The sequence below is a fragment of the Orbicella franksi genome, chromosome 6 (genome assembly GCF_964199315.1).
Source record: "Orbicella franksi chromosome 6, jaOrbFran1.1, whole genome shotgun sequence".
NCBI classification, from domain to species: Eukaryota; Metazoa; Cnidaria; class Anthozoa; order Scleractinia; family Merulinidae; genus Orbicella; species Orbicella franksi.
In genome coordinates this window covers 8,896,236-8,959,155 of record NC_138150.1, presented here as the reverse complement: position 1 = coordinate 8,959,155, position 62,920 = coordinate 8,896,236, and the positions used below count along the sequence as shown (strand labels likewise).

Here is a 62,920-nt window from a genome sequence, read left to right as displayed (position 1 = left end):
CATGTTTGAGTATGCCCTTGAATATGCTGTTATAATTGCTCTTATTTTCTAGTGCTTCCATGTCCTGCGTGACCTTCGTCAACTTAGCTTCTATACATTTGATCTGTTTTACATTAAAACTGTGGGCATTCATCAATTCAGATGAGGGAGATGCCAATGAGAGGCCAAATGCCACACGCTCAGGGCGAGCCATAACTAGGAGATCCGAAATTGACTTCTCTTTCTTTTGATTTGTTTTTCAAACAACAGCTCTCTGTAGTATAGGGATTGTAAATATTGTCTTCACAGTGAGCACAAAACGTGAAGTAGGGGGATAATAGAGAAATATTAAAAAAGTTGAAATCTAAATATTGTTTGTTCAATTTTTTTTGGGGGGGGTCATCCCAAAAAATGACCGCTATAAGGGGGGGGCCACGTGAAAAAATTGGTAAGCTGAGGGGGGGTCATGCGATTTTTAAATGGTGCTTCCCAAATCCCACCAGCCCCCCCCCCCCCCTTCCTCATAAAAAATGAACGGTCCCTTACTGAAATGTACCACAGTAGATATAGTTGCACATGGCCATCCTTTGGTAATTTCAGACTCTGTTCTCGTCGATCAGCATGTCTAGATCTTTTGTGGCTTGTGTAACTGAAAAAACATTGAGGTAGAGCGTAGGGTGACTACCGCTACTGTAGCTCGGCTAGTTTAGTTGATTTCACTAATTTTGACTTCTACCTCAATCTCGACATACATATTAGACCACGAGTAGTCCCTCTTTCGCTTAGTCCGTCGTGCGTAACGCGAAAGCAGAGGCGAAAAAAACCGCGAGAAAAAAATGGCCCCGAGAACTCCTGTGGACGAGAAGCACGCGAAAGGCACTTCTCGCCCCCAGGAGTTCGCGTGGCCATTTTTTCTCGAGGTTTTCTACTCGTAGTCTACATACATGTTAACACTTTGCTGATATATATATTTCCGTAAATATATCGAAGCGATGGTTGAGCAGACATCAGTAAAAGTTGGATAGAGTGTGGATACTGACAGATAAACTCACCTTTTCCGCAGAACCCTCCAGTTTGATGCATCGAAATGGTGTGTGTGATAGATTCCAGGGGTTCCTGGTTAATTCTCAGTCCTCCATCCGCAAGCGCGTCGAATGAGCAGGTTTTACATCTAGTTTGGTGTAGTTTAGGACGCTAAAATCTCCGAAAAAGTGAAAAATTATTCCTGCAAAAGTCGTTGGTTCACAAGTAAATGCATATTTCACGGATCACGAAAAAAATCGAAAACCAGTTTCCCAAGGACGGAAAAATATAGATTCGCGAATCATGGAAAAAATAAATCCGGAATCAATGTGGCAACCCCACCAAGAAGCCGATGGAACTCTCTAAAGAAAAGGCACACCGAACAGTGGCGCCACAGCCCCTGACTGACCAGTGTCACTGAACGAAAATTACACGTTTTATCTCTTAAAGACGAGTAACAGATTATGCTCGTGACTAATGGATCTCAAAAATTTGAAATTACGAAAACTTGTATATTATTAAAATAGCCCGGAAACAGCCCTTGCCTGACACAACCGGACAACAATATAGCCAACCATAAATCTTACTACAAAGACATGATGACGCAGTTCTTATACTAAGGAGATCTGGTAAATACAAATCCTTACCCCATCTTTCCTGAATAGATTTTAGTCTTTGTTTGTAACCTTAGTTTCAATTAAACTCGTCACATTTGTGGCCATTTATCCCAAACGATTTGTTTCTATTGTCGTCTACCTATCTCTTCAGCAAACTAGTGCGACGCCTTGCGGAGCTCTCGATGTCTTAATGTTTGCAAATGACTTAAGATAAAATATAGATACACGAATCATGGAAAATATAAATCCTCGTTCACGCTTCATGCAAAGCAAAAATGCCCATTCACGGGACCCTCTGCCAAGCTAAATGTTAACTAAAACTTAGCTAAACTTACTTGATTATTTTGACTTTGTTTTCTTATTTTCATTAACTCGAAGAGATAAACTTTTGACTGAAATAAACTTTTGACAATTTTAGGAAGCGTTTTCTTTCAACTGTAGTGCAACTGATTGTGGCGTGTTTTTAATCTGCCAATTCTGAGGATCGTGAAAACCACAAATCGTGAGGATTGTGAAAACCACAAATGAAACATGTTTTAGCGCTTAAGTTCGATAAGCTGTTGCAAGAGAAAATGAGGGATGTTATAAATGAATTGGTTCATGCTTGTAGCTGTGCGTATATCGAGTCAGTATGGATGCACTTGAGAAGTTTGGAGAGCACTCAAAAAGCTAGAGTTGCTCTTACGCTTCTTTCGTGCTCTCCAAACTTCCCGCGTGCGTCCATAACTCGATATACCGGCACGTTAAGCATGAACCAATTCTTTAGTAGCTGGCTAAGGGCCTCTTCATATGAGCCCGGTAACCGGGCTGGCTCGGTTACCGGGACGAATTTTTGTTGTCTGTTTATATGGGAAATTTCGGCCCAGTCGACCGTGTGAAATCCAAGAAACACAACCAAAATGGTGGAACATAAACTTGTATCGTTCGCGGCTGTCGCAGCTTTGTGGACTCTTTTAACTTTACTAATAAAGCTAATTTACATACTAGACAAAAATTATGCCATTTTTGGCGCTATGTCGCGAAAGCGAAGCTATTTTGTGTAAAACGTTTCGTCCCGGTTACCCGGGCTGGAGTGTTCATATGGAAAAACTTTCATCCCGGTTAGCGAGATCTCGGTAACGGGGCCAGCCCGGCTTCTAATATGAACAGATCGAGATTTTTACGAAAGCGAAGAGTGGCGAGGCGAGATCTCGGAAACCGTGCCAGCTCGGTTGACCGGGTTCATATGAAGAGGCCCTAAAATCCAGCAGAACAGTAACGATTATCGTGAACATGTCATAAGGTTATGATATAATATATGTATATATAGAAAGCTGAGATAGAAAGTAGATATAGAAAGTAGATTTGACACATTTGAACGCCTGATGACTGTTGCCTTCCTTGACATTGAAGCTATGTTTTTTTTCCTACAGTTACGTTGGGGCGCGATCCATTCAACCAAAATTTCCGGAAATTTCGGTCTAAAACTGAATGGATCGGTTCGGTCCAACCGGAAAAGTTTCGAAAAAATAGGTCCACCTTTCGAGGTAGACCACTTTTCTCGGTTGGACCGGTCCAATCGAAATGGACCGTTTCATTTGACCATTCCGACCCATTCTCAATCTCAGTCGAGGTGCAATTTAGTTCAAAGTACAGAACTTGATATAGTGAACGGGTCATTTTGCAATTTATGTGCGTTGCCTGTTGGGCTGGCGTTACATATCTTCGCTACACAGTGCTGAGCCCCAAGAAGGGCGAAACAGCTGTTCACTGTTGCGATCCTACGTTATCGGTTCTTGTCATGTTGGTGTCTCGAAACGTTTTCACGTAGTATCACCCTTGCAGTCTATTGTTTGTCTTCAATCCCAGTGCCTCGCTGTTCGGTATTTTCCAGGAACATATAGGAAAACACTCATCAATGCAGCTTTTTGGGAAATATCTGGGAACGGTCTGCTCAAAATAACCCGTTAATATATACTGGTTAAAGTACTAAGCGTGAAACAGCTCACACAATATCATTGATATCACCGTCGAGATAGTCATCTAGCTCTAAGCAACAGTAATCCAGCATCCTCCATTTAAATGAGCGCGAAACTCGTTTTGCGAGTGGAATGGAACGAGGCCGTTCGGAAACGTTGCGATTCATTCGACACCAAGAAATTTTCGAACCTCAGCCCGGAAATTTTGACTGAATCATCGCGCACTTGGAGACCCTCCTGACAACGAGATTCCTGGTCCATTGTTGGGGGTGGGGAGGGGTGGGAACGGGTGGAGGGCAAAATTTCTGGAATTATGCCTTTTCCCAGAAAGCCCTACTCACAGCGTGCTTAGAATAACCACAATACTCTATGTAGCAGTCGTTTATTTGTATATTTTCTCACCAATCTTAGATCAATCATCTCTTCATGCGTGTTGAATTCTGATTTGTTGTCCGATTGTTTTCCTTGAGCAGCAGATTGTCAGCGGTCTCGCTAGCGCATAAATGCGCGCCAAACTTTCACGCACACAAATGGAGTCGCTTTGCTTTCACGCGAGGCTTAGAAAATGAACTCCAGTTTTACTGTCAATGTGATGGGGGCTTTTCCAAACAATGAGAGATAACAGTTGCAGGGAGTCTTAACCTTTCTTTAAGGTTCATGGGTGAAATCGGAATAATGGTTTCGCGGCTACAACACGAGGGGTTCGATTTGGAAGACATGATCGATGAAGAGTTACGGGCGGCGGGCTTTTTGGAGCTCTGTGAAAGGTACATTATACACGCGCTGTTTTTCCTTTATTGAGGTGTAGTTATGTGGGATAGTATTGCGAAGTTTTTTCTGTTTTGTGATTATGCTTCGTACGATTCGTGTTGACGAGTTATTAAGCGTATTGCCAATTTGGCAGATCTTTTGATACTCGTCTGCACTCGATGTACGGTACGTACGAATTGCTTTTATTCCGATAAAGGTACGTCATCACTTTGTTGATAAATGCACTTTTGTTATGTTGATAAATAGTCCGTTATTTACATCATGGGGGATACTTTGATATCAACAGGTAGGGGCACATCAGAGATCACATCGCCACAACAACTAACTGACGTAAACTATATTTTCTCCACCAGTCTCCAGACAGGCTGCGCTGAACAGAACTTTGTAAACATATAAATACCCGTAATAATTATTCCCTCTTTCTCGTAATTCACACTTACTGTAAATATGACTTAAACAGAGATGTCAGGAAAGTCAAAATTTTATATTTATAAATTTACTACTTAGAGCAAATAAAACTAAACAACCCCAAGCAAAGAAGCATACAAGAACATGGTACATGTATTCAGTTTTATCTAGATACCATCAATAATCGTCTTTTATTTGACACCTTGCCTATCAGTTTGCTCATTCCGTTTTTCATTATAAAAAGTTATCTTGATAAATCAGTCGAACTAACCAAATTTAAAGGGGCTCTATGCTATTCCCTTGTACAATGTTTTATTTTCCTCTTACCAGTTGGACAAAGTCACCCGATATTTCCCCCTGTGAAAACTGTAAAATTGCAAAGTTCCCACAAACCATTATTCAGTTTAGTGTATCCTTCTAATATGCGCCTCCTTTCTATAATTAAGTTCTCTCCCTTGAGTGCCATGTGTTTGTAAGGGCCCCTATTTTAGTTAGCATACCTTCCAATAAGTGCCCCCTTAGCAAAAGTGACATTCAATTAAGACATTGACATGGAGCAGACTGATCAGACAAATGAATTATAAAATCTGCTTTCTCATCTGAACATAATGGTGAACATGATTATCAGAACCCCTATTGTGACAGGTCTAGGATCAGAGTTACATTGTAACTGGACGTATCTGTTGTTTTTCATTTAAGTGATGTGGTAGGCTACCGGGAGTATTTCTACATGTACTCCCCAGATGGTATAGTTAAAAATGCATTGCTAGTCCATTGGAGGACCCCCCTGGCATGAAATTTACTTCATGTTGTAATGAGGGGGACACTAGGGGTTCTGAAAGCTGCAATACTGCAAAAAAAAATTCAGCAAGCCTTGCAATATTGCAAAAAGAAAATTACCAAGTACCACATTACTTCAATACTAAGTCAAAACTCAATGTCATACCAAAACCACTACTCTGTTTAGAGAAAATAACAATTAAGAATTTGTTAATGAACAGTATTAAAGTCAGGTAATTTCTGGATTAGACAAAACATACTTTTACATGTAGTTAATAGAGGAAAAGGGTTAGGAGGGCTGTTAAACATCAAAGAAGTAAACAAAGAAGCGAAGAGTTATGTTAGAAGGTCCTTGACCCTGCACATCTTATGTTTTATGCTCATTAACTATGCATGAATTACATAATTGCAATGCTTCTATTGGTTATTTGTATGAGCAAACATAACCACCTCAAATTTGTGTTTTGCCAGGTTTTGTGTGGGGTCAATCCCTAAAATACGCAACAAAAACATACAACAAAGAACTTTTCTGTGTTTCGTAACCATTTCCCTCTATTAACTATGAACAAAATAAGCAAAATAAGTGACATCCATTGACGTGCTGGCTAATGATTAACAAAAAATTACTTACCCTTTTCCGATTGCCACAAAAGAAATTGTGGTTTACTGTTACCATGAAAGCTAAGTTTCAATGGGAATGTTCAATCGGAAACTGGAAAAGGCTCGAAAAACGTTAGAGGACTTGGGGAATAATGTTTTATATGTAATACTGTCCAAAATGCTTAGGTTTAGACGACTTGGAGAATAATTTTTAATACTGTCTAAAATGTTAGAAAACCACATCCCACAGGTTCAGAGAATACTGCAATGCCACATTTCAAGATTGAAATTACCAAAATACTGCAAGAAAAATTGTCCAACACAGCAATACTGCAACCCCAATGTCTCCCTCTGTAATATAAAGTGGGTGATAAAGGGGCAGTGTGAGAGTTAAGGTTACTTCCCACCTTCAAGAGTGAAAAAAATGATTTTTTCTTTTATTTGCCTAAATTGAAGTTTATCATTTTATCTAACATTTACACAAAAAAACACTTAAAAATCTCAAAAATTGCCGATGTTATTTAACAAAATTTGTTTTCCAATGAAAGGTAATAAATAATGAAGGTGTGATAATCTCATAAGTAGGTGAGGAGGAAAATTCGGAGGAAATTTTGCGGGAAGCGGATTCTTATTTCATGTGATTTGCATATTTTCTTTGTGCATCGCGCGTTCGAGTTTCATGGAGAAATCTAAAACAGAAAGAAGTCCTTGGGTAAAATCAATGAAAAAACCAGGGCCAAAGAAGAGAAAAAGGAAGGTTTTGGGGAAGAAAGGAAAAAAAGCCTCACAGAAAGCGACAAAGGCTCTTGGTTCGGCCAAGTACCTTTGTCGACATCGACCGATGAACATGAGCAGTCTAATTCAGCTGGTTCACTTGGTTCTTCTGTTGGAGCAAGTCACTTAAAATCAAAGCTTTCGATAATGCAACTTACCACGGAGGCTCATCGTCAGAATCAGACGAAACTGATGACGGAGAATTTGAAACGAGCGACACAAAATACCAGAGTATTGTCAATCTGGACGAGCTCAATCGACAGCTTGCTGGCCGAGTCACTTGCAGTTTTTGTGGAAGTGAAGGAATAAACTTTGAAGAAGTTACCAGGACTGGACTAAGAGCCGAATCGATTTGCCGTTGTAAAAACCCTGAGTGTTCCTCGGACTTCAAGTTCGACTAACAGGCCGTGGCCACTCTGCTGCAAAAAGAGTTCTGAGCGTTCTAAACCTTCCTCCCCCTGTAAATAAGGATTCATGGTCAAATCAGCCCAAACGTTCTCGCTCGATATGATTGATTCTTCCTCTGTTGACGCATTTCGTTTCTTGACCCGGGATTTCCCCTTGCCTTTGGAAACTTTACCCATTGCCAGGATTGCTTTTCTTTCGTCTTGCCGGTCAAAAGATCGAAAACGTGACTGTAATGCACCACTTTTCCTGGGAAATTCTAACCCATTGTAGTTGACGCCAGGAGGTCCTGTTACACCATTGGTTTGCGGTTTCAAGAGGCAACATAATCTCCTGGGGCGGCGCGAGTTGTTTACTAACCTTTTTGAGTGAAAATCTTGCGTTTGATTTCTTGTAGAATGTGTCGACGTTGAGCGAATTAATAGGGTATGTAGATTTCATGGATTTTCGTAAAATTTGGCCAAAGCATTCCACAGATAATAACAAACAAAACGGTGTCAGGAAATTATCATATTTGAAATATTTTTTCCAGTGGTGACCATTTACGCAACGCGTCTCGTATATTTTTAGCTTCTTCAACTTTGGACTAGGATATCTTGGCAACCAATCAGAATATCAAAAAAGCCTGACACCATTTTGTTGATTGATGCCTGTTGAATAAGACTGTGCAGCCATTTTGCTTGTGCTGTGGCATTCGATACCCGATTAATTCATGAGAACAACTCTCGGTCGTTTCACAGTTTACTGGCTGCTGACACTTCCCAAAAGAAAAAGTCACTTAAATTATATTTTTCTCAAAAACTACATTTATTAAGCTTTCTACTGATATATAGTTTGTTTAGGTTTTATTGAAACTGGCACACGTACGAATTTTTTCCTGAAGGGCACCCGTGAAGGTGGGAAGTAACCTTAAGTGTTTTGTACAAGAATTCAACATAGTGATCCTGCCCGGGGCTTGAACCAGGACTGCTCGATCTGTAGTCTAGCACACTAACTATTACATGTAGATTACCACATTCTCCTGATGTAAATGATAGCATGTAACACCTGTGCCACTCCGTTATTTATACATTGTACATGGTACTCTGCAGCTGTTAACTCTGTGCATGCACTCGAACATCAAGTCTGTCCCATGCGCTTACCTTTGATCACAGCTGGCTTCTATGAAACCTTCAAGTAAATGCAGTGTTTCATCTTTATTGGTGCAGTGACCTGATGCCAAATTTGAAAATGACTGATTAACAACATGACTTTTCTAAACATAGAAGTTAACAAAAAAATACTTGATGTATTTTATTTATTATAATTGCAGAACAACAAGAACTCTTTTGCAGAGGGCAGTTGCTGTGGAAGGTTAGTGGAACTTTCTTTGTTGCTTCTTTTCAGTTATCCAAACTCTTGTCTAGTGGAACCACATTATTATCCAACCACAGATGACCTGTAAAAAACTGGTCATACACTTGTTTGTGTATGTATCAATACAGTTTTTTTTACAATAACAACAGAAATTCTTGCACACTCACTGGCTAAATTTCATTGTCAATAAGTGGACAGACACACTAATTTATAACTTATGCAATGCGTCAATGAGCGAAAGCAGACAATTTGTTATCATAAGAAAACAAATTGACATCAGTTTTTCATGGGTCTGTCCTGCTATTGAAAATGAATTCCGTCGTGACATTGTGAAAGTAGTCTGCAGATCTGGACACTGGGCAATTGCCTCATGGATCCACAGAGCTCTACATGTACATGTAATTTGACAATGTTGTGACGAAATTCAAGATCAATAACAGGACAGACGCCTATAAAACTGACGTCAGTTTGTTAATTTAATCACATTTAAAAAATTCCGTTCAAATATATATTGTAGTTACAGCAGTTATAATCTAATTCAAATTCAGTCCACCTATTAGTTTATATACATGTACATAGGGTAAAGGAACTTCTTAAAATTAATAATTTATTTCCAGTACACCATGTACAGTGTACATGTATGTTGAACTGAGGATAAAATTTCTGATAGTAATTTCTTATAACTGTAGAAAGTCATTCCAGTTTGAGAAGGCTCCTGGACTCCATTGACACACAACTGAAAGAATTGCAAGGCACCCTGCAGACGCCAAGGTGAGCCATGTTAAAAGTGAACTCTCTCACTTTCACTAAAAGTCTACATATGAGCCAAGTGGCCCATCAGGCCAGAGCTCATCCCCGTCTCTGTAGCATGAAGCGACTGGGAATATTTCTACTACCCCTTGGATGGGATGCTAGTCTATCGCAGGGTTACCCCCACCCCCCCCCCCCAACATAAATTTTGCTGGTACCCTTTTATAAACCTGGGTAGAGAGAGGCACTGCCAGAGTGAGTGTCTTGCCAAAGAACATGACACAATGACCCTGGCCAGGGCTTGAACCCACACCACTTCAATGATCTGAAGATGAGTGCAGTAACCACAAGACCACTGCGCCTCCACACCTCACCTCACATTTTTTCCCTTCTTTGGTCTCGAATAGTTGCTGCATGATCATGCAATATCTACACCATTTTTTTTTCTAGGTTTTCTTCAGTTGTAATCAGTTGGTCTTATCCACTGAACATGGCAATTTTTTCTTATCTGCTTAAGGCAACAAATCAACCCTTTACACAACATTGTTACTTAGTTGACCTTGTCAGTGTTAAAAGAAATGGTCAAAATATAAATTGGATGCCAGAAATCAAATGAGCCAGTGTCTGATCTAGAGCGCGCCATTGCGGGATTGGCGCAGTTCGATAGAAGATGTCCCCCAAATATTCGTCACGTGGGTCATTTTGGCACAGCAAACATCTGCAGCTACTGACTTGTAATTTTCCTTCGTTTTCTAAGTTTTTCGAAAACTTTGTGTGATTTAAAGTTTCATAGAATTGACAATATAAAACCGCATGTGTTTTACCGATGTTTACAACACGGACAAATAAAAATGGCTGCCAGAGGTTGAGATGAGATTCCTGGGAACAAGTAGAATAATTCTTATAGGGGGTCAATTTATAAAAATGCACGTACTCATTGCGAACCCCTTACTTTTCATGCTTGATTGATGAAACGCGATGTGTTATTTCAGTTGTTTTCTTTGTCGTTCTGCTATTTTATTGTCATGTCAAAACAGAAAAGAATATTATCATTCTTTGGTCGAGAAAACAAAAGAGAAGAACACAGACCGCAAACGGAAACCTTTTGTTGAACCGAAAGCCAAAGCAGCAAGGAGAAACTTTCGATCTACTTGGTTGGAAAAATTCAAGTGGTTTCAATACAAAAAACAGTGTGTCCCCCCAAAAAACTGGAATGTCCCCTAGAAAATTGTTGACTGGGACAGAACGTTCCCCTAAAGTGAAATCCTAGATCAGAGACTGACAAGCATGAAGAAATTTGAAAGATGGACAATTTTCAGACCATCAGTGTTTGACAGCCAGTTGGAAAGTTGGAAAAATTTAAAGAATTAAAGAAGCTTGGCATCCAGCCAATTATCAGCAAGTGTTCTTTATAATCATTCAGAAATGTTAATTTGCCAGTTTACATCAGTGCTCAAAATTGGCTGCCTTGTTCATTTTGTCATGTTAGAACTTTCTTCTTCAGTTCTGGCATCCGTTTTGGTCCACGAGTACATGACTTGTATTTTTTGTTTACTAATTGAGAAGGTCATGGGAGGAGGTCCTGCAAAGAACTTACATATATTTGGGTACTTTTTATGCCTCCTTGTCCCTATCCCCACCACCTTTCCCTGGTGTTACGCTCATGAAAAAACTTCTGAGGGCATGGTGTAAGCACTGGGCTTACACATGTAATCATCATTCAAATCAATGGAGTTTCAGGATGTTGATTCATTCAACATCTGAGCTATTTCTGGGGGACATATCATTTTTCTTGAGGGCGGGGGAGGCATGGGGGGAACTACAATATCATGAAGACAACTGTTGCTCTTGTACAGGTACAGGTACATTTTAGTTTGCACATTTTAGTAGCCAAATTAATTACCTGTGTTGTTTTTATTAGAGTATTGGAACAAGATGTTGGAGACACTCCTCGGGTTGGCCAAGATCAACAGGAAAAACAACAACAACAACCACAACCACAACCACAACCACAACCTGCGACTGTTATTGTTATTGATGATGATGAGGCTGAGTTTGTTAATGTTGCCGATATGTCTTGTCAAGCTACATTTGAGGATATTGAAAGTGAAACTCGTGATAGAGAAAAAGAGAAGACATTGAACAGAAATCAAAATAGTTCATCAACACCAAAACAGCAAACAGAACAAAGCGACATTTTGAAAAGTTATGTTCCCATCAGACCTGCCCCTGTCAAGGAATCAATAAATAACTCTGTTGTATTACAGACTCCAACATCATCTGTACTTCAGCAAACAATAAGTAAACAATCAGAAGTTGTGGTGTCCCCTGTGACCAGTGCGGGGAAGACGCCTCCTGTGATCTATAGAACATTGAAATCACCGGTCGAAAGTGGGCTGCCTTTATTACCACAGCGGGTGGCACTGAACTCATCGCCACCTTCTCTTCCTGTTCAACAAGAAATATCAAGTCTCAAGTCTTCATCAGCAGCGGCTTCTTCTCTTGTGTCTCCTGGTGACAACAAGTATGTTTTTTTATTTCTGTTCATCAGTCAGAATAATGTACCCTTGGTCTTAATTAGTGATGCGGCATGTGCTTGTCTTAACCCAAGCACATGTGTGTGCTGCATTGACCTTTGTTCCACATCTGACGCCATCACCTTTGACTAAAATTGGCATCAGTAATATAATAATAATAATAAGTTCTGCGGGAGGAAAAGATCTTTTCAATAATACCCAAATCGCAGTGATTACATGTAGGTCAATTAAGCTTGGATTGTGTACGAAAATGCTCAGAAATTGGAGTGAAAAACTTGGAACAAAATTTCTCTCAACTACATGTACACTTGGCTACACCGTGGTAAGAATTTTCCGTCTCGATGATGCTTTCTCTGAAATTCTTGTATCATGTATGATTCCTTTACAGGTCAAGTACAACACCTTCTGTTACTCAACCATCACCCGTGCAGACACCCACTACACAGGCAGGGCCATCTTCCGCTGACAGAAAAGATACAATTGAAAAAGAAAAGAGGTTTGTTGCCATATTCAGTGCCACCTTAAATCATTCAATATCATTTTCAAGACTGACTAGAAAACCAGTCAATTGATCAGGATGAAAGATAATAGTCTGAAATTGCTACTGTCAAACTTATGAAACCATGAACACCTACAGTAAGTCAGGAATGTTTATTGTGTCATAACCAATCATGCACAAACAAGATCTTTACGCCACAGAACCCATGTGTATTTACTGGACGATTAAGGAATAAAAAGGTTTCAAAACTTCTCATCAATGTGTTTTCAATTCTTTAAATCAGTCCTCCTGCAGGTCCACCTAAGTTTGAGGTGGGTACTCGTGTCATTGGTCAAAGGGCAGATGAGCTGTGGTATCCAGGTAAGCTGCAAGATATTTAGTGCAGTCTTGAGGCAGTTAAGTTCATCACATTTCCAAACAGTGAGAAGAGAGATGAAGAGACTGATAAAATTGAAATTGTTTTGAACTGTATGTGTGTTTAATAGAGACCAGGGGCCCGTTTCTTGAAAGCCCTGCAAACTTTTTGGGCCCATAAAGCCATTTTTAGTCCATCTTTATCTAAAAACGGAGAAGTGTATATGCCTGAAACTTCGTCTTCAGTGAAGGGAACTTCTCTTCATATTAAGAATATGTGAATAAAACAGCTCTGTAGTCGTAAGGTTCAAGATTTTGCTATGGCTCTAGAGACCCGAAAAGTTTCTGGGGCTTTCGAGAAACCAGTACCTTGTCAGTCACAAGTAACCCTTTTAAAAGGAGAAAATGGAAAAATGAAATATTATGAAAATCTATATGTGAACAATACATGTAGCCTCCATTTGGTGCAAAAATATGCTAGGAGTTCTGAGAACCGAACAGTTTTCCGAGAGCGTAGCTTGAGGAAAACTGTGAGCTTCAAGGAACAGATAATGTCCAAGGACAAATATCCGAGCATATTTTCGCGCCAAATGGAGGCTATTGTGTTTATTATCCTTCAAATCTTTTTCGCAACACACACAGTTTTGAAAATTGGGGAATATTCTTGGATATTCCCCTGTTTCAGCTGGGGAATATTCGGTCACGTGACGTGTTTAGACCAATCGCGCGAGAGCAAAAATATTTGATGGATTATAAGCAACGTTAGACATCTGAAACACCACAAATACACTGTATATATCAAAATTAATGATTGATTCTATTACCTGTACTCTGAGTCAGAAAAGTTGAAATCTTGCATTCAAGAAGGCTGCATAATTTTGTAAATAACTGACCTACCACATGCGCTCTCAGTGGTTGATTGGGGTGTTCAGATGAGAAACATGGTTGTGACTTTTTAGATTCGTGCATATTTTTGAGAATTATATTATAGCACTTTTTCTGTGTTAACATAGCCTCACCTAAACACTTGGGGAGCTGGGAGAGTTCTGGAAAGTTATGCAAACCCTTGACCACGTCTCAGGTTTGCATACCTGTCTTGAATTCTCCCAACCCTCCTTGTGTTTGATGAGGCTATGTAAACAACACCAAATAGTACAAGGGTAATTAATTTAAACCATGCTTACATGTATAGGCTGAAGGTTAGTTGTTCTTTAGTCAGATAGATTTCAAATTTAGTAGATTTTAAGTTAGTAGATTAAATTTTTCAAACGGTTTTTTTTTTTCTTTCTTTCTTTTTTTTTCAGTTTTGAGAGGGGTTTCTTAAAAAGACTAACATGCACACCACCCCCACTCAGTTCCTAACCCTATCCTACCCTGCCCATAAACCCTAACCCCATCCCCCCTCCCCCACCCCTGATCTTTTCTATTTTGTACTTGTGTACATTTGAACAGGTGACCTTGGACTTTGTACATGTAGTTCACCTCCGTCTCCACCAGGCCTCATAAGCATTTCTTGCAAATTTGCTCAAAGAGCAGTTTTCAGTGGAGTATCGTATGAACCAAACCAAAGCAATTAATTAAAACCAGTCGTAAAAAACTGGATCATTGGATAATGCAATTCAAGAGTTTTCTTTGGCTTAGCCGCCATGGGTTATGAGCCATTATACCATGCTCTACAAATATGGAAGGTGTATGCAGGATTTTGGGGGTGGTTTTTATTTCGGCCCGCCTTTTTAATAAAGCAATTACTCTACTTGCGCTTGTTGGATATGAGATCATTATAGCCAACTCATATCCAATGCGTGCTCGTGGAATAATTGTTAATTAGACTACTCAGCCAGTACTCAGCCAATCTTAACAACAATCATGATGGCATCAGACAACAGTCCCTAAAAGCAATATGATGTGGATCAAAATGAATGTACTGTATAATGCCAGTAAAATTTTTGTTCATGGAGTTTTGTCAGCACACGTGATAGATTAAACTAAGAAATCAAGTAACATTTTAATTCTAAATGGTTATATACCACGATGCAGCTTCCTAAAAATAATGTATTTCTTTATTCTTGATACTTAAAGGTGTGATAGAGAAGATTTTGACTGACAAAAACTCCCACGTAAGTCTATAGTTTTGTTGCATTGTTTATATCTAGTTTGTTAAGAGAGATGGGAGACAAGCAATAGAAGTGTGATACCATGACCAGAACTTTGGAATTTGGTTTAGAAAAGCCAGATAGCTACATGTCTGATCAATGCAGTCCTGTGTTTGACAAGCCTTGCATGTATGCATGAGAGAGAAGGAATCCATTGTTTTGTCTTGCAGAAGACTAAGTTCAAGGTGAAGTTTGAGAAAGGGACAAGGGGTCTGCTGTCGTCTAATCACATCTCCCTGGAATCAAACCCTAACTCTGCTGTGCTTAATGTTGGAAGTCGTGTTGTAGGTAGGTTTGGAACGTATATCTGTGCATACTGCCGTGCTGTTTGTGCTTTCAAACATTGCATTAGCCAGCTAGATATACACATACATGTGTAACAGGTTTCATTAAGGGCCGTTGCCTGGCTGTGAGGATAATTTTGCACACCTGGTTTGACCATCAAGGGGAGAGTTTTTCTTAATCACAAGTTCCATTCTAAAAAGTTTTGCCCACCTGTGGAAATCAGTTATCCTCCTGTTGAAATGCTAATGAAACCACTGATATAATGAATGAACATCGATGGAGGATTAATAAATACTGTTCTAAGGAGAAACTTATGGGAGGCAAAGCAAGACAGGGCAACTAGTGTTATCACTAATGTGGCTAATGTTTTGCTGCCTGTGACTTACAGGTACACAATTTTCTAACTAAAGATTTTTTTTTTGAGGAAGTGAATAAAACAAATTTATTCGGCTGTTACATGTATGTGTTATTGTCAGACCATATGAGGTCAAGACAATGATCAAAATAAGCGGCATACTACAATGTACACTACTACAGAACATGCAAAACATCCAAACAAATTCCAGGTATCTGTAAACTATCAATTCAAGGTGATCAAGAAAGTGATCATGGTGTTACATCAAGGACCAAGTGGCATGGATTGAATCAATACTTGTCTAGGTGGCTTTCTGTGAACAAAAATGAAAAGCAAACTTACATGTGCAGTTAAATGCACAGTACAGTTGGGTGATTAATCCCTTGCTTTCTTCTTGGAGTGTCATGTTAGTGAGGAATTACATGTATGCCAATTTTGTTAAACATGGGCATTAAAAGTGTAGTTTAGAATAACCACTGAGTTATCATGGGTTCTTGTTTGTAGATGAACTATTGAGTTGGATTTGTGATTTGTGTCATTTGTGCTTTTATCAATCTAAATACACAAGTTTTAAAAATGAATTACATGACTGTACAGTGTATGTTTGTACAGTCTTAAGGAAAAAGAACTGCTCTACCAACATCAAAGCAAAAGACCTTTGTCTTGTCAAATGAATATTGAATACAGTTGCAGTACATGTATGGAGTTTTATATAATAAGTCCAATTACTATAATCACATTTTGATTGGTTCTTTCTTATCAAGTGCATAGGTGATGTCAGTAACATTGCTCTTTGTTCTTCATTATATAACACAAATGGATTCCATGTTACCATGTGTCTGTTGAACAGTATTAGATCACAGAAGACATCAAAATGTGGTAAGAACATCAGTGACAAACTCAGCTATCCCCTTGTGTGCCACTCTTTTGTTCATCCCACATTTCAACGTCATCTGTGGTCTATTACTGAACAGACACATGGCAACCTGAAATCTATTTCTTAACTAGACAGTACATATTTAGTGTATTGCAGTATGAAACATTATGTACATGTATATTCCTTGGCACTAAGGACAGAAATTTGTGGGTTACAGTAAGTGGATCTATCTGAATATTAACATTCAGGGCTATCATTGTGTTTTGAGTCACCTGTAGCCTTATTCTCCACGCCTGTAGCAAACTTGTTATGTTGTGGGTGAATTCGTTCAACTTCAAGGGAAAATCAAGCATACTAAGCCGTAACAGGTGTTATGGGTTAGAGTTCTTAATGACAGTCCTGTTATTAAATAAACTTGTAACTTGTAACAAGTGCTATAGTCAACACAACAAGCTGCGACCATTTTGGTCACCATGGCAATTGAGAAAAAATAAATTGGTAACTAAATTTTCCAAACAGGTCACTAATTTGTCGACTCGTGCAGTACAAATTGGCTGTGCTCATCAACAAGGTTATTTGTAGTATAATCACTCAGCCACATGAACTCAACCATGTTTTTTGCATGTTTGTCTTCCTTACCTGTTTCTTTTTACTTTTATTCGCTTTCCTTAACAGTAGTTAAGACTGTTCTTCCACAAAAGTTGTAAACAAAAGCTATTTAGCAGCTTCGGGAGGTTTTTCAACAATTTTAATGTGGGCTCTCGCAACAATGTGAACAGCACAGAACTGTAAAATGTATACATGTATGTCTAAGCAAATTCGCAAAAACATGCCTGCTAGGTTTTTGCCTGGATTCGGGCAAAACCCGAATCCAGGCTAAGCCAGCGACCTTAAACCCAGGAGGGGCTCCGTCAAGGCTAGGCTGGGCACATGGCCCAATGACTGGCCTATCTGCTGGTGGCTTGCTGGGGGCCAGCTGTCAAAAGCAGGGGGGAGGGGAGGGTGTCTTTTACTGACACCCCCAACTAGCTAGAATTTGAGTTTTCAGTGTTAAATAAGCTTGATGTTGACTGTGTTTCTGGGTATTTTACTCAGTTGTTTGACCTTGCTTGGGGCTTCTGTGTGGACATGGCACCCTGCTGGAGTGGCCCATGCCATGTGCATGCGTGATTGGCCAATCTCCTAGCCAGGGGGTGGTCAGAGGACTTCTGGCCCCTGGGACTGTCTTTGAGTCAATGCGGGCATGTTTTTGCGAATTTGGTTAGATGTATAAGTTTTGATTTTCAACACTAAGAATAGTAAGAGCTGCCATATGACATTGACGTAAAGCAACTGTATGTATGGTTCTGTGTTTAGCACTACATGCAGAAGCTTGTGAGGCAGAAGACAGTTAAAACAGAGCTTACACTACCATTAATGAGAGGCAGTTATATGTGACCTTAAGGTTACTTGAAACCTTCACGGGTGTCCTCCAGAAAAAAATTCTTATGCGCGCTGTTTTGAAGGAAACCCCCTCAAACTATATATCAATAGAAAGGTTATAAAATGTAGAATTCAATTAAATTGTATTCTTTTTTGTCGACTGCAGAAGCCGTTAACACCAAAACCACCTACTGAATTCCTGCAAATTAATCAAGTATCAAATGCGATCGTTGATGCAAAATAACTGTGCAGTGTTAATCACAAAGCATTAATCTCTCAAAGCATGTCAACATTTTCTTTCATTTCTATTGCTCATCTTTTTATAGATCTGTCAAGTTTCACTATCGAAAAATTTGTGTAAGGTGTTGCGTTAGAGACCACCACAAGAAAAGTATTTGAAATAAAAGAATTCGCCAACACCTTTTTGTCCCGTATCTATCAGTGAATGTTCTGGCCAAATTTCAAGGAAAACCGTCGATTCTACATACCCTATTAATTCATTTAAAGAGGAGGGATTCTCTTGGAAAACGAGTGCAAGTTTTGTTGAACTTTAATGTGGTTCGAAAAAGGAAAATTTGGAAAAAGTAGTCCCACGAAGGTTTGAAGTAACCTTAAGTGGTCTTACATAATATAACCACTGACAGTTTTTCCCATAGCCTTGCTATAACGTTAATCTAGGGCAAAATAATATGACATTAAAATAATGATCATGACATGAAAAGCTTAATTGATGCATACTCCTCACTTTTCTTCCACTAGCATTGAGGCCTAGGGACACAGCCGAAGAGAATGCATCTTGGCGGAAACCTTCCACAGGTTATGAACATTTTCTTTCTCATCTTGTTTCTCAAGGCTTCACAATTGCTAATTGCTTTTCTTTCTCCTCAAAAGATGTTGGTCCCCAAAATAAGTCAGCCTTTGAAAAACAGGATGATATCATTCATTCTTTTCACTCCTCACTTTCTTAACCTTGGCCATTAGCACAGAATTTGTTCACTCAGACAAGTTGCTCTCTGACTTTGTGTTGACCCCCAAGTTTTGCTATGCAACCTTGTGCGCAGTTTTCCAAAGGAACTAGAATCGCCGTCAACATTGCCCAGAGCAATTTCAGTGTGTCTCCTAGCTGTAATGTTGCATGCAATGGTGTGGTGCAATTATTGGTCATCTGTCATCTGGCAATCCAATCTCTAACTCAGACCCAACAGTCTGTTTCTTTTTTCAACTTTTCCCCTCTGAGATCAGATACATTAAACACCTACATACAGTTTTCTAAATTAACCTCTTGACTGCTGAATCCTGCTATATAGTACAGTACAGTTGTCCCTTGGGAAACAGCTTAGTTTACCCAAGAATCTCAATGTTTCCCGAGATAGAAAAACAGTGAGATTTCAGGGAAAACAAAACTGTTCCTAAGGGACCAGTGGTACTATGATCAAATTTTCACCCCTTGATTTTTTTCGGTGTATCACATAGAATTCCATGAAAGAATGAAAATGCTGTTTGCCGTGTGCAAATTTCTGTATGAGTTCAGGAGATATCTAAGTTTGGAAAATGTGTAAAATATGCAAAAGAGATGACTGATGATGTCATACACTCAACCCAATACTATATCAAGTAAATAAAGAGACCTACATGTATCTTGGCCAATTTGCAGCGCAGACCATTGAAACTTGATAGGCTAACATTTCTACAGGAAACACACCTACGGCTATAAAAAATTCTGTTCCCATGACAACTCACTCTTTTCCAGTCCCCACCCACTTGATTTCAATATGTTAGTGATTTTCAGCACGAAAAATGATAAATGAGGTCACAAACTTGTGCTAACATATTTACATGCTTGCTGGATCGTGCATATGAGGCACCCATTTGCAAATATCAAAATGGAACGGCAAAGGTGGCCAGAAATGCCTTTAATATTGGGGAGTTTTGGAACCCAGTACATTGCCATGGTTACATAACTGTTGAGCTCCTATTGTGGAGCACATTTAGAAGAATCTTACTGCAAAGAATCAAACATTTCTGATAGAAATTGGATGAGATATCTTTTTTCATCATATTTGATCAAAATTTGGTCGAGTGTATGATGTCATCACTTGGCTAATTTGCATATTTTAAAAACTTGAATATCTCTGGAACGAAAAGAGAGATTTGAAAATAGTAAACAGCATTTTTCTTCTCATACAGGCTTCTTAATTATGTTTTACATGTAGAATGGCTTCAATGGGAAAGATGCGATTTTCATCATAGTACCACTTTAGGTGTAAAGTAGTAAGGCAAGAAGGAGTTAAAGTAACCTCTGTGTAGTGGAGAGTAGGCAAAAATTGCTTAATTGTTGCCTGCCGGGGCAACATTTACATTTAGCCGTTGCCACGTGACCATAAAACAACCAATAAGAGCATGTGTTAGATTTAACTAAACTCCAGCTATATAACAACGTACCATATGTATCTTTGTTCTGGTTACAACAAAGCTTCCTATTATGTTGAGGAGGCTGATTGAAAATGAATGCTGTAGAGTATGGTTATTGTGACTAAAATTGTCGCACCTACGTGTAAAGTTACATGCTATGTTGCAGTGTATAGTGTTTTCAAGAAGGATGCTTCATCCTGTGTAACTAGCCATTACACTGTTAGTTGGGGGGAGTGGTACAGTAAATGCTGGTTGCAAAGCAAAATGGCCTAGGTTAGCAAAAGCAATAAACAGTAGAGTGGTAAAGTGTGACATTTGTTACAATGTTCTTTGTATTCTGCAAACCTCACAAACTTCATCAAGCAAAAACGATACTTTGGAGTGGTCTCATCACTATACACTATATTCTGTTGCAGTTAGCCTTACAAACTCCATCAAGACCCAGACTTTTGAAGCTTGGTATAGCTGAATTTAATGACAATTGATAAATATTTTTTTTCCATGGTTCAAACGGAAGGGACTAACACACACACAAAAAGACAGACTGAGGTTTTTATTTGTAATTGCAGAGAAGAATGATCCATCATTGCTATTCAGTTCTCAAATGGTTTAATTATTTAGTGTGCTCTGTGATTCGTGTTAAAAAATATGGGCCCCTCATTCAACACATACGTATAAGATACAAACCAAATCTTTGGCATACATGTACGGCTTACAAATGTAGTCACATGCTTTTTTTTCTATGAGACTTCATTGACGTATTATTTTTTTTCTCCTGTAAGGCAAAGTGAGCTTTTTGCTCTGCTACTTTTCCTCTGATATCTGAAGCTGTTAAGAATAACAATTGTTATTTAAAATTGTATTTTTTTTTTGTTAAAAAGCAGCTATGCTTAGTATTACACTCTTATTTGGCAAAGATAAAAATACTTATTAACAAAGTCAATAAATTGTACATGTATATGGATGCTTTCTAAGAATGATGTAAATGTCAGTACAAGTGCCAGTGGCAAATGACTTGTGTAAGCACATAAAAAATCTTGCAGTGGCAACTGTTTCACGTAATTGTGGCAAATTAGCTACTGTACATGTAGGATGTAGTTACATCATGCAACTGTACTGTGATATGTTATAACGTTGTTATTCAAATTCAGTGCCATTTACAATTTGTACATGAACACTGTATGCAATCGCTCTTTGAATCTGTAACAGCAAGCTCAACCAAGTGAGGAATCTTCTTTCCTTACAGGAAACATTTACTTAACTAGCATTAATTGCATGTGCTCACCCAAGAAATAAATCCGATTTTAATTTTTTTCTCTTGTTTTAAAGGAATATATGGCAAGCTTGATGTTTTATATGCTGGTATTGTTGCTGAGAATGCTTGTGCTGAGAACAAGAACAGGTCTGTAACTTTTCGTGCATTTTTTGAGAAGTAATTATGCAGAGGTTAGGCGTAAAATTATTAACAGTATCTACAGTGTAGATGTAGATAGATGGATAGGTGAGTGTTTTTTTCCAAAGTTCCTTCTAGAGGTGCCCAGAAAAGGTAAAACACTATGTATTCTAGTGTGCAAGTGGTCTATTCTATCTCAATTTCCACTTCTTTCACTTACATTTTACTTGCCCAGTCTGCCTGCTACCCTCAAAACAAATCGCATCCTTTGATTTATGGATGTAATAGAGGTTCTGGAATAATTTAGTGTCAGTTAGTAATGGTATGTATTGATTAACAGATTTTGAGTAGCCTGCGAACAGGCTCCCAGCAAGGACAGAAAAAATTTTTGTTGAGCGCAAAATAGAAGAATTCGGAGAGCAAAGCGATCGGGGCGGGGACAGGGCTTTGTTTGGGCCCACTGGGAGCCTGTTCGCAGGCTAGATTTTGAGTGGCATATGTTACTTGTCGGTAGCCTGCATTGCAGGCGTATTTTTGGTGCACAAGTGCACATTAATTTTGCATACTAGGCCGCGATCTTGGATTTGAGGTGCCCCAGCACCTCCCCCTTTGCCTTGTGCTCCCAACCTCTACTGGTCAAGCATCTAGTAAGTACAATCCAAGATGGCGTTATCAAAAGCCTGGTCTATCAAGTGTTCCGTTCCAAAATAATGCCTGAACTGCAGGCTAAGTTGTGGTTTAAAACTCTTTGATTTCTGCTAGGAGCAGTATTAATACACATGTAACTTGATACATTTCATGATTCGATCCAATAAATTGCAATAAACAGAAGCAAATGGAGCTACAGTTATGACACATCTACAGTACAAAATTGAATGTAACTTTCGATAAATTCTTAATGAAAAAAAAAATGCCTTAGAATACCTGGCCTTGGTTATTTAATTTTTCTCCTGCTTGAATTTCAACCACCCAACTTTTCTTTTTGTTTCTGTGAAAATACAACTTGTCATGTATTCCTTTTGAAATAAACGTTTTGATTCAAATTTAAAGTATTTTTCATGTTTGAGTTTTACTTCCATCAGTGAAAGTATTTATTTTTGTCTTTGAAGGTTTCTTGTGTTCTTTGATGATGGATTTGCTCAGTACTTACCAGTCAAGAAACTTCACCATGTTTACCACACAGGTATCAAGTTTTTTTTTTTAATGGGTATATTATTAATTTTATCATCATAATACCTACTACCACTGGCTATTCATGCATCTGGGTAATATTAAAGTAAATTGAACTGGAGGCTATTCTGTCCAAATGTGAAGCCGATAAGTGAGAGCTGAAAATTTTGGCTTTTTAGTCCTTTTTCCATGATCATTTTGGCAGTTTGTTTACATGTAGCTTGTGAATTCCATGTTGGTGCTGTGATACATGTAACATAATAGTGGGAATTTTTACTTTCCAACTATAGCTGATAGAGCACAACCGATTATTCAGAAAATGCACATGTAATCCTTGAATCATTGTCCAGTAGAAATTACATGTAGTTGCAGAAAAATCATGGTGCTCGAACATCTGATTAGCTTTGATTATTAATCTCCTTGATTTGTTTTAACTTTCGTACTAAATCCTCTTTGTCACGTGTGGGACATAAGGTAACCCTTTGTTTTTAAGTTAACTTTTAAATAGTGAATTTGAGTTATTCTCCTGTCTTTATTTTCCAGGAAAGAAGGTTTGGGACGAAGTAGCTGAACATTCTAAGGAATTTATACAGGAGTACTTGGAAGAATTTCCAAATGTAAGTCAACTGAAAAAAACAGCTTCATTAAAGAATTAATTTTTGTTCAAATTCATCTCTTCTTCCTGCTCCTTCTTCTCCATCTCTTTCCTCTCCTCATCCAGTAACATCCGGTTGTCAAATCAAACTGAGGACAGCTAGTTTAGAAAAAGGCATTTTCCCTACTTTAATGTCAATGTCATCATTCTGTTGTTTCTCTTTTAAACAGCGACCAATGGTGAAACTCAAAGTCCATCAGTGGGTGAAAACGGAATGGAGAGGTCAATGGTAGGTACACTTGGATCTTTTTTGAAGGAACCTACATTGCCTTTTGAGTGATTTACCACTGTGGGAATCTGGCTGAATATTGGCCAAGTTCATTTTTTGCATGTGTAGAGTCTCTGTCCATAAACTTGGAAGTCGAGAAAAAAATGAGGCCAATATCCAGCCATCTTGACCCCACCCTTGGCCAATAAAGGATTTATTATACTGGGAAATTGTTTTTGCTGAACACAGCAGGTAGCCCTGAGAGGGCCAGATAGCGCAATCTTGCCTGCTCAGGTAGCCAATCACAGCGCAGGATTTTACTGTGGGTTAAAAAAAAGAAAAAAAAATCACAAAATGAAGAAAAGCCGACAGGGCAAGCAACCCCCCTCTCCCCCCCCCCCCCCCCCCCTTAGCTATCCACCACTGGTTCTCTCTAAATTTTTCAAGACGGGCAAACCTTCGCCTGTATAATAGGGCACCTTTAAGTTTAACTTATCTTGTTTTAAAATGGCAAAATTGCATTTTGATTACAGTAGAATTAGTAATTAAACTTTATCAAACATTTTAGGTTGAAAGCAAAAGTGATGCAACTGGACTGCAGTTTAGTTAAGGTGAGTTTTCCATTTCTTTCAGTACACCCTCCAGGTAGGCTCAAACAATGTTCAGTGTTACAGTAAAGAGAAACTTCCTGTTAACGTACCATGAGCACATCTGTGACAAACCAAAGCAGACCTGTTTCTTACTCTGACGAATATGAAGTAAAGTAGTTAAATAAGTTACCAAAATTTGTCAAAATAATTCTTACTAACGGTAGATGAGAATGATTTGCATATTACATACTAGCTGGCTCCCTAGAGTATTTACGAACACCCTCCCTATAGAGCGCGAGTTAGAAAAGGAAACTTAGTTAATTTATCCTAAAGTTTTCCCTGTAGAGATTTACCAGTATGGGTACTGTTAAATTAAGGCTTATTTTTTGGTTGTCAATTTTTGGATCAAGGTCTTAACTCCTTAACATTTCTACTTTCCTTTGGTGAAATTTTTTCATACTTTGCCACATCATGCATGGAAATGACATTGCCTGACATTTTGAATTAGTAAAAAGTCAAGGTTGTTCAGACGGTTTTTCCAATATTCTGTAATTTGTCTTTCTTCCAAATACATTAGATTACCTCTGACAGATTTTAAAAAATAAGGTATTTTATAGGAATTGTACGTGGTTACAACTGAGCCAAATTTTAAAAAAATTCACCGAAGGAAACGCGAGAAAAGTCCCTGTCAATTTTGCTTTTTGTGCTCATGTTGACTTCATAAAACTTGAAAAACACTTACGTTTTCCTTTGAGCGCGCGCAGATTACTTGAGCTTTCGTCCTATGCCCGCGTGCAATCGTAAAACTATAGGGAGCCACCTTAACATTTATTGGACAAGGTTGAGCAAAAATGTCGTAATTTGTCAGTGGCGAGCAGATCAATTATTTGCCGAAACCAAAGGCTGAGGCAAGTAATTGATCTGTGAGATACTGACTAATCACGATATTTTGCGATAACAGAGTTCAGTAACTGTTTTATCATTCGATCGTCAAGTTTGTTTTCGTATTTACATCACTCTCTGACCGCTCAGGAAAGCGATTTGCCATTTTTCACACAAGAGCGTGTTTGCAATTACGCATGAGCAGAATATTACTTGCAACAAAACACATAATTTTATTACGTATGAGTAGATCATTATTTTTTTATATAGACGGTTATTTGCAGGTCACGTGGTGGGCTCTCAGCCAATGAAAAGGAAAGAAAAAATGTATCAAATGATAATGGCTATTTGCTGCACCTGTAGCTAACTGTACACATCTCCATATACACTGTACCTAATCATTTACCGATTAATTGTTCATCACATTTTTTTTTTATTGCAGATGTTGTTCCAGATTGATAATCGTTCTGAATGGCTTTACAGAGGGTCCACAAGATTGGAGCCTCTTTACAGTGCCTTGGTAAAACTTACGAGTTATTCCTATAATATGAACTTGTGATTCGCCCTTCTTTGAGCTTTGTGATGCATTCTGAAGTTATAACTAGTTACTGTTAATCTTTGTTAGGTCGATGGTAAAATTTCTACTGCAAGGAAAAAGAGGTCTCGCAAACTCACTCGAGGTGCTTCAGGGAAGACCCAAGAACCTTTCATTGACTACAGTATCACGAAGCCGTGTTTCGGTATTTCACCGTACAGCAAGAGTGATCCTCAAGGTGGGTTAACTCTGATGCTTGAGACTTATGCTCAATACCTAAGTATCAGCATTTCATTCGCTGTTAGTTGGGAGCTACTGTCTCCTTCAGGTGTAATTGGCAAATAATTATAAGCCACTGGTCTTTCTTAGGTAACCTCTCTTTTAGGTCCACACAACTGCGGAGGAATTTGGTAACGGAGGTTTCACTCTGAAAACACATCAAACGTTTTTTGTCCAAACTACGCCGGAGAAATCTAAAAACGCAACAATCACCGGCCATTTTGGATTTGTGTTTGGGGAAAACTCGGTCAGGGAAATCACGTGATTTCGTAACGCCGTCAGCGTTTTCAAATTCCTCCGGTTTGAAGAGCGTTTTCGAAAAGCTCTGTTTTTGTGACGGATTAGTGTGGGCGGTAAGGCTAACCGTAGAAATAAAGCTGTTTTCTGAAATTTCTCCGGCGTAGTGTGGACGCTACGGTGGAGTCGCTCTGTTCAATTTGACTTCTTGTATACGTAATTTGTAAGGTGAACAGCAGAGAAAGCTGGAGGAAAAACGGCAACAGACGCAGCTTGAAACACAAAGACAGCAAGAGGTTTGAAAATGGCTTGCAGTAATATTATCATTTATTAGTTTCATGTCCTCAGATTTGGACTAAATGTGTAATGTATAAATGGGTGCGTAAATTACAGAAAAACACCTTTTTCTAACACGTAGCATATACATGTAGATAAGTGTTTTTAAGCATTGACTGGCATTGCCCCCATGCACTTATTAGGAATATTTGTTCTAAGGCCTTTTGAAGAAACACTGTAATAGGTAATATTTCCATTTTATCTAGTAGTATAGTATTTTTCTGGTTATTTCGTATTTTTCATGTGGGTTCATTTTCTCTTTGCTTTCATGTTCATCAAACGTGCATGTTTAGTTAGCTAGTTGTAATAACCTCCCGTAATTAACTGTTATCATTAATTTTTTTTTTTTTAATTCGAGATAGTTATGCAAACCCTCGACTGCATCTCGGGTTTGCATAACTTTCCAGAACTGTTGCAACCCCCTAAGTGTTTAGATGAGGTTATGTAAACAAAGAAAAAGGTACTCTATTGCTTTTATAAAATACTTCGCAAGAATACGCGCGAATCTAAAACGTCACGGTGACCAACCATGACAGTGACCAACACACAGTGACCGACCATGACAGTGACCAACTCGAAAGCTCAGTGGCTACTTTGGTCACTGTGCACAATTAAATATTGTTTCTTTTAGTTAATTTCTATCTGTATTTATTTTTCCTATATCATTGTAAACCATTTTACGTTAAGTTGTCGTTTTTTTTCTGTAAATAGTGTGCGATAATAAAAAACTAAAAAACTGAAACTCACAACCGTGTTTACATACTCTCACCTAAACACACCTATCGACCAATTGAGAGCGCGCGTAGTATCTCAGTTATTTTGTAAACTGTGTTGTCTCACCCGTTGTTGTTCCTTTGCTCTGAAGCAACAAGAACAGTTGAGAGATGAGAACAAGAAGTTGTCCACCACAACACCATCGGCCCCACCTGCTTCAACATCAAGTGACAACCCATCAACTGTAACAGCCTCTAGCACTGTAACGTCTGCTGCAGACACTGTCAGGAGGCCATCCAGCGACTCGGGCCTTGCATCTGATAGTAGGGGGATTAGTGACTCGTCTGCGTCAAGAACAGAGGGTTTAGGACCCAGCAGTAAACAAAACAGGGACTCAGTCAGTGGAACTGGTTCTGGAACACAAGCATCAGGTAAAACCAGTTTTACGTTACATATGCTAAGCGTAGTTTGTCTTTTCACCCGACTTTGTAACTGTGATGTCATAAAGCTGGTTGAAACTGGACAGGTATGAAATTGTGTCTCCATGCTCTGAGCTCTAGTGCGCCTTGTAAATGTGTAATAGTATGCCTAGACTTTCCTGAACCTTGCAACAAGGAAGTTACCGTTAGGGACCCTCTATGTAGTTGCTTTGTATACTAAATGACGCCAGTAGCTTCACGTTAGCTTCAGTGCAAATCAGCCGGCAACGTTGTCCACAGCATATTGTGCAAGATGAAAAAAGCCATTTTCCCCGAAAGTAGCCGCCCTTTAAAGATTACCTTTCGACTACAATAAAAAACCGTGTGATATTTGATATCACGTTTCAGGCGGCATTTTGGATCGATGTACAATGTGACCAGTACTTTCGCCCTTCACTACCAACATTTAGGGATTTGGGGCCTTTTTTGTTTATACAGGTTTCTTTGTTTACGGAAACGAACTGTTAAAATGATATCACGCGTCCGCTTTGTCTGAAACGGCTGTGAATTACTGCACAAACGTTTTTTAACCATCCGAAACTAATGGCTGCCCGAAAGTAAGGTGCCTTTTCTTTCGGAATCCTATGATATTGTTGTATCACTGTGGTTTTTGCATTTGTCCTTGTTGGGATAACCATGCATCTACATATTTTCTCAATCTCTAGACACGAAAACGTAAAACTAACTTCTGAAACCATTGAGTAACATTGTACACTACCGTGCTCTAGTCAGCATTATTTCTGTCTTCTGCAGCAGGACCATTCCAGTCGACTTCCGCAAGACAACTCTCCACCCCTGCTGGACGGGGCGATGTTACTGATGGTCAATCAAAGACTGGGTGCAAAGGCGGTCACTGCTCAAACCTCCCTGGTTCTGGTCGAAAATATACTGCTGGTGGCAAAAATGCCGACAATGGAGGGTGCGACAACGGTTCTTGTAGCACAGATAGTTCTATGTCTGTTATTCAGGCCAGTACTGCAAGGAAAAAGAGCAGTGCAGGATTAGGTGAGAACATACCAGTACGTTTTGACTGCTAAGTTCGGTCATGTAGTTTTAGTCATCCAATCACGTGAGCCAAGTCACGTGAGCCATGTTATGGGATGAAGAAAACGCTGTTGAAGTGTCTCTTCATGTAAGCCTGGCATGAAATCACGCATTCATACAGTCACTCTCACAGTATGGAAGGCTTAACGGTAGAGAAATTCATTTGTAAACACTCCCTAACAAGGCAATGTTTTGTTAGAGATGAATATGAATTTCAGGCATTGACGTGTTTGTTTGTTTGTTTGTTTGTTTGTTTGTTTTTTACATATCCTTCCTTGTGGCGTTGCTTTCAAATCTACAGTAATCGATTGTAATTTTCCTCTTACAACTTTGAGACACTGAAGCAGACACTTTACGACAGCAAAGAGAGTAATCATTTTATTACGGGTTATTTCTTATTAAGGGATATTATTTTTCCTTTCCTGTGTATCATCGGATTCTGTAATTATTAGGGAGAAATAAGGTTTCAACGCTAAACTGTGATGGCTAGTAGTTTTTTTTTTCTCGATTGAGAACGCTCGTATGTCTTTATTCAGTATCCTGTGATCTTTTATCTAACAGTCATTCCGAAAGATCATTTACAAAGACCTAATGGCATTGAAGTGATTGACTTAGATGGAGATGGTACGGCGACGATGCTTCACATTCCTACAGTGCCAGATCAGATCATGGATTCTCTGACAGCGCACAAGAATGAGGTAAGAACTTTAAATTGTTAAATGTTTTCTCTTCCATTACTCTTTCCTGCAAGTACAGCTGCCTATAATTCAATTAGATTCAGATGCTACTTTTTCGGATAGCAGATCGCAAATCTGTGTGTATCTTTTTCAGGGGCACTTTTTGAAGTTTCAGCTGTTGAAGGTGTGCCTCTGAAAAATCAAAATGGAGCCCATTGAAGTAACAATAGGGTGGCAATATAGTAAAGTTGACACGCCTATCTATAGAGCCACATGGCTTCTCGCTAAAGGAGCGAGTCTATTGAATTGTGCTAATCCTATTATACACACCATCTGACTTCTCTTTACTGTGCCATAACAGCTTTGATAATACATGACGAGAGAATTGACGATCTGATCATTTAACGAAAGACCGTCTTCACAAGACAGTGCTCGCCATAATTTAGATCTGCCCGTGTCTACCAAAGCGTTTCAGAGCCACCTTCTTTTTTCGTCTGTTTTTTGACTGTTCTAATTTTGTTTTAAGGAGAAAGCTCCGTTGTGTGACATGTGTAATGATTGTTTCAATTACGTCCCCTCCCCTGACCGGAATAAGTGCCTTCGCACTTTTGGCATTAAATTATTCAGAAGCTTCTAAGCTTCTGACCAACTAGGTTATTTAAAAATAGCCCAGTTGTATGTTAAATTTGCCGTGTTGCATAATGTATACAGGATGAAAATGGCCTCTTTAGGTGGCTTTGAGCTCATTTGGAATCTTTTGGTTTTGTATATCGCTCTGAACGTGCATTTGTTCGTTAAACAAAAAGTATAAGTAACGAAACCCTTTTTTACGGAACTGCAGAAATTCTCGCGCGCTCGTTGGCTAATTTTCATTGTCAATAAGCGGACAGACACATGAATTTGTAGTTTGTGTGATACGTCAACGAGCGAGAGCGGACAATTTGACAATTTGTTATCGTAAAAAAACAAATTGACAGCAGTTTTCAATGCGTCCGCCCTGTTATTGACAATGAATTTTGTCATAACATTGTCAAAGTAGTCTGCGGATCCACAGCTACTTTGGCAATGTTATGACATTCATGATCAGTAACAGGACAGACACATGATAAACTGGCGTCAATTTGTTAAACTGCATGGTTTTATACATAGCCTCAAAAGGTTGAAAAGTTTGCTTTTTATTTGTTCATCAAGCGTGCATGTTCAGTTAGATAGTTGTAATAACTGTTCGCAATTTACTGTTATCGGTATGTTGGTGATATTTTGAAGTCTCCCTTTTTGTTTTCACCTTGTCGAAGTTGATGTAAAAATCATAGCACCACTCTTTTTTCACGAAAGCTGTCGAAGCTTGCACTAATTGTTTTCCGATAAACTATGGTAGAACGGGCGCGTATAAATTGTTGTGAGTGACTGCTCTGTTCTTGTACCTGCCAAGAACAGAAAATGAAAGTTTGACCCAACGGTTAATATTCTTTTACCTCTTCATGCTTTTAACTTTAATTTTCAGCATTTAGGTCCTAGCATGGATGAGTCGATCCTGGATGAACTTTACAATGTTAGTACTTTACGTTCTTTAGCATGAAAACGGGCTTGATTCCGTAACGGACGCCTCACGTTATGTCCCGTAATGTACCAATGCTCTATTTTAATACACACGTTTATTATATACACTTTCTGATCATCTGACAAGTATTCATGTCTTTGAACACCTCAAAGGTAATCGGCCACGTCTTGAAGTAGGACGAAATGTTTCAAACACAAAAACCGTGCCCTAAAACATTTTCAAACAACCGAGAATAGAGTTCAAAATACGACGCGCAGCGGAGTGTTTTTGACGAACGTCGAGGTGTTTAGAAATGTGGTTAAACACGGTCTCGAGTGTTTTCGAGCGATATAACCTGTCAATTGAAACTAAAACTAAGGCGAAAACCGAGAAATGAAATCGCAAACATCTATGCTGATTGAAATACCGTCAAGGTTAGATTTCCTTTGATAATAATGAGTTTGAGAAGATTGATTTCTATTCATTGACAGCAACCTCTGCGCGCTTCCATCTCAAAGTCAAGGAGGTGTTATTTGAAGGATAGGAAAAATTCTTGCTCGACAAAATAACAAATTTATCATATCGATTTACTACCTTGCTTTTGACTTTTATTGTTCGCTTAGCTTATATCGGTTTTCCTTCTTTTTTTTTTTACAATCGTTATTCGCTTTTTATCGTTTCATGCTTTAATTTCCCGTCAATATTCCATATCATGGTATATTTATCACACTGACTGGAATCCATACAACCTTAACATGTATACACTCAAAACGTATGATCACTTTTCTTAAGATTATTGATGTCTGGTGTCTAGTGCTACTACAGAAATTTAAATTGCTGCCACGGGTTTCGTCAATTATTTCGAGCAAACACATTACTTTTGCCATCATTATTTACCCCAACAATTATAATACTACTAAGTTCTTTCAAGATATAATGCCCTACTCTGATTGGCCTCCTGATGTGTTTAAATCTCTTGTGAGGACAGCAACTTAAGGCGAGCGTTATTCAATATTTTTGAACACTCAGGTTATGCCAGTCGGCAGTTGCCTAGGCGGATGGCAACGGGTGATTTGGGATTTTTAACAGAATGTGTAGGAAAGGTCTCGTAAATTATGTAACTCATTTCCGTCTTGTTGTTGTTGTTGTTGTTGTTTAATCATTGTTACACACACTGGTTACGATACTTAAGCAGCTACTTACACTACTTACAAGGCTAATACATATACTTACATTACTTATAATACTTCTTATTCAATATGATTAATTCCTTCACTTACAATGCTAAGGCTTACACTACGTGTATCACTTACAAAGCAGTGCATACACTACTTACAATACAATACGGTCACTTACGCTACCAACAATGCTAATTAACACTACTTACAGTGCAGTACGATAACTCATGTTGCTTACAATACTAATTAACACTTCTTACACTGCAATACTGATATACTATCGCCATTTGCAATATAATTCGATTGTTGATTTTTTGTTCTGTTTTGTTTTTTGATAACGTAAAATCCTTGTTACATATGCTCCTTCTTCTTTTCATACTTGGTTACGAAATCTCACAACCCTATGTAAACGAAAATCCCGCTCGAGATAAAAAATCATGGGGTGAGTGAACAACTACAGTAGCATTCGATCTTTAAACTGTCCTCTTGTTTCAGACGTGGGAAGCTCCATGGTTACGAGCGAACCGACGTGACGTCAGAAGCACGGGCTATAATCGAGTCCCAGCCTTCCAATTCCCAACTAACAACCGGAGGAAACAGGACGTGGCATCGCTGATCGAAGAAAGACTGAAACAGAACGATGCGGGCAACTTTTCTGGGGGACAGTGTGAGACTCCTGGGCTGCCTGTGCTAAGCAAACCAGCTCCTAAAGGTGAAACAATTGGAAAGTAGTGTCAATATGTAAATTCTCTTCACTTTAAAGCAAGCGTGCTGTAAGTTGTTAGTTAGGAGAATGTAAAGGGCTAACCCCCATTTTCTCTTGATCTCAATATTAACTCAGTGTTGACGCGTGAACTTTGTCGAAGCCATCAGGGAAATTGTCCTCAACAATTTCCTCCAGTCCTATTGGGTAAGACTTGAAAACAAAATGACATAGAAATGTGGCCCTGCAACGCAAAATAAGGTTCTATCATCTTTCACCCCACCCCTTGTTTCTTTCATGCAGTCATTCCCGAATCCAACTCGGCAGCGTTGCTCAGCTAAGTATTGCTCCGTCTAAAAACCGCGGGCTCCTTCGAGACGGGGACCATTTGAGCAGAAAAGTAAATTGTACAGTTTGTTAACCGTTTGGTTCTATTGCAGGGCCTCACAAATGCAACAACTCGTGCAATCCACCGTTAAGTTTAAAAGAAGGAGAAAGCGTGAAGCACAATCCGAGATCGATCCCTCTACTGTTGAAGTGGAAAAGGTTATATTTCTTTGAGTTATATAATAAAATAATTTTACTACTCTAATTCCTTTTTCTTTGTATCACTGTTCACATTGCTCTTCCGCCTGTTCAAACCTGACCTGTGAAGTTAGACTTGCTGCAAGTTGAACTCATGAGTTTCAGGGTAAAATAGCTGGCCGAGCGAAGCGGGCTACGAGTCTACTGTGAAGTTTACATTGGCTTCTATCCGTCACGCATACCTTATATAGAAGGGAATAGGCGTAACTAATTGAATACTCGATTTTTACGCTGTGGATATATCTAAAATATCCTTTTGGTTCTTTTTCGATCATCAGTATTTATGTTTGGACGAACCTGTTCAGGTTGAAGTTAAAGTTACTTCATTTTATCTGGGAAACTTAGCCTTGTGAAACGGGAGAAAAGAAAAGGCGTTAACTCAGTGATCAAAATTCACCAACTTCAACTCGCTGCCTTGACTAGTAAACTCACAGTGAGCTGTAGTTGGAAAGTTCAGTTCGTGAAGCTGTAAACTTAAAACTCCTGCTGTAAAAGATAGGAATAACAGAAATCTGCTGAGTAGTGTAGTCAAAACTGAACCATCAATATCTTTCTAGCAATGTGAACATGGCTGATATTTTGTCATTTTTGTTACTGATGAATGTTTGTTTGTTCTTCTCGCAGAGAAATTGCTCAGCGTCACCCTGGCAACAAAAAGACTGTCTATTACCGTACTCCGTGCAACAAAAGGCTGGTAAGTTACGGATGAGTTGCCTTAAAGTTTGCCTACTAGCCAAGGGGCCCATCAGGCCGGAGTTTATCCTGGTTTCTGCAGCATGAAGCGACCTGGAATATTTCCTCTCCCCCCTGAATGGGGTACTACAGCTAGTCCATCGTAAGGCTACCCCTAGTATGAAATTCTCCGGTACCCAGTTACGCACCTGGGTGGAGAGATGCACTGTGACAGTAAAGTGTCTTCTTGCCCAAGAACACAACTCAATGTCCCCGGCCAGGGCGCGATCCCGGACATACCAGTTGAAAATTGTTTGAAAAACACACCGTTGTTGGAAATCTTATGATGCTAACTACAGTCCTGATTTCTGCTTTGTATACTTTTATTTTATTTTTGTTTTCAGAGGTCTATGTTGGAGGTGGCTAGTTACTGTAAGTAGGACGTTTTCCCTTGCAGTCATTATATTCTTGTAGCAATTTTTATGATTTGCTTACTTTTTTGCCCTCTATCATTGCTGGAAGCCTCAAACCTTTCACTATTTTGGTGGAGATACTGAAGGGTTTGTTATTTAAAGACAATGTGACATTTCTGACAAGTATTCATTCAGAATTTTTTTTTTTTTTTTTGCCTTCAGTGACGATAACAGAAGCTGACAATGTGTCCATAGATCAGTTCACATTTGATCCGGATATCTCTTGTCAAGATACTGTCTTCCGAGATGTGGTGAGCGTTGTGTAGTAGCTGTTTGTCTATGTTTAGGTCTGTCATATAAAACTAAAAGCAAATTAGTCGCAAAGCTGATCTCTACAGCTGGCAAACAGCATTCAACCACTCACAACTACATGTAGTAGATGTACAATACAATTGGGTAGTAAGCTCAGAACAAACAAATTACAATAGTTAGAGAGGAAGCCATATCAGCCTTACCTGGTTTTCACGCGGATCCTCTATCCCGGTGGAATTGGAATTTAGAGATGTTGGTTTTGCGCTGGGAGGAAAAGCGGAGAACCCGTAGAAAAACCCTCGAAGTAAGGCGAGAACCAACAACAAAACTCAACACACATATGGCACCAGACCGGAATCGAACCCGGGACACATTGGTGGGGGGCGAGCGTTCTCACCACTGCGCCATCCCTGCTCCTTAAAGTAACCCTGATGTTGTCGTTGTTTTCTTTTTTCATTATGCTAGGAATAAACTGTGCAATTTTTAATGCTAAGAATGATTGTTGCATTTTTCACGCTAGGAATAAATTCTGATTTTCTTCTGACAGCAAGTGTATTTTTGATTTTCAATTCAGAATCGGAATAAAATGAAGCAAAAGGTGCAAAAGTATGACTATGACCAGACTTCTTGTGTTCCTTTTACTGAGACCCGTTATAAACGCGTAATTTTGTTATGTTTTGTTTTCCCGTAGGAACCCATATGTCCTGACATATCGCGCGGTGCAGAAGCCGTTCAAATCTCGGTAGGTATTTTCAAACTTGGGTCACACTGGAAAATGTCATCCTGATTTCGTCAAGTTTGTCGAAATGTTCATTTTCCTAGTACTGCTGGACAAAATCAAGCTATTAGGTTTGAAAATCGCGTTAAAAATTAGATGTCTGCGTCTTTACATGTGACATTGCATGCTAAAACTTGAATACAATCAATGTTTGCATTCTTCTAACAATACCTAGCCTGATTGGTCATTTGTTATGTTGATTGACACTTGTCAGGTTGTCAATGAAGTGGATACGTGTTTTCCTCCACCAATCGACTACGTCTCCAGACGAATTCTAGCTGATGGAGTGAACATGGTTCTGGACCCAGGCTTCTTGGCGTGTTGTGACTGCACGGACAACTGTCAGGTGACTTGTCTTTTTACGCTTTCCATAATCAAAATATTAATTTCCATGAAAATAATTCCTTGGTAACTCTTTCCTTGATTCTTGTCACCATCGACACAACAGAGAAATCGGAAGCGAACCAGATAAAAGGCAGGAACTTTCCCGGTAATGAAATGCGTACCTTAATTTAGCCGGACCGATGAGGACCTCCTTTTAAGCCCTGTGAGGGTCAGTCTTGTTTACGTTCACAGAAACTAATATCGGAACTAACATCAGCTAAGGCTTAATTACCATACACTGTTTGGGAAAGACGAACTGACACAGGACTCAATGAGCGGTTGAAATTAATCCTAATATCAACGGCAAGTAACAGAGTTTAAGCCATCTGTGACTATGTTTAGCTAATCCGATCTAAGTGTTGTTCTTACTGGCGTTCTGAGGTCTGTTTTGCAAAAAGTGGTACACAAAACATGCATTTATGTATAGCAAAGTATTAACTTTATAAACTTCAATAACGACGCAAGTACGAACATTTTTCATTCAACACAATAACACAATTGAACACATTCGTTCTTAGCTACTAATTTGTGTAAATACTATTCTTGACCAAATAAAGGATAAGTCCAAGTGCTCATGCGCGCAGTTGACCATCCAGGCATCTGCTGCAGTTGGAGGCAAAGAGGATCCCACCATTGGCTATGAGTATCGCAGGCTCAGGGAAGGTGTGCAAACAGGGTGAGTGAGCTGTCAACCGCGAAAGCTCAACACCTCTCGGTGTTTGAATTGTCTTAACGTAATGTTCGAGAGGTTTGTAGGAAAAAACAACGTTGTAAAAAGTACGGTGAAAACTGAGCAAAATGAGAGGCGCAAAAGCTGTGGAATGTGCGGTTTAGTTTTGAAGGAAACTGCGCAGGAGCCCTTCGTTACATCGCTGTGTGGGGAAAAAAGTGACGGCGGTTTTTCCAGTCGGTGGTTTCTGTAGCAATTTGTAGCGAATGCTTCTTTTCAGAGAGAAAAATTATAAATCACTCCCATGACTTAACGGAATAATGCCTTTTTAATGCACAGTGTTATTATTAAATAAGTGGAGCTTGTTTTTATCTCTGTCTTATTTGAATCAACGCAAGTGTTAGAAAACTGGAGGTATCTTCGTCAGTGACTGATGTAACCACACGAGCAGTCGTGCAGTAACCAATCAGAAATGCGATGCATGTTTTCAGACTAATCACGTGATTTGAGCCACGCCATTTTTCCCGCACTTCCGAGCTCATTCTGGAAAGACCTAAAACAAATGCTATTTGTCTCTAACTGTTATTACCTGGTATATTATTTCCTCTCAGGATTTACGAGTGCAATCAGAACTGCGCGTGCGGAAGCCAGTGTTTCAACCGAGTAGTACAAAACGGCATCCAGCTACGATTGCAAGTCTTCAAGACAGAAAACAGGTATATAAGGAAACCAGGCTTGACTGAAGAGAAACTCCTCGCAGCCCTGTATAAGAAGATCTCAGAGAAAGATGCATGTGACTTTGTTTGGAACAATTCTATCGATCGTTCTTGTGTTTATGGATGCCATCAAAACAGATTATTTACTTTTCCTCGTCACATTGTTTGCTGTTTGTTGTTTGATTGTTTACTCTTGTGTTTACTCTTGTGCTTACTGTTTTGCGCGTTTGGTTTTTCAGGGGATGGGGACTGCGATCTCTGGATGACATTCCTATGGGAACCTTCGTCTGTACGTATGCTGGGCAAATTCTGAACGAGGACATGGCTAACAAGGTTGGAATCCGTGATTTCATTTCACTCTGTCTTAAAAATGCTTATATTTTTTAAACGTGAGATATCCGTAAGACTGGGGGACTACATAAACAGAAAAGAAATATTTCGCTTTGGATTTATAAGAGGAGAAAAAAGGTTTCAAAGGAGATGTAAGTAAGTGGTGACAACATGACATCAATTTCCGTATTCCTATTACGATTTGAAAAGCACGGTTTGCAATTCTTCAAGATATTCTCCAGTGCTAGGCATTCGTCTTTCGGTTTGGTTAACCATGACCTTGATTTTCGTTTGTTTGCTTGCTTGTTTTGTCTCTTCTTTTTTCGTTTTCGCACTTTTTAAATATTATTAAGCGATTGTTTGAGAATGCCCTCAACTTAAAGTTTTTTTCGATCCTCCAAAGCATCACTTATAAGGAAGAGACCAATAAAGATAATTTACTTGCTGGCGCTGGTTGTTAAACCTTTTTCCCCTTCTTGTTGGCAGGAGGGAAGAGATTTTGGAGACGAGTATCTTGCGGAGTTGGACCATATCGGTGAGTAGAATGTATTCAATCCAAGTCCCAATGTAGACGTAAAGGTGAGGCTACAACAGAGGAGAACCAATGACACTCTTGCATAAATTAACGTAGTGTCACATAATGCTAACTGCTTACGTCATAGTGAGTATAATAGGCCTGAAGCCTTCATGCCTTAAATAGCGAATCTTGAAAGAGGTAAAGTGAATTTTTCAACTTGTGAATCCAGTTAGTTGCATATTTCTGTTTTTTGTTTTTCAAGGCAATATCCAATTTTGAAGGAAAAAAAATGAAGGCAATGTCCAAATTTCTAAAACAAGAAAATCCTTTTTGAAGGCAATGTCCAAAGAAAAAGAGTATACACATTTTTAAGGCAATGTTCAAGTTAAAAAAGAATGCCTTGACATTGCTCCTCATGACGTTGACATTAGGGAGCTTTAGCACGCGCGTTTTTGAGACGCGGACGGCAACCGGAAGAGAAGATTTCGCATGCTAGGACCGTATTGTCTCCCAGATTTTTTATACTACTCATCTCTAATGAAGAAAAGATACTTAGCAATGTGAATATGGCTGTGTGAGGACAAGTTAAAAGTGAAAGTAGCTCACTTCCGGCTACCGTCCGCGTCTCAAAAACGGGCGTGCTAAAGTCCCCTATTGCTCCTCGAGTGAAATCTTCTATAAAGAGCTCCTAGTGAACTTTGTAATCTGTTGGATTGTTATTACAGAGGTCGTGGAAAAAGCCAAGGAAGGCTACGAGTCCAATGTGTCGGACCTTGAGGAAGATGACAGTGTTATTTATCAGACGCTGGGCGCCGACAGCAGTTCTTCAGCCAGTGCTTCAGGAAATAGCGGCGAAAGGTAAGAGCCTTCACTGTACTCAACAACGACAGCACGGGGTTTTCCGAACCAGAGATGTAATTTTGTGATGCTAGGGAGAGAGAAGCGTTGGTGCAATTCGGTTTACGTAGTGCGCACAGTTACCTGGCCCACCCCCAGCCCTACCACATTCTTGCCGAGAGACTTATTATTTGAGTGACATTCATTTATTCATTCATCCATCCATCCATCCATCCATCCATCCATCCATCCATCCATCCATCCATCCATCCATCCATCCATCCATCCATCCATCCATCCATCCATCCATCCATCCCATCCATCCCATCCATTCCATCCATCCATCCATCCATCCATCCATCCATCCATCCATCCATCCATCCATCCATCCGTCCATCCATGTAATTACCAGATTAGTAGGAATTGACGTGCGAATGGCGAAAGTATCCAAAACATTACCGCATTAGTAGGAATTAATTAATTACAACAACATTAAAATTTACACCTTGGCTCGTTAGTACGGCCTGGTTCGCAGTAGCGACAGAAACGACATAACGACATAAACGCTTATGTTGGTAATGTGGACATCAACATAAAGACATAAGGGAAAGATCAGGTTTTTTCCTTATGTCGGTATGTTCATACTGTTATGTTGCTATCATGCCATTATGTCAGGATGTTCACACTGCAAACATAACGACACAACGTCCTTCTTATGTCGTTGTGTTTATGTAACTATGTCGTTATGCCCCAAGTGTGAACTAGGCCTAACTTAGCGGTTTAGCTAACAGCCGCCCCCAAAACCATCCCAATAGTGCACTCTGCACTAAAGACGGTAACAAAGTAATCTTAATTAAACGCTTCTCTGGTTATTTTAACCAGGGAATGATTTTGAAATTTTGAATAAGTCTTATCCTAGTTACTTGTCCTTTTTTGAAAGTAATCTTGTTGCTCGTATTGTTATCATTTTAATTGCAGTTCGTTATCAGAAGATGAATCTTCGGAAGTGGATTCCCTATTGAGTGAGGAGAGTTACAGTTCAGGCCGAAACTCGAGGCACGGTGATAGTGAACATAACAGCCACAAATCATCCAGGAGAAACAAGCGAAAGGTAAGAGTGTTTCTGCTGTTAAAACTGACGAGATGCAGGTTTGGGATCAAATTCCTTCTTCAGAGGTTAATAGAGGGGAGTGGTTAATAAACCCTCCTTTAGGCTTACATCAAAGGAGCAAACAAAGATATCAAGGTCCACGGTCGTGCACAATCTTCTGTTTTGCGCTCAAACACTATGTATGAATTACGTAACTGAAACGTTGCTATTGGTTTGTTCCTCAGTGAAAAGTACACAACTATTGTGTTTTGTGCACGGTCAAGGCCGAAAAAGCGAGCAAAAACCTAGAGCAAAGATCTTAGTAGGGTGTCATAACCATTGCCCTCTGTTAACTGTGTTCAAGTTAAATGTCTGTTTTGAACCTAGCACTCACGGATAACCGGCCTCTGGGGTTATTAGAGTAAAGTATGTTTGAATCAGATTTTATTCAAAGTCCCTGATGAAGGTTGGTTTTGTCTAACTGAAACATTGGGCCTTGAAGAACTGAAAAGAAAATGTTCTCAACCTCTTTTTAAAGGCAATTAGCAAACAAGCCTTATTGATCAGAAAATGATCAAAGTATTGTGCTTTTTTTTATTCCACAGAGATCTGGAAGGAAAAGCGAAAAGAGAAAACGGTAGGAAAAATTTTCTTTTGTTGGTCTCTTGTTTTCTTTTCTTTTCTTTAGTTTTCTTTCGTTTCGTATTCTATATTACTTTTATCTTGCCGTTAAAGAGTCCTTGTTTTCATAGTTACCCGCGCCATTTCTGACTCGTTTATCTGGTAGCATTTGCTAAGTCAGCACATTTTTTTCCTTCGGTGGTTAGAACTACACATGGTTTGTAATAATTACATCAAAAGGAATTCCAGAATGCTCGGTGATTGTGTAGTCAGTTCTCTTTTGCCGCTCTCAGAGGCTCATTTGTGAAAGCAACTCCTGAAACTGAGTTCCATATTGTAAACACGATTTATTTGCGTTTAATATCCACGACAGCGGTGTACAAGGAGAGGAAACGTTGATGGTTGAAAGAGAGTCTAAAGCTCACTGTTTATCACACCTTGCGGATGAAAAATGGCAAGTTTAATTTTCGTATTTATTAAATATAGTCTCCAGAACCATTTCTTGACAGATATTTGTTGTGTCACGTTCGCCTCTCCGTCCACGCCGGAGGAATTTGAAAACGCAACTTTATTTCTACGGTTAGGCCTTATCGTCCGCACTAATCCGTAACGAAAACGGAACTTTTCGAAAACGCTCTTCAAATCTGAGGAATTTGAAACGCCGGCTTTGCGTTTCAGTGTGGACGGAAAACAATTGAAAATATAGCTTTTCGAAAACGATGGCATCACGGGAATCATGTGATTTCCCAGACCGAGTTTTCCTCAAACACAAGTCCAAAATGGCCGGTGATTGTTACGTTTTCAAATTCCTCCGGCGTAGTGTGCCTCAGAGACTACTACGAACATAATCGTTCGCCAAGAAACGCCTTTCTAGTCGTGACAGATATCTGTCCATACCGTAAAATCCAGGCGAGAGTAACCCGCCGGCGATATCCACATACTGTTAATTTTCCATACGCAAACTAATCCCTTCCAAATCTAACCTCAAATATTTTCGAAACGGAAATTCCTTTCGATAGCGAGTGTCACCCTCTCGAAAATAATATCAAGCCCACCAAATATAAGCCGCAGGATTGTTATCGCGATAGTGACACACGTTCTATTAACAAACGCTTTCTTCAGTTAGAAGTTTGTCTTTCTTTGCAGAGGAGAAACTTTTCAATAATTTGAGAACAGCGAAAAAACAGGCGTTTGTAGGGTCGTTAAGTGGTACCAAGTTTGCATTCGAGCTGGAGAGAAGTTGAAAGTGAAATGTTGTATGAGGGCATGTTTCAACCCCGTCCTAGCGCCAGCCGCGATTAAAGAGATAAAAGCTTATTTTAAACTAAATAAGGCAAAATCGTTTATTACATTAATTTCTCCCACGATTAGTTTAAACGATTTTAATCTTGCAGCATTTAGTTCTGTTTACATTTTGTAAACGAACTACATCTTTTTCTACATCCAAATCCGCTGACTTGCATTGCATTTTACTAATATTTGCCTTCTAGGTGTTACATAGCATTAAAGCGTAACCATGACGACCAGAAGCTTGCAGCCGCCTTTTTGAAAAAGATGACGGGTGAAGGGACTGGAAAGATTAGTGTCCAGTCAGGCGCGGAAACCGTCGTGATGACAAAAGAAGCTGTAGTAAAAAGGGATGAAAAAGATGTGAAAGATGCGGAGAGTGTTAAGCAGTTGAGAGGTAAATACCTCGGCGAAAATTCAACCTTGTTTCTGTTGTTTTTAGAGTCATGTGGTGTCGTTTAACGATGGGGGGGAACGGATGAGGTTTCCTAGGAGCTTTTGGCTCCTTATCTTACTATTCGAGTTTATAGTATGGAAATTGAACTCATAAACAACTTGGAAATTAATGCTGCTTTGCTTGCATTTCTGTAGATATTTAATATAAATCTACTAGCGTTCTATCAGGAATGCCGTTCTCTGATTGGCTGCGCTACTCACTATCCATTCGAGTAGCCCAGCAGTGTGCGCTTGTTAACAAAATGGCGGCCTCTTCTTTTCGTTTTCAAAGTGTCTGCGAAGAGAATTTAGATATAATTCTGAACGCCTAGTAGATTTATACTAAAATAATTAGATTATTCACTCTCGATTTCTATGCGTGTTAGTTGACGAGGGTGCCCATGGAAATATCAAGCTCATAATCTAATTGTGAAATATCACGTTAGTGGGGCGCAGTGGTCTGGTGATTGGGGCACTGAACTCCAGATACGTGCTAATGGCATCGGAGACTGGCTAGTAAGCATATGCCGTGGCAAGACATCTTAACTTTATTTTGCCTGTTTTTATGTAAGTGTATAAAATTAGGCTTGAAATCCAGACTCAGTGTTTGGGTTGAGAGACGAAGAAATGACAGTGAAATGGCTGTGGCAAATGGCGAGTTATTGAGGGAATCTAGTGGACAAAGGGAAAGCTTTCTTTATAATTATCCTGTTGTGGTGAAATAATGCCTAAATGTGTAACTTTATTGCTTTTTTCGTAGATGACGAAGAAAAGAACATCAGTCAGAGCAGTGACTTTGATTTCGATGAAGTCGACGAGTCGTTTTGCCAGAAAATGCGGGACAACACCTCCCAGGACATACCAGTAGACAACGAGGCAGATACGGCGAGGATTATAACGGACAAGGACGATACACACAAGGGCAGACCTGCTTATTCTGCAGGAGGAAACGATATGAAAATTATTGTGTTAACGAGCGATACAGAAGCTGATGTTGAAGGAATTTCAACATTCAAAGATAGAGACTTAATTTCAGCTTCTCAGAAAACAGATCTCCAGCCTCATATCAAACATGGAAGGGTTACACCCGAACCGGTCGAACCAGAAAAACCTGATAAACAGGATAAATCAGAGAGCGCTGCAAAACCGGTTGAGGATTCGGATTCTGCGCCTTCTCTCATCTCCGCAGAAGATCTCTCTAAACTGGCTGCGAAGAACACGACAGTGGCGGACGAACCGCCTGTATTAACTAAAATGAATCCCACTCGTCGGGTTTCAAACACGCTAGAGGACATGATTTCACGGTTAACTAAACGCGTTCTCACGGCTCATCCGTCTTCTTCGGACTCTAGTGTGAATGGAACGGATGGGCCGACGCCAATGGACTTAGACCAGTCGATTGCGGATGATGTCGACAAAAGTTCGACTGAAAAATCCCCCAGCGTAGAAAATGCTTTGGGTATTCGGGTTGAACCTATATCGGAGCCTTCATCTCCAGAGACAGAAAACATGGATTCTTTTCCGCCTTCGCCGTCTAGTTTACGTTCGGACGTTTCAAAGCCCGAGTCTTTAGACCGGAAGTCGGAGATTTCAACCGGAAGCTCTAAACGAAGCACTGGGGTGTCAAAGCCGCCGGCGAAAAAGTTAAAAAGTAAGATTCATTTGTCTGATTTGTCCTTTATCTTTGAACTGAAGTCTGAGGTCTTTGACTATTTTGTTCTTAGAAGTTTCACCTTGTTTTTAATTTCAAAATCCATATAATGACACCAACGGTCCTTTCCCTCTACGAGGCGCGCTTGCATGGCAGATGTATTCATCAAGTCCAGTCCAAGAAAGCGGACAGTGCGGACGGAGGCTTGCCCTCTGAAATCTGCTGGTTTCGGAACTCACACTTAATTATATCTACAGCAACAATTCAAATGCACAGTCAGCAAATACGGTTTCTACATTATTCACGTAGCTTTTCTTCCCACCTGCAAAGCGTGCAGAACATACTGGGTGCCTCGTCTCTCGATATATTCTATCCACTTCTCTCACAATGCAGGCTCTTTCGGGAAAATATAATTAAACTCAGCGTTTCTCCTTGAATTATTAAACCGTGTGGAGACGCAACATGTAATACCACCATTTCGTCCTTTCAAAAGCGACTTTTCATCCCCTCTCAAGTCGTCCGCCATCTTGGATCTGGGAGGATGCATTGTGGGAATGACATTGCGGGGATGACAACATTCTGTCTCGGAAAAGGCGCGTTGGAACGTTTCCAAGTGTGGGCCATAACCAAGAGTAGTCACTCTCACCTGCCAGAAAAATCTTCATCTTCTGATCGAAGAAATGCTGTGATTCATGCTTTTAAAGAGGGCGCGAGACGTCGTCAATGATTTTCCCAGCCGATTTGTGGAATCGCTGTTTATTATTTAGTGAACACGCCTTTTTTTTCCTGGACAGAACTCCAAGTTTTGTCGGACTTTTTGCTTTGCAACGCTATCAACCATTACAACGACCTGAGACACCTGAGAGCGTTTAACTCTCAACCTGAATCCACTGTAAGATTAAGAAGATAAAGACGAACAAACTGAAGTTTTGTTTTCAAAAACCCTAACCCTAACCCTAAGTTACCCAAGTAAACATCCTTAGAATAGCTCTGCATTGTAGAAATTTCTTTAAGTTAGTAACTTTTGTGGTGCCGGATTTTCTCTTTTTTGTTTTTTCAGCTAACAAGCCCAAGATTCACTACTCTCGTTCTCAACCCACTAGCACCAGTCCTTCGATAAAAGCCTCACCCAACACTCCCTCGCCCTCACGCCCCTCTCTGTCACGCCAGTCCTCTGCTAGCAGCAAGAGACTGAGCACGAGGTTGATGTTTGGAGAAGAGCATTGCTACGTCATCGACGCAAAGGCTTACGGGAACTGTGGGCGATATTTAAATGTGAGTTTGTTAACTTACTGTTTTTCATGAAATAATGTGTTGTTTACTGCTTTGTTTGGTTAACCTTAGTTCTTTCAATTTAATACTTTGTGGAGATACGTGTCGACTGTTTGTTTTCTAACACTTTCTAAATCCTATACTGTTATTTGCTGTCTACCCTCTAAAAGAGAATTCGATTGTTTTCCATTTTCCACGCGTTCGTCGTCGAAAAAAATGTGTCATCTCTTTAATGTACGAAACTAAGCAAGTTTTCATTGCGACTGGACAGCACGACTGCCCGCCAAACCTGTTTGATAAACCAGTTTTGTGTTTGCTTCAACAGCATAGCTGCTCGCCAAACCTGTTTGTCCAGAATGTGTTTGTAGACACTCATGACCTCCGATTTCCTTGGGTGGCGTTCTTCACTCAACAGTAAGTGACTGTGGACATGGAGGTTATTTTAGTCCATGTTGTTTTGATTGTTATTATATGACTAAGAAATATACCTCATTGTGATTGGCTGAGAGGCTGATTGGCCATTTATCGATGATTTTTACCTCGTACTGCAGTGTAAGTTAATGGTGGTGTGTTCGAAATTTTCTCAGTCATATAATAAATGACAATCGTATGAAAGCTCGACCAGTAAAGGATATACACTACTCGTGATGTTTGAAGATCCTTCCAAATTGGACTCACCTGAAGGCTCGTGCAGTTTTGAGGGAATTCTCAAATATCACTCGAAGTGCAAATAATAAATTGCACTCGCACGGATACGATTACCTATACTTTTCATAGGGAAGTGGAAAGTACCTTGTTTTTGTCACCGTACAAACCAACTGGAACAGCCATGTTGGTACACGTCCAGGGTCATTTGTAAAATCTCGCGTCTATATCTTCTCGCTCTTCGAGAAAAAAGTCTGCTAAAGTCTAATTTGATCGCGTCATCATGTAAATTAACTTCTTTCTTCCCGTTCCTCTCCAGAAACGTTGCAGCTGGAACCGAGCTAACCTGGGACTACGCGTACGAAGTGGACAGCGTCAAAGGCAAAGTTTTACACTGCTACTGTGGGTCAGCGGAGTGTCGTGGTAGATTGCTGTGAGCTCATCGTTGTCTTGAACAGCGGTAAACCGCTTTAGGAGCGTGAAGTTTCCACTTCTCGGCCCTTTGTGCACGAAATCGCTCATATACCTCGCTACTGTGTGACGTGCCCTAGCCTTTGATTTTTGACTGACCATTGCGTTATCAACGATAAGAGTTACATTTTTATGTCAAGTTGCCCATTTTATTTAATTGGCAACTGGTTATTCTCCGAGCAAGGACTGCTGCCCTTATTCGTACGTGATTTTCATGAAGACAACGCCATGCAGAAAAATGGAAAGGGAAGAGGGAGAGTGTCCTCCAATCTCCTCTCTTCTGTGAGTTTTTACGAAACTTTGTGCCGGACGCTTCAATTCAAATGTGATTTGTCAATTTTTCACTTTTAAACCTGTAGGGACGTTTTCATACTCGTACATCAGAAAGTTTGTTCGCGTTTAAATTATTGTTATTATGGAATCACCCGATTGTTCGCGTTTATTTTCTCTCCTGCGCCAATATAGTATCTCCCCTCTGATTTTCTTCTTTCTTGTTATAACTCCTTCCTCTAGTCTTGCAAATTGTGCAAGCGGAAACATAAAACCGCGCGGCGATCTTTATCCGCGTCAAGTGAAGACTGGAGACTACTTTAAGTATGGCTAAGTAATTTCCAATCAAATTATCGAGGTATAACATTTTATAGAAAACATCGCTTTTGTGATACGCCAGTTTAGATTTGTATACTGATCGTTTTGTGAAAATATGGCAAGAGTACTTGTTTTTATCGTGATGGGCGCTTGTTTTATTGAACTCTGGAACACTTTTAAACTAATAAAGCGCCCCGGAGACTCTTCGAGGGTTTGTGTAGCGATTGTTTGTAAATCATAAGATATGAACTTGATTAGTGCTAGATTGAGATATTTTGAACGTTGTATTTTTTGGATTAAATTATTGACAAGACTGTGCTGAATTAACAAAACGAATAGAGGTCACTTTAAATTCATTCGAGGTTTGTCTAGTTCGCACGACTAATCAAATGGTGACGAGTAATCAAAATTGGTTTTCTTTACTCATTTTCATTACAAGAAAATCAAGCATGTATGTGAGGCAATTTCGGGCTATTTTGTAGTTTTAGCCCGAAATTGCCTCGCATCCACATTGGATTATATTGTAATGTAAATGAGAAAAAATAACCGTGAAAAGGGCTTTTTGTGGAATTTATTCCCCGGAGCCTTGTGCTAAGGTCTAATGTTTTTGGCTGAATTTTAATGTAGAAATTGGGCTATTTCTCGTGTATGCTATTTGATTATCTTTTAATAACATGGGTGACAACTCATTCAAATCGTGGGCTCTTGACTTGTTTATTGTATCGGGAAATTTCGCGCCAAACGTTGCCATGGCAATTTTGTGCATTCACATGTGAAATTATATATTCACGCTGAAATTTCGCGCCAAAATTAATTTGTCACCCATGAGTTTAATTAAGTAACTCCTCGCACTACCTGGAGGGTCTGAATGAGGTTTAAGTTAGTAGCAGTTGAAAATTGGCCAAGATTGAAACTGTCCAATGAAAAATGACGCTTTTTCATTTATAGTCAGTTCTGAGGTCTGCAAAATATACTGATAGTTGAGAAATCGCCAAAGTTGACCTGATTACTTAGATTCCAGCAACCCAATCGAGACCATCTACCTCCGATTCCGGGGCTTTTCTGTACCACTAAACTGCTCCGCTAAACCGCGATCGGAAAAGCCAGGGAGCGAACAAAGCATCTGTGGAGTAGACATTTTGACCAATAGGCCATTTTACAGTTGCGTGCTTAGCTACCTGTATTTATCCCAGTACAAAAATATTTATCGCAATACAAAAATATCTATCCCAGTACAAAAATATTTATCTCGGTACAAAAATATTCTTCTCACTACACAAATATTTATCCTGCAATATTTTTCCAATGCTGCATTGCACCCCTAGTAACAAGAAGGCCGTTTGAGGTTTTAGTATTTTCCTGTGAAAACGGGAGAAGTCGTAATTTAATTTCCACTGTTATTATTGTTAGCTGAGCGTTTTTCTCGCAACGAACAAGTCCAGGACTGACAATGGCTTCAACGATAATCACATGTTACCAAGACTGTGGATTTCAACACGAAAACAACTTCAACTATTGCCCTTCGTGTGGGAATGAGGTGTCGATCGATGAGGAGCGATCTCTGATAGGGTATTAGTTTTATCCAGGATATACGTATCAAAGTATTGTCAAGCTGCTGGACAAACAGGACGATATTCAAATGAGTGAGCAACACTAAAATATCGTTTACAAAGCTACAGCTTGGGTAGAAAGTTACCTACTTGTGATTTAGCTCAAGTACGGTGACGTGTTGCTGAAGAACTTGACGGCCCCGGCTGGATATAAACAATAAAAAGCTCACAGTTTTCCACGAGCTACGCTCTCGGAAAACCGTTCGCTTCTCGGAACATGTCCGCTGACAAATATGCGAGCATATTTTCAAAGTCAAATGGAGGCTATATGTGTTTATTATCCTTCAAATATTTTTCGCAACACGCGCAGCTTTGAAAATTGGGGAATATTTATCAATTAGACCGTTAGTCACGCTCGATTTCGCCAATTTCGCTACTCGAGGACTATTACTAATTGTTCTCTAGTAGCGTAGCCAATTAAAATGCAGGATTTGTATAAGTCCACTAGTTGGGTGATACTAATCTCGGATATTCCTCAGTTTTAGCTGGGAAATATTCCGTCACGTGACGCGTTTAGACCAATCGCGCGCGAGCGAAAATATTTAATGGATTATAAGAGCGGATATAGATCAATTTGGCATACTCTTCTCCTGGAAGGACTTCAAGTTCCTCGACGAGTAGCTGCAGGAGTGGTTAGAGAACTCGATCCCGAGGGCTCGGTGAAATGAGGAGAAGCAAACGACTCAGAAGGAGAAAGTACAGTGTACCAGGTCCAAATTATTGTTAGTACATTGACGGTTATGACAAACTAAAACCTTTCGGTTTTCCTATTCACGGTTGATTTGATGGATGGAGCATGCAGAAAGATAATGTGGCTACAATTGGCACGCTCAAACAATAATCCTGAAGTTCCGGCCAAGCTTCTTTAATGTATAGCTGGATGTGGAGGTTGTCCAGTCAAAGTAACAAGCGATTGTGGCACAGGAAATGGTGTTCTTGCTGCAATCCAATGCGAGTTGAGAGGTTCAGCTAATGCTCATACGTTTGGGTCTCCTCCTGCTAGTGAGAAGATCGATACGGAGGTATATCTATGCATGACAAAATTCAACACTTAGTAACTGATATCAAATCATCCAAATTGCACATGCATCAATCCAACGCTGAATGGCAAGAAGCCGATTCTACAAATAGTCATTACGCAAACAGGCATCACTGACGCTAAAAGGCATCACACTAAAAGGCATCATGCTAAAAGGCTAAAAGTGTTGCAAAAAAACGCTAAGAGTTGCAAGATAGGCTTAAAGAAAGCAATTGGCGAGCAAGTACTCACCCCACCGGAGCTACAGACGTGTCTTATTGAAGTTGCAAATTTAGTTAATTAGCGACCAATTGGCCAAATCCCCAGTAACCCCGATCATGATTCATATCTTTGCCCTAATGATATGTTACTTGGAAGAGCATTATCTACAGGTTCATAAGGACCATTCAGGCGCACCCAGAACCCCCGGCACAGAGTTGAATTTGTCCAGAAAATAGTCGACTCGTTTTGGACCCACTGGACAAGGATGTCTTCCCGTCATTGCTGTCAAGGAAACAGTGGCATGCGGAGACACGCAATGTTCGAATTGATGACTTTGTGATCGTGCAAACGTTAAGTGCATTTCGTAGAGCCTGGAATGTTGGCCGAGTAGTCGGTGTCTACCCCGGAGAGGATGGCACTGGGTCAGAAACGGACTGGAGAGTATGAGAGGCTTATCACTAAGATTGCTGTAATGTACCCAGCAGAGGGGTACGGGAGAGCATCATAAGCGAAGATGAGAGCTAACGCCCTCATCGGGGCGGAGAGTGTTTTGATGAAGAACTTTGATTTGCGTGACATTTCGCGTGACGTTTTATTATTGATTTTAATGGTTAAATATTATACTTTCTGTAAACCATGATTACATTGATTGACATTGCAATCTGAGCAGCTCGAGGTAGGAATCCGTTTTCAGTTTAGTTTACACGTGTCGATATGGATAGCTTTCCCGTTTTTAGGGGTTTCACGGTTTAATTGAACTCTGGAATCCGTCACGAAGTGAGTCAGTTTTAAAGTTTGTGTTTTCCGTTTTCTAAGGCTTTGTTACTTTAAGTTGTTTCCTTTGATTTGTGTTAGTATAATTTCGGTAATCGACCGCATGTGATTAACAATTGTGTAATTGACTACGTGGTTTACTCGGTGTTCGTGTTTCTTGGTGGATATGATGTATTAAGTTTTCGGTTACTTGATATTGTTTAAGTATGTCATTTGCTGTGTTTATTTCAGATCTAATAATACACATGAAAAAATTACTCGATTCTGATTGGCTAAGAGCAGTGCAGTTCAAGTGTAACACAGTGCAAAAAGTGTAACATCAGTGCAAAAAGTGTAACACCAGTGCAAATTACACATCGAAATTCTGGATTATGATTGACTGAAAAGAAATAGGAACTTTTCTAAGAAAATGACATCACGTAAAATGATGACGAAAATTTTGTGCTGAAACTTTGAAAAAAGTCTTCTCAAAGGAGAAAAAATGGCTTTAAGAAAGATCTTCCGGCACTTCCTCCGCGCGAATTTTTTCATGTTTATATTATTAATAAGTAATCATACGGTTTTTCTCGTTCAATTTGGAGTTAATTTGCACTTGTGAGTTTTTCAAAAAGCTGAAATTACACTCGCCGAAGCGGCTCGTGCAATTTCAGCTTTTTGAAAAACTCACTCGTGCAAATTAATTCCAAATTGAACTCGAAACCGTATGATTACCTATACCAATAAAAATCTTGTAATTTATACGATTCACGGGTATTCAGAGTTAGGGACATTTTGGCGGTTTTCGTCAGACGGCGGACCACTTTCGTCTCTTGTATGATACATTAACATTTGCGGTATAGAAACGTAAAAAGTATCTGTTGGCCGGGTCGAATACCGATTTATGGGGTGATCAGTTTTGATTTAATTTTCAGACAGGCGATCGAGACATCGGCCGACTGGTTTCAATGATCCAAACGCGCAATTTTTCATGTGAATTAAAATAAATAATCGGTCTGGCCAGTAATAAAACTGTTTATATTGATAGCTGATATGTAGAGCAAAGCAGCTTGCTTAATTGTTTTCCAAAGCTGACGATCGCCGAGAATTAAAGACCTATTGAAAGTTCCAAGTTAACCTTGTTGATTGAGAGAACTTACCCAGTCATAAAAGGTTGGTAAAAATAACTGTACAGTACGTGTTGAGATGTTGCATGTAAATTAGAGTTTGAAACTGAATTTGTTGTTTACTCCAGAAATTTTTGTGTTGCGCACATTGCGGAGAACTAAGGAAGTCGATCGGGAAAAGCAGCTAACCTCAGCCTAACCTGTAAAAAAAAAAACTACGAAACAGGTAGATCATAGTTTGACTCTAGTCTCTTTACCTGGGGTTGATGCGTTACTAGCGCGAGTCATTTCAATCCAAACTAGAGTGCAGTTGGATAATTATAACACGGATTATTTTGGGCGAAATTTTCGCTCACAGTGGAATAGTGCCTTAGAAGTTGATGAAGTCATTTCACTTTCACATTTCATATCTGTTATAATTTAGTAATGATGTACTTTATTGCAATCTACAGATGACAGTCAAGTGCGTTTTCTTTGTTCTATTTTGTGCCATGTTCGTAGTCTGCTGTTGTCGTGGCGGATGGGTGACCTGGGGTCAAACTCAACACCAGTCCTGTTTGTTTTGGCGCCCACGGCAACACCTACGGCGCGTTTACTCCAGGCAAGAATGCGTTTATCTGGGCTTTCATGCTCAAACACCGATCTGGCTACGTTAGTTGTAACGGAGTAAATAGGAGTCCTTGGGGCTGTAGACCAAATCACGCGAATGTGGTAACGTTTCTCACCGACTAGCGAAATCACGTTGTAGGGCCTCGTTTCTCGCAGCCCTTGGCTAGGCATTATTACGCTTTACCAGGCTACCACTCGTCCTCGCCATACTTGATCTTCTTCATGGGAAAGAGTGCCTATGGTGTGCATCACATGGCTGAGTTACGAGTGTGGTACGGCGAAGATTTGTTTGACTTCACTGAAGGGGACAATGCAGGAACATCGTGTACAGATGTCTACGGATTGATGTACAAGGACTAAAACATCAACTAAGAAATTTCACGACCGTCAGAAGTTTGTTACAAAACTTGAATAAATGAGCTTTTAGAAGAAACGGTTTTCACTCTATGTATTTTATCTCCTTGTGAATTATTGTACTTATCTTCTCTTGTTCAAACTAACTAATTACGCCCATCCCATCAATATAAACCACTCTTTTGGAAAGCAAAAAAAAAAAAAAAAAAAAAACATACAATATACTCTACACAAATAAAAAATTATTCAAAATTGGTTACAGAACAGACGATGTTTGTACTTTTTGTGAGGCCGAACCAGAAACTTTGTATCATGTCCTTTACCTTTTGGAACGATTTTGAATCTTACTGGTGCCTTTAATTTTATCAAATCAACAGGTTCGTCTTTCTTTGCAGAATGTTATATTTGGTGTAATATCTAAGCAATGCCCTTCAACTAAATGACTAAATTACTTTATTATTGTTGGAAAGCTGTTTTTGTGGGACTGCAGAAGAAGCCAAATACATCCTAATATTAAAGGTTATCAAAACAAAATAGCTGAAAAATATGAAACTGAACGTAAAATAAATATGACGTATTATTTTGAAAAAAAAATTGGATATTTAGCCCTGGCCAGAAATCAAATCAATATGTAGATAGACTAAATACGTAAGTAACCAATGAAATAATTTAGATTGTTTCGCTCTTTGTAATCACGAAGTTATTCATTCATTTATTTTTTGTGTGTGTGCCCTTTGTTCTTGTTGTCTTTTTTCTTGCGTATTTTTCTTTTTTAGCACTTGTAGTATAACGCAAGCTACTAATGTAAACTTGATAGCCAATTATTAATTTTTAGCCTATTTATTGTTTTTAAATTGATGTAAGCCGTTGAATGGAAATAAAATGTGAAAAAAATACAATTTTTCTCCCTGTTGACATTTATATTAGTAGTAAATTGTTTGTTTTCACCAAAAATATGCTATTAATATGCATATATATACTCCAAGCATCAATTTATCCAGCAAGACGAAGTCATGAAAATTATACGAGAGAAGTGCTGCATAATTGTTTCTGAATCAGAAGACTAAAATCGTCCAAAAAGTAGCAGACCTCTGGCCTCATTCGTTAATTTTCACTGTTAATTAGAAAAAGGACAGCATCTACCCAAGTAAACACTGATAGTTTGCGGTAAATTTCAAATTACTACACACGTATCCATATTTATATTGACATACTTACTTTTTACGTTAGCTTTGACAATTGGTTGTTCATCGAGACAATGCCCTCTTAATTGTCATCACCTGTTCGCTTGAAAATGCCTAAATATTGAGAGGAAAAATTATGTGTTCATCACTTAAAATTCAAGGGTTTAAAACAACAAACAACATCATTTAAAATTACTATTGTCTTTGATTAAAAGTTACAACACAAGATTTTCTCTGGAACTGCAACTTAAGCTTTATAGGAGCAGGTTTTTACCACCATGTTTCACAAGTCATAACGCTTAATACAGTGATAGCAGCTTTGTTCTTGAGTTGTAATTTCGCAGCAGCTCGCTGTCCCTATGGTTAAGTTGCCAACACAACTCCTTGAGTCAGCGGTTATTTTAAAGTAAATTCACTGATTCCGAGAGACCCTGACCAACAAGAAAGTTCTGTCTACTAAAACAGACTAAATGGTTTACTTTGAAACAGCTTATGTTAATACCTTTAGATTAACTTTCGGCAAAATGACAAAAAATAGAAATATCCTCAATAATACTAAAAAGAAGCCTGTATGGTTGATCTGGCAATTAGCGCAGGGACCGTGTACGCATTGCGGTCCTACTTTTGTCTGAAAGTTGGTTTTGATATTTCCGGTCCTACCATGCCATGGCTCGACATGGCGACCAAAATTAGGAACATATTTGTTTTTCTTTTCATTGAATCTATGTTGTTGCGTGTTCAGCTCATTTTAAGGATGTCGTGTAGTGAATACCATAGAGACAAATGTTTTGCTCGGCCACAAAAAACCATTGATTCTTTTGTTCAATTCAAATGTCTCGTTTGTTTTCTCTTTCTTTGAGAATTTTCTCTCACTTGTTAATTAGCATGAATCCAGAAAAATATGTTCTCCATAGAGAACAAAACTGGAACATAATTGATGATTTGCAGTAGAATTAAAACTAGATCTATGGCCGGCCCTCCATAACCCAAACCTTATCAGCAACGTTATCCGACAGTGCCATTTGAAATGCAATTAAAAACCACAACCTTGTACTAATTATTTTGAAGGGTATTTTCATAACAATGAAATCTGCGTCCATTTTCAGTTCACTAGAAAAAGTACGTTAGAAAATAAAAAAAAATTTTCGGCGTCAGTTGTACAGGTTAATAACCAGGAGGTTTTCAATGACAATAAAAAATCACCGGATACTCTTCATGGATAGTAAAAGAAGTCGGCTCCTGCAAATTATCGATAAGCCTTGTAAAGACTACGTCAAGACAAGCGGACAGGAAACCATTCGGCTGGTGTACAAGGGCCACTGTACATCCGCCGCTCTGCTATTTTCGTCAGTGTGGCTGTCAGCTATCAGAATCGCGTCAAGACTTCGCGAACCGAAAATAATAATAATAATAATAATAATAATAATAATAATAATAATAATAATAATAATAATAATTAATAATAAAGTTCTTAAAGCCGTTTCAGTGTTTTTTTTTTAGCTGTTTTAGTGCCCTGAATGGCTGACAGCTGCGAATGCATTCATTAGCAATCTGCTGGAGAGGTAGCCTAGATCGTTCTTTTCTTTGCAATATTGTCAAAACTTGGTTTATTAAATTGTGAAAACGTCATGGTAGAGAAGGAAAATGTTGTTAATGGGGTTTAAAAATCACCCTGTGCATCAGCTTGCGTAGGCAACGGTCTCTGTCTTTATTTGTTTTCAGGCAGAGTTTACGTGGAGCTATTGGTATCGGCGGATAATATTGTTGCTAATTTAAATTTTCCAGTACATTGAATGGGTTCCTTATGCAAACAGAGGCGACAGTCGGCCCACAATAGTGGTATGGAAAATTCTGCATTAAAAAAAAATTGCTAAAATTTCAATAATTCATCATTTTCCCTAATTTAGTGGAAAGAGAAAAATGTTTCATCTTTGCCGGTTCTTCTTCTTAATCTTCGGTTCTAATATTAGCTGTTTCTTTCTGAAAATACGCTTTTTGTGAAATTTCTCGCCCCACAATTCCTGTCTTGGCAACTAATGACGTACTTTCTGACGTCATGAACCAAAAACTCGGTTATCGGTTTCTGATTGGTCAGAAACCCACACTAGCTACGTCACAGTAGCAAACATGGCGCGCGCTTTGCTGTGCTTACAAAATCAACACCATGCATTCAGTGCATTGAGGATGTAGTTTACATAGCTTGTAGCTGGCGATTTTCGTTTCCGATCGGGGTGAAAGTTAATGCCATTCGAACCATTGGTGGAAGGATGTGAGTGAAGATTGCACGGCTCAACATTTGGCGAGACTGTATAGTTTTTCGTACAACATCAATTGGCCCATTCGCACTTTCCTGGCCTCGCTGAAGTCCTCGTTTGTGTGGAAATTCACGGAGTTTGTCGTGCCGATAGTGCAGCAGGAACTAAGAACATTTTTGTTAGCCTTGAACTGAACAAAGGACGCAACTGGTTTCATTTACTAGTAGATGTTGTTTCATAACTTGGTGCTCGAACAACAAGAATATTTTCGTGGAAAGCGATCGACATTCGTTGATTACAATCTCTTTGGTTCTTAGAATCCTTGCGGATTAAAATCTTTTCGCCGATTTTCATCGCAGCAAGGATAAGCGCCTTAGACTCAGAGTGGAGTCTCGGAGAGTGTTTTTATCGGTATTGTAGTCTAGCAAGGAAACTGAACTGGCAATGGAAGCAAGCCATCAACTATTCATGAACTTATCTTAAATATTACATATGGTAAACTGGTAGACCATTTGTGAAGTCTTTACGATTGAAGGGAAGTGAACACTGGTGCTAAAAGTTTACAAAAACAAAGAATTGAAAGCTTCAGTAGCAGTGGTGAACATCTCCTCATCGAGAAAATATTTTTTCTTGAAGTTCGAAGGATCAGTGGAAAATATTGGAGAAGCGATTCGCTCGTACCATCGTTTGATCAAAGTTTATCCTCGACGGCGGAAGACCAATTAAAGCAATATTGTTGAAGAGTATTGGACTCACACGGTACTCTTTAAATCCTGGTACTCTTTTATTGCATTTCAACCAAAGCAAAGATGGAATCCATGGCTAGCTGCTCGCTTTGGTTGTCAAAAACAGCGAACGTTATGTCCTATTGGATGTGTACGCGACCCGAGGGAAATCACTGACGAAAACCAGCCGATTTTCATTAGGCAATACACAAACAACGCGAAAAAACTTCAACTTAGTGTTGTCTGGCTAGTTAGTATTCAAACGATTGTGTGTTAAGAAGGAAATCAAGAAGCTAATGGCGTATGGGAAACGGTGAAGGTCAGAGTGGTTTATTACGGGTGGAATCGTGGTGAAATCTACGTTCACTATTTACTTTCGAATGAACAAGGCACATTTCATATGTTTTAATGGCTTCGAGGACAAAGCCATCGCATAGAGCCGAACAAAATCTTTTTTAATGTATATTGAGTACAGAATGGCTCAAGCCGAATTGATAACCCATTCTTCGAGTGCATTTTCTTCTTTCAATAGGCCCAATGGAACAATCTACACGGGCCTTTGTGCGAACAAAATCCATGTTGATACAGCTACGAACGCTCTGCGAAGTCTAACACAAAACCTTGTGAACACGTATAAGCGATGTGGCTTGAAAGTCCCTGAGACTAATGGGAAAAAGTCGCGACAGAATTCCAAAACTACTGGCAATAGCAACAGCGAGGGAGACTACAAAGTAGTGCTTCATGAAGAGTTGTGTTCAGCAACATCGCGGTACGAAGTTCTCGAATTCCTGGGCCGCGGAACATTTGGACAAGTCGTCAAATGTTGGAAAAAAGGCACGAACGAGCTTTGCGCCATCAAAATATTAAAAGACCACCCCTCGTATGCTCGACAGGGACAAATAGAGATCGGTATTTTGGCCAAGTTGAGCGCCGAGAATTCAGAGGCTTTTAATTTTGTTCGCGCGATCGAATGCTTTCAGCACAAGAATCACACATGTCTGGTGTTCGAAATGTTACAACAAAATCTCTATGATTACCTAAAACAATCCAAGTTTAACCCATTGCCTTTGAGACACATTCGACCAATAGTTCAGCAAGTTCTGGTCGCATTGTCAAAGCTAAAATCCCTGGGACTTATCCACGCAGACTTGAAGCCCGAAAATATTATGCTTGTTGATCCAGAAAAGCAGCCGTTTCGTGTAAAAGTGATTGACTTTGGTTCTGCAACGCAAGTATCTAAAGCTGTTTGCTCTTCGTATCTTCAAAGTCGATATTACAGGTAAGCTCTTAACAGATTTGCCCTCCTCGTTGGTATTTTAAAACCCTACTGGGGGCAAGTTCTATCTTTTTTGTTAATATTATTTTAAGATTTTGAAATATTTTGACCGCAGAAAAATATTTAAAAAAATAATTATTCTTTACTGACAGTAGTTGCAGATTACTGCGATTGGTTTCATTATGTCTGCGGTTTCTTTGATTTATTATGTGTTTTTGTCGGATGAAAACAAAGTTCTGTACATCTACGTGATGTTTTGCTTGCTAATTCGTATTAGACCTGGTATATGTGTCTGCTCATATCTTTCTTTTGGCTTTACACTTGTTGAGAGCAAGAAAAAAATTCCCATTGTAAATAAAAGTGGAACCTATTAAATTTTTCTTCAGTTTTGTATACATGTGCCTTCTTGTCTATTCTTGGATCTGCTGCAAAATTCACAAAGGCTCCCCAGAAACTTGAAATTTTTTTTAGGCTATAAAGTACTGTATATATAGATACACTTAGAAATGTTAAGTAACCTTCAAAACAAAAGGGTCGTCAATTACGGGGCAAGCAGCTGAAACTTCGACAGATTTTGTTCTCACAAAGCTGACAGATTATTTCATTACCACATTTTGCTCCAAAAATGATAACGAGAACTTGCAAACTAAAAATGGAAATTTAGGTAATTCAGGAATTCAAATAACGCCTGCGCTGCAATTTGAATGAAAATGGGAACATTACCAATGTTGTCCTTTCACTTGCCAAAATATTGTTGGTCGCTCTTGAAGGACTCAAGAGAGGGCAGAAGTTATTGCAACACTGCCTTGAGGGTTTAAAACCTGGGGGACAATTTTAAAAATTTAAGAGAAAATATTGTGGCAAAGAAAAACCTATCTTCTCTTTTATTTTATCTAGCTTAGAATTTTGGCAATAATTTCAATCAGTGAGAATCTCCTAATAAGTGGTGATGATTTTCGTTTTTCCCAGTACCTTCCTGCTTAACAATAAAGAAATGTAGTAGGGAGAAATCTGATGTTGAACAACTATGTTGCATAGCAAAGCAATGATATAGAAGATAGAAAAATAAAATACAGGTTTGAAATTCTGATCCACTTAGAAAACATGAAAAATGCATGTCTTTGTTTTGACAGCTCATATTGTGTGAAGAAGGAAAACAAGTTTTACACTATGTGAAAAGAAGAATGTGGATTTAAAAAAAATATATTTATTTTCTTGGTTAGCATTGCCAATGCATAGCTGATAATGTTTTTTAATAAATCTTGTTGTTTGTTGAACCATCTCAAGGGTACATGTAAATCACCACGATTGTCAGGGAAAGAGAGCACCCTTAAATTTTTGTTTAAAACGAGAAACAATGTGACAATATGAAAATTTGATATTCCGGACCTGCAAAGGGCTTGGATGTAGTAATTTGCTAGTGACCAGTGCTATGACATGTTATCAGCAAGACATCGATCGGCTGCAGACATGTGTTTCAAAACTGGGTGTTAATTGCTACACCTCTAAAATTTATTGCTTTTAAAAGAAATTGACAAAACCATTTCTTTGACAAAGGCCTGTTTGACCATCCTTGCAATTTTTCTCTGTACACCTCTAATCATATTTTGTTTTCTATATGAAACAGCCATAGGCCAATAATAACTCATCAGCTGTCATGTCAAATGAGGTAGCTGAGAACCTGAGCAATTTGCTTATGAATGGGATCAGAGTTCTCATTAACGCACTTGCAAATCTTGCATATTTACACATAAAACTTTTGTAGGATGCACAAGCACAGGCCCTTCACTACCTTTGGATGCACAAAATTATGTTAAACTCAAATAAAATTAAATTAAATTAAATAACAGAAGAAAATACGAAAGAAAAAACCATAAAGCTACCAAATTGTACCAAAACAACAATCCAAAAGGCCTTAACTTTTATCCAAGAAAAGTAAAGTGAGTGATTGAAGATTCTCATTAATAAACTTGAATGAATTAACATATGAAGGATTCAAATTAGATTACATTGTATGATGCAAAAGCTTTCAGATGAAAACTGGCACCAAAAGGACTTTTCTCAGACTGTCAATTTATGCGGATTATGCTTAAAAATTGTGTAGGTCCCCTAAAATTTGGAAGCCGCAAGGCCCAGGAGGCTTTTTTTGCAAAACCTAGTGTGGACACTGAACGGAATAGGGTTAGCCAGTAAATCACGAAAATTCGGTAAGGCAGATAACACTATTGATTGAAGTAAATGGAACATTTGCTCTTTTCTTTTGACCATTTGTTTCTTTCACTTTTGCTTTCTTATATCTTTTTTTATCATTTTCACTTTTCATTGTTTACATGTATATTTTGAGGGGCCTCCTCAAAGTCACCTTTGATGCATGGCTCCTTCCAAAAAAAAATGTCAATATTAATTTTATTATATTATATTAACACCAAGAACCATTGCCCCCCCCCCCCCCCCCCTGGGAAAATATGCATTTTCATTTTGGGAAAATATGCAAGCTTAAGTTTGTATTAGCCTTGAGCCTTGAGTGAACTTCTCATAATATTATTTATTGTTGTAAGTCAAACAGAATTATATAAATGTACACACATATACACTTTAATTTTATTAATTTATTTGTGGTACAAAAGAATATTACAAAAATATACAAAAGAAACTTTAAAAACTGAAGTAGCCAAAAGACCCAAAAGAAACTAGAAAGCTTATAGATGTGTAGGCCTCTGTAAGATTATACACTTATAGTATAGTTAACTACAAAGTGTTAAGGTTAAAGTTAAAAATAAGTTCAACTATATTAGGGGAGCAGGGTTGGCGCAGTTGTGAGAGTCCTCGCCTCCCAACAATGTGGCCAGTTTATTGTTGGTTCTCGCCTTGCTCCGAGGGTTTTTTTCCGGGTTGTCTGGTCTTCCTCCCCCCCTTCCCCCCCCCCCCCCTCTGAAAAACCAACGTTTCAAAATTCCAATACGATCAGGATAGAGGACCTACGTGAAAACCAGCTAAGGGTTCCTCTCTTAACGTTATAATTTTTATTGCAGTGGGAAATTATTGAGTATCATTTGATTGATAGTACATTGACCTAATAAACAAATTGACCAACAACACATATGCACATGCATCACAAGCCTGTATTTTGTACATACATCAGTCATCGTTTTTCATTGCTATAATTAATTATTTACTGTAGTTCACCAATATAATTTTTTTTTTTTTTTAAAAATTGCTGTCCAAACAGATGCTCATGTGTATCAAATGTCTTATTGGTGCTGGGTAAATTTTGTTTTGTAAAGGGTAGAAAGGAACTTTATTGTAAAAATTAGCATACAAAGACTGTGTACGTGTAAATTAAAGGTATTGAAGAATCATGTAAAGTAAATATGCACTATAGTGATTTGATTTAGCTCCCAGGTCATTGATTTCATGGGGCTAACCCTTACATACAATATTAAAATTATGGACCTTCTGAAAAACGTTCATTTAATAATTACATGTTTGGCATTTTATTAGACAGTGCAATCCATTTTTGCTCCTTGAGCCCAATTGCAGCAATTTTGTAAATTTGAGACCACCTTAGTCTTACACTCTTGAGTTACTTGTGTCTTCTGGATTATAAAGTTGTTTCCAGCTAACTAAGACATCCTTAATTTGTTTGGAATTGGGAATCCTATTGCATAATATTTGATTGAATCCCTTCTAATTGGTACAAGTATTGAAAGGATGTCAAACATGTTTGAAAAACCTCACTTGCCAAACAGCATGTTACAACAAATACTTTTTGAGCAATTCAGAATGCCTGTAGAGACATGTATTATTGCAAGAGTACTTGATCATAAAATATATAATAGCTTGGTGTCTAAAGTTGAAGTGTTTTTAATCTTTAGTTTGCATTGTTCAAATAATATATGTAACTAACATTTTGTTATAAATGTTGCATTTGCTGTTTTATCATACATTTACATGTAGTAATTAGTTGCCACACAAAAAATTTCCGAAAGCATGACTTTGTGATCTAGGGTTTTCAGGGAGTTTTTTTGCAAGCTTGATTATAAAGTTTTAGATTGTGCTTCCTTTGATAGAGACAACTATTTTATTTTCCATGATGTCAAAGTGCCATTTTACAGACATTAATTACTTCCAAAGAACTTCATTTATTTGTTGATTGATGTTTCTTTAAAAGTACATGTACTTTTGATTCTTTTAGTTTTGCTTATCCTTTTCAGTCAATATCAAAATATTATTTCTCAGTACTGATTGTTGTACACCTTTAGATTCATGATAGTCCTGGGAATATTGAACTGCATCTTGAATGTTTCAAATATGTTCCTGAAATGATTAACTTCCAATATGTGAATATGTAAATATGCACTATATAAATTGGTAAATTATTATTATTATTATTATTATTATTATTATTATTGTTATTATTATTATTATTATTATTATTATTATTATTATTATTATTAATGACTCTAGAGGAGGGGAAAAAGCTAGATCTGTCCTCAATAAGTGTTAGAAATTTTACAAATGTTGTAACTTTTCTTTTCCCCAGTTTATTATGATATACCACTCTGGAATATTAAATTGTGC

General features: G+C 38.9%; 3 protein-coding genes and 1 pseudogene across 7 annotated transcripts in view; 3 read left to right on the top strand and 1 right to left on the bottom strand.

Moving 5' to 3' along the window:
* Window positions 1–3,855: 3,855 nt before the first annotated feature.
* Window positions 3,856–47,547, top strand: LOC145490921 (histone-lysine N-methyltransferase SETDB1-like). Of its 4 annotated transcripts, none has more exons than XM_081470034.1 (41): window positions 3,856–4,344; window positions 8,628–8,668; window positions 9,361–9,442; window positions 11,343–11,945; window positions 12,347–12,454; window positions 12,741–12,817; window positions 14,891–14,928; window positions 15,135–15,252; window positions 18,663–18,719; window positions 21,645–21,717; window positions 22,818–22,891; window positions 23,422–23,495; window positions 23,704–23,762; window positions 24,310–24,352; window positions 25,656–25,733; window positions 25,839–25,986; window positions 26,493–26,560; window positions 27,466–27,745; window positions 28,550–28,798; window positions 29,399–29,535; window positions 31,019–31,066; window positions 32,728–32,944; window positions 33,376–33,481; window positions 34,145–34,214; window positions 34,597–34,624; window positions 34,828–34,916; window positions 35,609–35,659; window positions 35,910–36,041; window positions 36,637–36,755; window positions 37,361–37,465; window positions 37,705–37,798; window positions 38,282–38,330; window positions 39,038–39,170; window positions 40,128–40,260; window positions 40,845–40,876; window positions 41,234–41,314; window positions 42,351–42,544; window positions 43,343–44,233; window positions 45,294–45,508; window positions 45,831–45,919; window positions 46,470–47,547. In XM_081470034.1, exons 1-41 carry the CDS (start codon window positions 4,235–4,237, stop codon window positions 46,585–46,587), a joined length of 5,511 nt encoding a protein of 1,836 aa, XP_081326160.1. In that variant the 5' UTR covers window positions 3,856–4,234; the 3' UTR covers window positions 46,588–47,547. The 4 variants fall into 4 exon arrangements, with proteins under 4 accessions (XP_081326160.1, XP_081326159.1, XP_081326163.1 ...); XM_081470033.1 differs by having other exon boundaries at window positions 28,547–28,798; XM_081470037.1 differs by lacking the exon at window positions 18,663–18,719 and having other exon boundaries at window positions 28,547–28,798.
* Window positions 47,548–52,467: 4,920 nt separating this feature from the next.
* On the top strand, window positions 52,468–53,798 carry LOC145490435 (uncharacterized; annotated as a pseudogene).
* A 2,182-nt stretch (window positions 53,799–55,980) lies between these two features.
* LOC145491111 (uncharacterized) overlaps window positions 55,981–62,920 on the top strand; it is an 18,137-nt gene continuing 11,197 nt past the window's right edge. Inside the window, exon 1 of one of the 2 annotated variants that reach the window (XM_081470255.1) lies at window positions 55,981–58,342. In XM_081470255.1, the coding sequence (XP_081326381.1) occupies window positions 57,522–58,342 (821 nt within the window). In that variant the 5' untranslated portion in view covers window positions 55,981–57,521. The remainder of the gene's footprint in view (window positions 58,343–62,920) is intronic. The other variant, XM_081470254.1, reaches the window with a different exon arrangement.
* The window catches only part of LOC145491160 (uncharacterized), a 66,514-nt gene continuing 65,127 nt past the window's right edge, over window positions 61,534–62,920 (bottom strand). The window contains exon 4 of the transcript XR_014049776.1: window positions 61,534–61,556. The gene's annotated coding sequence lies outside the window, so the exon portion shown is untranslated. The remainder of the gene's footprint in view (window positions 61,557–62,920) is intronic.

Excerpts from the sequence above, each read along its gene's own strand:
- LOC145490921 (XM_081470033.1), top strand. The coding sequence starts at position 4,235 with ATGGGTGAAATCGGAATAATGGTTTCGCGGCTACAACACGAGGGGTTC. Across the intron at positions 34,215-34,596 it reads CTCCGTGCAACAAAAGGCTG|AGGTCTATGTTGGAGGTGGC; the intron begins GTAAGTTACGGA and ends TTTTGTTTTCAG. Across the intron at positions 44,234-45,293 it reads GCCGGCGAAAAAGTTAAAAA|CTAACAAGCCCAAGATTCAC; the intron begins GTAAGATTCATT and ends TTGTTTTTTCAG.